The sequence below is a fragment of the Moschus berezovskii genome, chromosome 23 (assembly GCF_049115385.1).
Source record: "Moschus berezovskii isolate FMDL1 chromosome 23, NW_MosBer_1.0, whole genome shotgun sequence".
Classification (NCBI taxonomy): Eukaryota; Metazoa; Chordata; class Mammalia; order Artiodactyla; family Moschidae; genus Moschus; species Moschus berezovskii.
The window spans coordinates 40,153,272-40,225,360 of record NC_142482.1 but is presented as its reverse complement, the minus strand read 5'-3'; the positions used below and the strand labels follow the sequence as shown (position 1 = coordinate 40,225,360).

The window sequence follows — 72,089 nt, the reverse complement described above, 5'->3', positions numbered from 1 at the left end:
TTAGGAAGTGTTCTAGTTTCATTCTTTTACAAGTGGCTGACCAGTTTTCCCAGCACCACTTGTTAAAGAGACTGTCTTTTCTCCATTTTATATTCTTGCCTCCTTTGTCAAAGATAAGGTGTCCATAGGTGCATGGATTTATCTCTGGGCATTCTGTTTTGTGCCATTGATCTATATTTCTGTCTTTATGCCAGTACCATACTGTCTTGATGACTGTGGCTTTGTAGTAAATCCTGAAGTCAGGCAGGTTGATTCCCCCAGTTCCATTCTTCTTCCTCAAGATTGCTTTGGCTATTCGAGGTTTTTTGTATTTCCATACAAATTGTGAGATTATTTGCTCTAGTTCTGTGAAAAATATCGTTGGTAGCTTGATAGGGATTGCATTGAATGTATAAATTACTTTGGGTAGTATACTCATTTTTACAATATTTATTCTTCCAATCCATGAACACGGTATATTTCTCCATCTATTAGTGTCCTCTTTGATTACTTTCACTAGTGTTTTATAGTTTTCTATGTACAAGTGTTTTGTTTCCTTAGGTAGATATATTCCTAAGTATTTAATTCTTTTCGTTGCAACAGTGAATGGAATAGTTTCCTTAATGTCTCTTTCTATTTTCTCATTATTAGTGTATAGGAATGCAAGGGATTTCTGTGTGTTGATTTTATATCCTGCAACTTTACTGTAATCATTGATTAGCTCTAGTAGTTTTCTGGTAGAGTCTTTAGGGTTTTCTGTGTAGAGGATCATGTCATCAGCGAATAGTGAAAATTTTACTTTTTCTTTTCCAATTTGTATTCCTTTTAGGTCTTTTTCTGCTCTGATTGCTGTGGCCAAAACTTCCAGAACTATGTTGAATAGTAGTGGTGAGAGTGGGCACCCTTGTCTTGTTCCTGACTTTAGGGGAAATGCTTTCAGTTTTTCACCATTGAGGATAATGTTTGCTGTGGGTTTGTCATATATAGCTTTTATTATGTTGAGGTATGTCCCTTCTATTCCCACTTTCTGGAGGGTTTTTATCACAAATGGATGTTGAATTTTATCAAAGGCTTTCTCTGCATCTATTGAGATAATCATATGATTTCTATTTTTCAGTTTGTTAATGTGGTGTATTAGGTTGATTGATTTGCGGATATTGAAGAATCCTTGCATTCCTGGGATAAAGCCCACTTGGTCATGATGTATGATCTTCTTAATGTGTTGTTGGATTCTGATTGCTAGAATTTTGTTAAGGATTTTTGAATCTATGTTCATCAGTGATATTGGCCTGTAGTTTTCTTTTTTTGTGGGGTCTTAACCAGGTTTTCGGATTAGGGTGATGGTGGCCTCACAGAACAAGTTTGGAAGTTTCCCTTCCTCAGCAATTTTCTGGAAGAGTTTGAGTAGAATAGATGTTAGCTCTTTTCTAAATTTTTGGTAGAATTCAGCTGTGAAGCCGTCTGGACCTGGGCTTTTGTTTGCCGGAAGATTTCTGATTACAGCCTCTACTTCCATGCCTGTGATGGGTCTGTTCAGATTTTCTATTTCTTCTTGGTTAAGTTTTGGAAAGTTGTACTTTTCTAGGAATTTGTCCATTTCTTCCAGGTTATTCATTTTATTTCCAAATAATTGCTGATAGTATTCTCTAATAATACTTTGTATTTCTGTGTTGTCGGTTGTGATCTCTCCATATTCATTTCTTATTTTATTGATTTGGTTCTTCTCCCTTTGTTTCTTGATGAGTCTGGCTAGTGGTTTGTCAATTTTATTTACCTTCTCAAAGAACCAGCTTTTGGCTTTGTTGATTTTTGCTTTGGTCTCTTTTGTTTCTTTTGCATTTATCTATGCCCTAATTTTTACAATTTCTTTCCTTCTACTGACCCTGGGGTTCTTCATTTTTTCCTTTTCTAGTTGCTTTAGATGTAGAGTTAGGTTATTTAGTTGACTTTTTTCTTGTTTCTTGAGGTGTGCCTGTATTGCTATGAACTTCCCCCTTAGCACTGCTTTTACAGTGTCCCAGAGGTTTTGGGTTGTTGTGTTTTCATTTTCATTCATTTCTATGCATATTTTGATTTCTCTTTTGATTTCTTCTATGATTTGTTCATTATTCAGCAGCGTGTTGTTCAGCCTCCATATGTTGGCATTTTTAATAGTTTTTCTCCCGTAATTGAGATCTAATCTTACCGCACTGTGGTCAGAAAAGATGCTTGGAATGATTTCAATTTTTTTGAATTTACCAAGACTAGATTTATGGCCCAGGATGTGATCTATCCTGGAAAAGGTTCCGTGTGCACTTGAGAAAAAGGTGAAATTCATTATTTTGGGGTGAAATGTCCTATAGAGATCTATTAAGTCTAACTGGTCTATTGTATCATTTGAAGTTTGAGTTTCCTTGTTAATTTTCTGTTTAGTTGATCGATCCATAGATGTAAGTGGGATATTAAAATCTCCTACTATTATTGCATTGTTGTTAATTTCCCCTTTCATACTTGTTAGTTATTGTCTTACATATTGCGGTGCTCCTGTGTTGGGTGCATAAATATTTATAATTGTTATATCTTCTTCTTGGATTGACCCTTTGATCATTATGTAGTTTCCTTCTTTGTTTCTTTTCACAGCCTTTGTTTTAAAGTCTATTTTATCTGATATGAGTATTGCTACTCCTGCTTTCTTTTGGTCTCTATTTGCATTGAATATCTTTTTCCAGCCCTTCACTTTCCGTCTGTATGTGTCCCTCATTTTGAGGTGGGTCTCTTGTAGATAACATATATGGGGGTCTTGTTTTTGTATCCATTCAGCCATCCTTTGTCTTTTGGTTGGGGCATTCAACCCATTTACGTTTAAGGTAATTATTGATAAGTACGATCCTGTTGCCATTTTCTTTATTGCCTTGGGTTCGAGTTTATATACCTTTTCTGTGTTTCCTGTCTAGAAAAGATCCTTTAGCATTTGTTGGAGAGCTGGTTTGGTGATGCTGAATTCTCTCAGCTTTTCTTGTCTGTAAAGCTTTTGACTTCTCCTTCATATTTGAATGAGATCCTTGCTGGGTATAGTAATCTGGGCTGTAGGTTATTTTCTTTCATCACTTTAAGTATGTCTTGCCATTCCCTCCTGGCCTGAAGAGTTTCTGTTGAAAGATCTGCTGATATCCTTATGGGAATCCCCTTGTGTGTTATTTGCTGCTTTTCCCTTGTTGCTTTTAATATTTGTTCTTTGTGTTTGATCTTTGTTAATTTGATTAATATGTGTCTTGGAGTATTTTGCCTTGGGTTTATCCTGTTGGGGACTCTCTGGGTTTCTTGGACTTGGGTGATTATTTCGTTCCCCATTTTAGGGAAGTTTTCAACTATTATCTCTTCACGTATTCTCTCATGGTCTTTCTTTTGTCTTCTTCTTCTGGGACTCCTATGATTCGAATGTTGGAGCATTTAACATTGTCCCAGAGGTCTCTAATATTGTCCTCATTTCTTTTAATTCGTTTTTCTTTTTTCCTCTCTGTTTCATTTATTTCTACAATTCTATCTTCTAGCTCACTTATCCTGTCTTCTGTCTCTGTTATTCTATTGTTTGTTCCCTCCAGAGTGTTTCTGATCTCATCTATTGCATTATTCATTGTATATTGACTCTTTTTTATTTCCTCTAAGTCCTTATTAAACCTTTCTTCCATCTTCTCAATCCTTTTCTCCAGGTTATTTATCTGTAACTCCATTTTGCTCTCAAGATTTTGAATCATTTTCACCACCAAAATTCGAAATTCTTTATCAGGTAGATTCCTTATATCTTCCTCTTTTGTTTGTGTTGGTGGGCATTTATCTTGTTCTTTTACTTTCTGGGTATTTCTCTGCCTCTTCATCTTGCTTATATTGCTTTGCTTGGGGTGGCCTTTCCTTCTTCTGGCAGTTTGTGGAGTTCTCTTTATTATGTAGTTTCCTTGCTGTGTGTGGGGTTGGACAGGTGACTTGTCAAGTTTCCCTGGTTAGGGAAGCTTGTGTCGGTGTTCTGGTGGATGGAGCTGGATATCTTCTCTCTGGAGTTCAATGAAGTGTCCAGTAATGAGTTATGAGATGTCAGTGGGTTTGGAGTGACTTTGGGCAGCCTGTATATTGAAGCTCAGGGCTATTTTCCTGTGTTGCTGGAGAATTTGCGTGGTATGTCTTGCTCTGGAACTTGTTGATCCTTGGGTGGTGCTTGGTTTTAGTGTAGGTATGGAGACGTTTGACGAGCTCCTATCGATTAATGTTCCCTGGAGTCAGGAGTTCTCTGGTGTTCTCAGGATTCGGGCTTAAGCCTCTTGCCTCTGGTTTTTGGACTTATTCTTGGAGTAGCCTCTAGACTACTCTATCTGTCATTTCCAAGGTGGTTCCCTCTGTTTTAGCTTCTGTTTGCTGGTCTCTTCAGTGTCTAATTTCCACCCTGACACTAGGGTGTGGGTGGACACTTTTTAAAGGCTCAGTTGTTCAGTCCTGTTCTGGGAAGGGAGGAACACTGCAGACAAATATCTCTGGTGTCTGTGGGGAGTGCTCACAGCGTCTCGGCCACAACTGGGTTTGCCCCCACTCACAGCACGTGTGCTGTCCCAGTCTACACTGCACAGACTCTAGGTTGCTCTGCCGCGAACTGTCCGAGGCCGGCGCTGGGTTGTATGCACTTCCCAGGTCTGAGCGGCTCAAGTTCAGGTTCTCCGGTACTCCACAAAGGCTCAGACTTGGTTGGGCCTGCGTTTTGTGCCTTCCCTGGTCCGAGCAGCTCAAGTTCAGGTTCTCCGGTACTCCACAAAGGCTCAGACTTGGTTGGGCTTGCGTTTTGTGCCTTCCCCGGTCCGAGCAGCTCAGGTGACCAGGTGTTTGGCGAGCATGGTCGCTGCGACTTATCACCTCCCCAGTCCCTCCCTGCCACTCGGTTTTCTGGGTGTACAACCGGTGCACCTTCTCAGGCGGGTATCAACCAGCCCGAGCCCAAGAAGTCTTGATTAGTAACAAGCCTGCCTGCAGTTTGTATCGGATGCTTTTCTGGGGCCGCGGTTGCCCCCTCCAGCTCTGGCTGCCTTCCCTGCCTGTCTCAGTGGGGGATGGGGGATGGGCTGACCGCAGCTGACTCACTCTGCTCAGTCCTTTGTTCTGTGAGCCAGGCTGGCGGAGTCTTCAGTTAGAGCTTTCCACCTTTTCGTGGGGAAGCTATCCCAGTCTGCTTTGCTATCCCCAGTTCTCTCAGATTGTTTTCGCAGCATCAAGCCCAGTCTTCTCTCTAAGCAGTTCAGCCGGCTCCTCCCTGCCCAGCCCCCGCTTGCTAATGGCGTATGCAGGCGTCTGCGCTGCTTCTCTGCTGGGAGTTACCGTTTGGCATGTAATCTGTGGGTTTTAAAAAGATCTTAAAAAAAATAAAGAGGGTTATGTGGCCCTCTGAGGTTCCAAGGCTCACCACAGATTCGCCAGTGATAGTGTTTCCTGGTGTTTGGAAATTTCTCTCTTTTTAAAGCCTCCCTTCCCAGGACAGAGCTCCGTCCTTACTTCTTTTGTCTCTCTTTTTATCTTTTATGTTTTTTCCTACCTCCTTTCGAAGACAATGGGCTGCTTTTCTGGGTGCCTGATGTCCTCTGCCAGCATTCAGAAGTTGTTTTGTGGACTTTACTCCGCGTTCAAATGTTCTTTTGATGAATTTGTGGGGGAGAGAGTGGTCTCGCCATCCTATTCCTCTGCCATCTTGTTCCTTCTCCACTTTTTCCCCTTTTAATGCCTTATTTTTCAGAATGTTCTACTGATTTCTGTTTTTGTGCTCTCTTGATAATTGCAGGAAATATCATTATGGCATGGTGGATAAAAATGTCTTCATAAATTTGAAAGCATAATAAATATTTGCCCTGGGAATACAAGATTACATAATTTATACAACACAATATATATGGGCTTCCTAGGTGGCACAGTAGTAAAGAATCTGCCTGGACAATATATACACAATGTCTAAAATTTTCCAGGAAAAAAAAAAAAAAGGAATGGTAGATAGTAGGTCCAATATTGGCAAAACATTGACGTCAAAGCTGGATGATAGGTACATAAGGGTCTATTACACTACCAACTCTACTTCTCTGACTGTTTGACATTTTCTACAATAAAAAGTTAAAATGACAATCCCAAGCTCCCCATCTATTCCTCCCCCTCACTTTCCCCCTCTGATAACCATAAATTCATTCTCTAAGTCTCTGAGTTTCTTTCTGTTTTGTAAATAAGTTCCTTTGTATCTTTTTTAAGGTTGTATGAGATATTATATGATATTTGTCTTTGCTGACTTACTTCACTCAGTATGACAATCCCCAGATCCATCCATTTTGCTGCAAATGGCATTATTTCATTATTTTGAATGGCTGGGTAATATTCCACTGAATGTATGTTCCACATCACCTTTATCCATTCATCAGTCAATGGACAGTTGGGATTGACATATACATACTGCTATATTTACTCTAGATAACCAACAAAGACCTACAGTAAAAAGATAAAAATAAAGCAAAAAGTTAAAATGAATAAGTGAAGTGCATTCAGCTTTAAATATTTTTTAAATATCCATATTCTTAGTTAGACATGGCAATCAAACCACAAAGAATACATTAAAGTAAACTCTGGAAATAAACAAGGTTTGTATAGTGAAAGAAAGGAATACAACTAATACTTCCAAATGACAAAAGAATATTTAAGAATGTCATGTTTAGCCATACTATAAAGCCCAAAAGAATAAAACATTGAATCGGCCACAAAGTTCATTCAGTTTTTTCCATCAAACCAGTATGTATTTGTTGATCTTGTGAAAAAAGTTGTCCTAACAGTTTTCACTGGAAAATCCAATTATAAACTTAATGATCCAACTTCTGTTATTTATACATAGGCATAGAATGCAATTCTGATGTCATAAAACGCTATAAATAAACAGTATTTCTAGGTTTCTTATAGTGATACTACTTGTGTTTCTTTTTCCATATAAAATATTCATGACCTATTTAATAGAGAAATAATAGAATTTAAAATAAAAAAAATTTAATCTAACACTTAAAAATTGCCATACTTGCCTCACTTTTAGAGGAACCATGGAAAGATTAGAGGTGAACAAGAGAATAGACAAAGATATGCTTTTCCAATCATTCTTGGAAGACGTCTCAGTGGAGAAATCTGCACTCCCAAAAGAAAATATCAACACCCTCCTTCGTAAGTCAAGTGTGTCAGTTTCCTTATGAGAGCTGCCTCCTCAGTGCTTAATGAGCCAACTTGCTCTGAAGAGGGTATATCAGAGGACTGAAGATGGTGGTGACCATCAAATAGAGCAGGGAAATAACTTGAATGTGGACTGAGCAGCAGAGACTGTAATGTACAAGACCATGAGAATTTCACGGCATGTGAACATTATAGCTAGGTAGGAGGACCGTGTGGGTGAGCCTTTCTCTTGCTGACCACAGCAGGAACTGTCAACACAGCCACTACAATCCAGGCATAAGATATCAGAATCAGTCCAAAAGGAATAGTGAGATAACCACACAATGAATGAATGAATGTTGTCACCTGGAACACTCACTCTAGGATCTGAGCAGGCCAGTCTTAACAAAGGAGTGAGGTCACAGCAAAATTGGCTAATATGGTTGGGCCACTGGGCCTCTGCTGGGCCATCAGGGCCACAACCAATCCATCTACCATGAAGCCAAAGAGCCAGGTTATGCCCACCAGCCCCAAGTACTGTCTAGAAGTGAGTGGCAGAGAAGGTAACAATTATTCAGTAGTGATTATATTCCTTGACCACCAATCAGGAGCATACAGTTATCCCTAGAGAGCCAAAGATAAAGAACTGGGTCAAGGAACCAGTCATAGAGATGAATGCCTTCTGTAGGAAGTCCTCCAGCACCTTTGGCATCACTTTAAACATATAACAGGAAGGATGGAAATACAAATACATAGACTCAGAAACATCACTTACATAATAAGCACACAATAATTGCTATTTACTTGTATTATATCATAACATATACTAGAACAAGAAATTATTAATGTGATGAATATACAATGAACCTCTGCATAGCAAAAAAAAAGTGATTGCAATAGAAAGATGGACAAAGGACATGGCATTTACAATTGGAATTAAAGCTTAGATAGATGTCAGAACACATATAGATATCCTTTGGATAAGGCAGATAGAATATTTTTACCTAAAGGGTATAGCAAGAAGTAAAGATACACAATAAGAGACCAGCTTCATTCTCCTAGAGGGAAATGTGAGCTTGGGAATTCCAAAATTAAAGGAAATAATTTAGTGTTAATACCAACAGTGAAAAGTCAGATTGAGAAGAAACAAAGCACTACTACTTTTCCCTATTCCTCTATTTTCCATAGAGCCACAGTAATAAATGAGGGGAATATTTAAAGATAATCATCTTTCTGTATGGAGTAAAGAAATATGACTGACCCTCATGCCTTAAATGTCATAGCCCAATTTCCTTCCATTTTATGCTTTTTCCAAGGAAGTTCCCAAGATGAGAAAGTGTATCCATATCTCTGTCCCAGGAAATGAAAGATAATTTAAGAAAATGTGAGGCCACTGAGAATTGTACTGCCTGTGGTTCTGAAACTAAGAAAGAAACAGGAAAGAAAAGAGGAAAAATGAAAAAAATGGAACTCAAGAATTCCCCAAGGAGAATTCTCTTATATTGCAGGTGTAGAAAGGTATCTTGTTTATTCTTACAATACTCCTCCCAAACCCAGGGGACACCCTCTCTCAGAGTTTATATATCTAAAGAACCATGGATCATAAACAAAAGGAAGAATTTCAGAAAGAAGAGGTTTTGGAATATGAAGAGTTTATAATCCCAATATAAACTATCACTTCAAACATTTTTCTACCCTTTATTTTTCATAGTTTTCTACTGTTTATTTTTCAGAAATGTAAACCTGGTCAACTTTCTTAACTATAAATTTGAACACTGAATCAGGTAGGAGAATGAAACAGGCTCAAATTTGCCCATAGTCTCTGATTTCTTGTTAGTGTTAAATTTACATATCAAGCACTTAGATTTGGTTTCCTATTTAATGATGGACATTGTATTTGTGGATTATGAAGGCTCTCTACTGCCTACATTTTAGTGCCATACCTCTAAATATTCATCAAAGTAAATGAGTAATCTCTAAAGAAGCAGTGAAATAAATTATTTAGTACAGAAAGTCTGATTGCTGTTTTCTTTAAAAGTTAGGAAAAGGTTTTTTTTTCCCCCAAGTGAATTTTTGATACAATTTTGTTTTGTGGGTAGAGAACCAAAAATAACATTTGGCACATCATGTGTATCTTAAGCAGGAGAGATAAAGTTTAACAATATAAAAAACACACATGGTTATTAAGGAAAGCTACTCAGAATTCCTTGGTGCCAGCCTTGAGTAAAGATGTAATAAAGGTTAGATAATTACTCAAAGCTGGGAGGGACTGGGGGCAGGAGGAGAAGGGGATGACAGAGGATGAGTTGGCTGGATGGCATCACCGACTCGATGCACGTGAGTTTGGGTGAACTCCGGGAGTTGGTGATGGACAGGGAGGTCTGGCGTGCTGTGTTTCATGGGGTCACAAAGAGTTGGACACGACTGAGAAACTGAACTGAACTGAACTAAACTGAATTACTCAAAATATTCTCCAGCTATAAACATGAATGTCCCATGGGATCCCTAGAAATGTTTCCTAGTTAATTCACTTTTTTACTGAGGTCACATCAAATCCTTTTCTTTTCCACTCACGGGTTTCCCAAACTTTGTGTATGTGTTCAGTTGTGTCCAACTCTTTGCAACCCCATAGACTGTAGCCCTCTAGAGTCCCCTGTTCACAGAATTTTCCAGGCAAGAATACTGGAGAGAGTTGCCATTTCCTCCTCCAGGGGATCTTCCTGACCCAGGAGTTGAATCCATGTCTCTTGCATTTATAGGTTTTTTCTTTACCACTGAGCCACCAGGTAAACCCCAAAACAGCAATGCTCTCCCTCAAAATATTATTGTCTAGATGGGAAATCCTCAGCTGCTGGACTCTGGTTCCCATGAGAAATATCATTTCATATCTTACTTTGTATTTTCTTTCAAGTGATGCTGAATCAAACCTCAGTCACTGAATTTCTCCTCCTAGGAGTGACAGACATTCAAATACTTCAGCCTGTTCTCTTTTTGATTTTCCTTGCAATTTACATTGTCAGTGTGGCTGGGAATGGAGTCATCTTGATGGTTGTCATCTCTGATCCAAGACTGCATTCTCCTATGTACTTTTTCCTGGGAAACCTGTCATGTCTAGATATCTGCTACTCCACAGTGACTCTGCCAAAGATGCTGGAGAACTTCCTGTCCACCCACAAAGCAATTTCTTTCTTGGGATGCATAAGCCAGCTTCATTTCTTCCACTTCCTGGGCAGCACAGAGGCCATGTTGTTGGCCGTGATGGCCTTTGACCGCTTTGTGGCTATCTGCAAACCACTTCGTTACACTCTTATCATGAATCATCAGGTCTGTACCCAGATGGCTGTCACTATCTGGATCATTGGTTTTTTCCATGCCCTACTGCACTCAGTAATGACCTCTCGCTTAAACTTCTGTGGTTCCAACCATATCCATCACTTCTTCTGTGATGTTAAGCCATTGCTGGAGTTGGCCTGTGGGAACACTGACCTCAATGAATGGCTACTTCATTCTGTGACAGGGACCATTGCCATGGGCCCATTCTCTCTAACCCTTCTCTCCTATTTCTATATTATTATCTATCTTTTCTTCAAAGCCCGTTCTTGTAGCACGCTTCGTAAAGCACTGTCCACGTGTGCCTCCCACTTCATGGTAGTTGTTCTTTTCTATGCTCCTGTTGTTTTCACTTACATTGTCCTGCCTCAGGGAGCTCTGTGGACCAGGAACGGATCATTGCCATTATGTACAGCGTGGTCACTCCCGTACTAAATCCACTGATCTATACTTTGAGGAACAAGGAAGTAGAGGGGGCTTTGAGGAGGATGATCAGAAGGAGACTCTGACCCTAAGAAATCTAGAGAATTCTTCCAAGGCATCAGTAAAAAGGCATGAGAAATTTGAGATATGAAATTATACTGCTTGTCTAATTGTTTACTGTTTGTGAAACAGAAGGCATTATATAAAGAAAAAATAAATGGGAAAGTCCAGTCTAGTTGTGTTAACAGTGTGTGACTAGGTAATGTAAGGGAAACTTGAACAAATAGGACATTAGCCACAAAATCTTTTTTTTTTTTTTTTTTGGCTGTGCTGAGTCTTCATTGCTGTGGCAACCTTTTCTCTGGTTTTGGCGGGTGGGGGCGCTCTAGTCACGGTGCTCAAGTATCTCAGTGCAGTGGCTTCTCCTGTTATGGCAAGCGGGCTTAATTGCTCCATGGAATGTGGGATCTTCCCGGATCGGGGATCACACTGGTGTCTCCTGCATTGGCAGGCAGATTCTTTACCACTGAGCCACTAGAGACGCCCAATTGGAATCTTAATGTTGAATTTGTGGGGGGAGGATATAAGTTGATAAAACTACTTGTTTACATATTGTTGTGTGTTCTTGAATAAAATCAGATACAGGAATTTGCCTCAAATATGCATGTATTATATTGTTGGATAATACTAAGGCTTGTTCATCTGCATGTTTCCTGTAAATTAACATATTATAATGTGAACAATAAAGTTATTATACTGTTATATTTTATGAATTTGAGTATAGGGCTATGGTTACTCAACTAGAAAAATAAATGTTTTTTTAATATAAATTTATTTTAATTGGAGGCTAATTACTTTACAATATTGTATTGGTTTTGCCATACATTGACATGAATCCACCACAGGTGTACATGTGTTCCCCATCCTGAAACCCCCCTCCCTCTTCCCTCCCCATACCATCCCTCTGGGTCATCCCAGTGCACCAGCCCCAAGCATCCTGTATCATGCATCAAACCTGGACTGGCGATTCATTTCGCATATGATAATATACATGTTTCAATGCCATTCTCCCAAATCATCCCACCCTCGCCCTCCACCACAGAGTTCAAAAGACTGTTCTATACATCTGTGTCTCTTTTGCTGTCTTGCATACAGGATTATTGTTACCATCTTTCTAAATTCCATATATATGCGTTATTATACTGTATTGGTGTTTAACTCATATATGAGTTAAGGGAAATTTTTAAGCAGTATATCATTTCTTTTTCTCCAAGCAAGGAAGCAAGTAAATAATTAAAACAAATAATGCTCTGAGTACTAATTAACAGAGATAAATTGTGAACTCTGACTCCAAAGATGCTTTATAATTCAAATGGACAACAACCTGTCAAAGATTACCATAAAATATTGCTAAAAACAGAGGCAGCATAAAAAAAAAAAAAAACCTCAAGAATATCTTTCTTGTTCATTGATATGTTATTTTCCCTTCAATTTCTAGTCATAGAAAATTGAGCTTCAAAATTCTTCCTTATTATTTATTTTGTTTTTGATTTCTATACTTATTTTCACAGATTGTAATGTGATATAATATGATATAATACCAGTGAAAGATGAAGAATTCCTCAGGTTTGTTTTCCTTGCTGCTGCTAAGTCATTTCAGTTGTGTCCGACTATGCAACCCCATAGATGGCAGCCCGCTAGGTTCCCCCATCCCTGGGATTCTCCAGGCAAGAACACTGGAGTGGGTTGCCATTTCCTTCTCCAATGCATGAAAGTGAAAGTGAAGTCGCTCAGTCATGTCCGACTCATAGCGACCCCTTGGACTGCAGCCCACGAGGCTCCTCGGTCCATGGGATTCTCCAGGCAAGAGTACTGGAGTTGGGTGCCATTGCCTTCTCCTTACCTATCACCAAATTTATACTAAGTGAAAGCTATCAAATAGTAATTCAGTTCAGTCATATACGACTCTTTGCGACCCCATGGACTGCAGCATGCCAGGCTTCCCTGTCCGTCACCAACTTCCAAAGCTTGCTCAAACTCATGTACATGGATTCAGTGATGCCATCCAACCATCTCATCCTCTGCCGTCCCCTTCTCCTCCCACCTTCAATTTTTTCCAGCATCAGGATCTTTTCCAATGAGTCAGTTCTTTGCATCAGGTGGCCAAAATATCGGACTTTCAGTTTTAGCATCATTCCTTCCAATGAATATTCAGGACTGATTTCCTTTACAATTGACTGGTTGGATCTCCTTGCATTCCAAGAGACTCTCAAGAGTCTTCTCCAACACCACAGTTCAAAAGTATCAATTCTTTGACACTCAGCTTTCTTTGCTGAAGTATTTTTGGAGCTAACAGACAAGAATTACTATGTTCCTCACATTCTATATTCCATGAAGTGTCACTGGTATAGTGGATACCAGCATTTCCAACTATTTAGAGATATAGGATTCCCTGGTGTCCAGTGGTTAGCATTCTGCACTTTCGCTGCCAAGGGCCTAGGTTCAACCCCTGGTTGGAGAACTAAGATCCCACAAGCCAGGCGGTGTAACCAATAAATAAATAAGACTACTAAATAAATAATAGAGATACAGACTGAAAAGTTATAAAAGGATATTTTGAGTTCATGAACAGACTATTCAAATTATTTACATCCACTTTTGTAAAGCAAAGAATTTGTTTCTAACCTAGCTCACATAGTTCTTCCATCTTCCTACTCTATCTTCTTTTGTCTCTTAATTCCAGTTTTGTATATAAAAGAATGTGTGGGGAGAAGGCATTTTCTACCCTGAACTATCTCAGACTAGAATTTATGTTGATCAGAATTTTTTATGTAATCCAACATACATGGATATTGTCATCCTGCTTATTCAACTTATATGCAGAGCACATCATGCAAAATGCTGGGCTGGATGAAGCACAAGCTGGAATCAAGGTTTCCAGGAGAAATATCAATAATCTCAGATGCGTATAAGACACCACCCTTATAGCAGAAAGTAAAGAAGAAGTAAAGAGCCTCTTGATGGAAGTGAAAGAGGAGAGTGGGAAACCTGGCTTAAAACTCAACATTCAAAAAACTAATATCATGGCATCCAGTCCTGTAACTGCATGGCAAATAGATGGGGAAACAATGGAAACAGTAAAAGATTTTATGTTGAGGGCCTCCAAAATCACTGCAGATGGTGACTGCAGCCATGAAATTAAAAGACACTTGTTTCTTGGAAAAAAAGCTATTACCAACCTAGGCAGCATATTAAAAATCAGAGACATTACTTTGCCAACAAAGGTCCGTCTAGTCAAGGCTATGATTTTTCCAGTAGTCATGTATGAATGTGAGAGTTGGACTATAAAGAAAGCTGAGCACCAAAGAACTGATGCTTTTGAACTGTGGTGTTGGAGAAGACTCTTGAGAGTCCCTGTGACTGCAGGGGGATCCAACCAGTCCATCCTAAAGGAGATCAGTCCTGGGTGTTCATTGAAAGGACTGATGCTGAAGCTGAAACTCCAATACTTTGGCCCCCTGATGTGAAGAACTGACTCATTGGAAAAGACCCTGATGCTGGGAAAGATTGAAGGCGGGAGGAGAAGGGGACGACAGAGGATGAAATGGTTGGATGGCATCACCAACTGGATGTACATGAGTTTGAGTAAGCTTTGGGAGTTGGTGATAGACAGGGAAGCCTGGCGTGCTACAGTTCATAGGGTTGCAAAGAGTCGGAGGTGATGGAGCAACTGAACTGACTGACTGAACATACATGGAGGCTGTAAATTATAGAAGAGCCCACGGTTACCTATTGCTGCATGACACACTATAACACAGATGGTCAAACACTTATTTAATTAAATTGCATTATTCAGTGATTCAGAAATTGGTAAGAGTACAGCAGAGAAGTACGGACTCTGTTTAATGTTTCAAGTCTCAACTGAGATGAATTTATCAACAGATGTATGAAACAATTTGTTAAATTTCAATCTATTTGTATGACAAAAGTTCTCAGAAAAGTAAAAACAAAAGGACACATATTACATGTTATGGCTGTATGTTAGTCTTTTCAAACTATTCTTATATAAGAAGAGAGGGCAGTGACTAGACTAAATTGTGAGTTTTAAGTCATCTTTCTAAGTCCACGTCCAAATCAATGTTAGACTTCTGTTTCATTGTTGATTTCATTTCTCAACCCTATCTATAGGAAATTTTCTCAACAGAAAATTCCTCCAAGTTTTTTTCTAATGAGTAACTTTGGGAACTGTCTCTAAGGCCAAAGTGATTTCTTCTGCTGCCAAAATCTTTCTGATCCCAAAAGAGATAAATATTGATAATGCTCAGCTTCTAAACTACATTATCTTTACCTGGTCTCATCAGTGTATGCCAAGGTCCTGGATTCTTTGTTCTTTCCCATCTACTCACCAATATCATTAGATAGAATGAATATTTCTAAGGTCACCATTTATAGAGATTAGGGAAGCCAGAAGCAGGAGTTGAAGACATCATTTCGCAAATGGGAACAGCCTTCCAAGTGGACCATAGAGAGTTCAAGTTCTGCACTTGATGGACTGCATAACGTTTTGTGTATCTGTTTCCAGTGTGGTACATAAATCAAGTCATCTGTAAGAAAATATATTAAAATTCAATTAAAATTGCTACTGTAGAACTGTCTAGTTGGAAGTTAAATATGTAAGTCTAGATTAGGAAAATAAGTTGAAATTAAAGGTATAATTGGAGAATTATATGTTTATAGATATATAAAGCCCAGAACTAGAAGACAGAGAAAAGGAGATGGCCAGAAGTCCATAATAAGGAAGAAGAGCAGTAACCAGTCAAGGAGACTGGGAAGGAGTCTACATGGTGGATCTCCTGAATGCAGATTTTTTAAATTAGAATATAATCACTTTACAATGTGTTTTAATTAGAATATAATAGATTTACAATGGACTTCCCTGGTGGCTCAGAGGGTAAAGCATCTGCCTGCAATGCAGCAGACCTGGGTTCAATCCCTGAGTTGGGAAGATCCCCTGGAGAAGGAAATGGCAACCCACTCCAGTATTCTTGCCTGGAGAATCCGGTGGATGGATGGATGGAGGACTGTAGGCTACAGTCCACAGGGTCGCAAAGAGTTGGCCATGACGGAGCAACTTCACTTTCACTTTCTTTCACAATGTTGTGTTAGTTTCCACTGTACAGAAATGTGAATAAGCTATATGTATGCATGACTGAGCGACTGAAGGGAACTGAACTGAACTGATGCACATATCCCCTCAAAATTTGTTTCAGATGCTGATGGCATGGATACCAGTGGCATGGATTTTAGTTACTAGAGAGTAGAAACAGTGAAGCATGTTAAGCTGCTGATGAAACATGAAACTAACTGGAAGTGAGTTGATTAGAGAAAGCTCAAAAAGGATAACAATTTAAAAGGTGAGAAAGGGTCTGAAATGAAGGACATTTTATAGGAAATAAAATTTCTAGCCATTGGTATAAAGTTGATGGATGAAGAAATTAGATAGATCAATGTTTCCAACCCATGTTGCTAGGACAATATTTTGTTGGTAAAAAGTTTTGTTCTTAAAATGGAAGAGGACTTTTGGGGGAAGACAATGTATCGTCCTCTCCTGCCTTCACTTTTCATTAAACAGTTTATTCATTTTCTGACGAATAACGTATTTAGCATTCCAAGCACTAGAGATACACAAGAGAGGAAAACCTTGTTAGGGAGACCAACGTTAACTAAATAACTTAAATATTTAAACAAAATAAATGTGATTACATCCTCCATATTACAACTTCAGCAATTGACTAAGAACCTAGAAAGGAAGGGTTGTCTTTGTCAAAGAGGCCATGGAAGACTTTCCTAAGAAAGTCACCAATAGAGCCAAGGTTAGAAGGATGAGCAAGAGCTGACTCAGAGCGATGAGAAGGAACATGGTCCATACAAGGCAATGCAGTGCAGACAGTGTTGCTGGGAGTAGATGATAATGAATTGTGGTGCGAGATGCAGCTGATGACATGAAGCTCAAAACCAAATGAGCTTTTCAGACATGGTAGGGTTTTTCATATATAAGTGATATCATATGGTATTTATCTCTTTCTGATTTACTTTACTTTTGTTGCTGTTTAGTCACTCAATCGTGTCTGACTCATTGCAACCCCATGAATTGCAACATTCCAGGCTTCCCTGTCCTTCACTATTTCCCAGAGTCCACTCATACTTATGTCCATTGAGTCGGTGATAGCATCCAACCGTCTCATCCTTACATCACCTAGTATGATAATATATATAAGTTTATATAACACATCTTCTTTATCCATTCATCTGTCCATGAACTTTGAGATGTGTCTATGTTTTGGCTATTGTAAGTAGTGCTGGTGCTATGAACATAGGGGTGCATGTATCTTTTTGAATCATAGTTTTGTCTGAGTATATGCCCAGGAGTAGAAATGCTGAATCATACATGCTATAGCAGCTCTCTTTTTAGTTTTTTGAGAAACCTTCATATGGTTTTCCAAAGTGGTTATACCAGCTTACGTTCCCATCTACAATGTAGGACAATTCTCTTTTCCCTGTACCCTCCTCAGAATTTGTTGTTTGTAGACTTTATAATGATGGCCATTCTGACCAGTGTGAGGTGATACCTCATTGTAGCTTTGATCTGCATTCCTCTAATAATTATAGTAGTTTTAATTGTACAGCATAATAATTCAGTATTTTTATAGATTATACTTCATTAAAAGCTATTACAGGATAATGTAATTCTTTGTGCTACACAATATATCCTTGTTGCTCATCTATTTTATTTTCTTCATTTTCTTTTTTAAACTTTTTATTTTTTATTGGACTATAGCCAATTAACAATGTTGTAATAGTCCAAGGTGGACAGTAAACAGACTCAGACATATATACACTTGTGTCCGTTCTCCCCCCAAACTCTCATCCCATCCAGGCTGCCACATATTATTGAGCAGAGTTCCATGGGTAGAGACCAATTTTTAAATAAAGAAGTGACATGATGAGATTTTTTTTTTAAAGATCATGCTGACCACAGAATGGAGAACGTATTGGATGGGCAAGATCCATGTTAAAATAGTTAGGAAGATAACAGTTCTCCAGCCAATCACAAACCTTGAACTAGAATAGTCATTGTGAGTGTGGGTGGGAGTATTTATTGAGCCCCTTCTATGTGCCAGACACTGAACTAAGTACTGACACGTCACCTCTGCCTTGAAAGGCTCATGGTCTTGAGAAGAAAACAGATTCACAAGGAAGTAGTTGAATACCAATCACACAAAATTTTATTCAGAAAACTCATTTACACTTTCATAACTCTCTGTTTTTCCTTTCATTCTCTTACCTTGATGTCTCCTTAATCTGACCATCTTTTGTGAGGTACAACCTTTGTCCTCCCCATTGCTATTTTAGTTGTTTATCCATTCCTCACATTGGTGGTATAAGTAAAACCATTGCCAAGAGAAAGGATCCAAGGTTTTAGCTACCTGTAGTGAATCCTCTTCATGCTGATTCTTTTCTTGCAACCCATCTAGACCTGAAATGAACTGCAGTAAGAACCCTGACTTTGTCCTCTCGGGACTATCCAGTAACCCAGACAAACCATAGCTCCTCTTTGGTCTCTTCCTGGCCCTCTACTTGCTGAGTCTCAGGGAACTCACTGCTGCTGCTGGCTATTGGTGCTGAAATCCACCTCCACACCCCCATGTACTTCTTCCTCAACCAGCTCTCCCTGGTCGACATCTGCTTACAGACCCCAAAATGCTGGAGACTTTGTGGACCAGCAACGGATCATCTCCTTCTCTGAGTGTCTGTTCCAATTATATTTCTTTGCAGTTTTGCTGATATGGACAACCTGCTTTTGTCAGCCATGGCGATCAGCTGATACACTGCCATCTGCCATCCTCTGCACTACCCATTCCTAATGACTCCTTGCAGATGTGGACTGCTGGTGGGTGGGGCATGGGGAGTGGCCCATTCTATCTCTTTGTCCATGCCCTGTTGCTATCCCAGCTCTCATTCTATACTAATCAAGAAATTCCCCACTTTTTCTGTGATTTCAGACCACTCTTTAGACTTTCCTGCTCTGATACCCACCTCAGTGAGGACCTAATGATGGTTCTAACAGGACTCTTAGGAATCAGCCCTCTCCTCTGCATCATAAGCTCCTATGCCCATATCTTCCTTGCTGTAGCTCGGGTGCCATCAGCACAGGGGAAAAAGAAAGCCCTGGCCACATGCAGCTCCCACCTCTCCATGGTCATCCTCTTCTACAGCTTGGTCTTTGCCACCTACCTGAAGTCCCCATCAACTTCTCATGCCTCTGGGGAACTGGGTGCTGCTGTCATGTACACCCTGGTAACTCCCAATCTCAATCCTTTCATTTATAGTCTAAGAAATAAGGATGTGGAGAGTTCCCTGAAAGGGTTCTGGGCATAGAGAGTTCATGGCATTAGGAATAATTCCAAGAAACAAGTGTTTGGGGGAAAAAAATCACACTCTTCACCACCACACTGATAAAGTGAGTCAGTTAACACCAAGGCTATTGCACAGTATAGATATGCTATAGCACAAAGAACACTAAATAGAAATTAGGAGAACTAGTTTTTAGAACCCACTTTAACTGCCAGCTCTAGGTTTATATATTATATATTATCTATATCATTATATCAAAATATATCAGTATATGTCAAAGTGAAATTGTTAGTCACTCTGTCATGTCCAACTCTTTGTGACCCCATGGACTGTAGCCCAGCAGGCTCCTCTTGTCCATGGAATTCTCCAGGCAAGAATACTGGAGTGAGTTGCCATTCCCTTCTCCAGAGGATCTTTCTGACCCAAGGATCGAATCTGGGTCTCCTGCATTTGCAGGCAGTCTGATCCACTAGGGAAGCCCACTTCAGGTTGTGGTGGTTTAGTTACTAAGTCGTGCCAGACTGTTGCAACCCCATGGACTGTAGCCCTCCAGGTTCCTCTGTCTGTGGTATTCTCCAGGCAAGAATACTAGAGTGGGTTGCCATTTCCTTCTCATATATATATATGAATAACATTAATATTATATTATAATATACATAATTAAGGATTGGATGAGCTGTTCTTTAAAGTTGACTTATAACACTAATAGCATTGAAACTTAGTCATCTGTTCTCATCATTACCACCATTTTGACCATCATTTCCATGGCTATCACTGGTTTAATAATGAAGATTCTCACCATCAGCTTTACTATAGTCAGTATCATCTTTTGGTCATCAGCATCACGTTACAAATTACCATCCCCAGTTCTTTCCCCATCAATACTGCCAGTATCATCACCATGAATAAGAGAGTGGAAACTGGTTCTATGCATTTTTTCATCTGTAATGCCTCACTTTTCAGAATCTTCTATCTCTTTGTGTTTTGTGCTATGTTGATAATTGTGGGAAGTATCATAATGTGGATACGTTTTATAAAATTGTCTTCATAAATTTGAGACTATAATAAATATTTACATTTGAAATAAACGATTGCATAGTTTATATAACATAATACATACACAATGTCTAAAACTTTCTTTAAATTATTCCAGAAAAAAAGGAATGTTAGATATTTGGCACAATATTGGTAAAATGTTGATGTCAAAGCAGGATGATAGCTACAGGAGGATTTTTACACCACTGTCTGCATTTTTCTGAATGTTCAAAATTTTCTACATAAATGTTAAAATGAAAAAGTTATGTGCATTCAACTTTAAATATTTTTTTAAATATCAATATCTTTAGGCACAGCAATCAATCCATAAAGAATGTATCAAGGTAAATTCTGAATATAAATAATACTTTTATAGAAAAAAAATTGAATACAACTAAAAATTCCCAATGATAAATGTTTATTTATTTGGAATTCTCCAGACCAGACTATTGGAGTGGGTAGACTTTCCCTTCTCCAGGGTATCTTCCTAACCCAAGGATCGAACCCTGGTCTCCCACATTGCAGGTGGATTCTTTACCAGCTGAGGACACTAATTTAAGAATGCATTACAATATCAAACAACAATGCAAAAACCTCAATTATTATTGCAACAAAGACACAGCAGGGCTTCCCCAATGGCCCAGCAGGTAAGGAACCGGCCTGCAATGCAGGGAATGCAGGTTTGATCCCCAGGTTGGGAAGACCCCTGGAGGAGGGCATGACAACCCACTCCAGTGTTCTTGCTGGGGAAATCCCATGGACAGAGGAGACTGCTGGGTCCACTGGGGCCTGAAGGGTCCGACGTGACTTGAGCAACTGAACACAAATGATACAGCAAGAAGCGAAGATACTTTGGAGAGACCAGTCTCATTCTCCTAGAGAGAAATATGAATTTTTGGGATCCCAAAATTAAAGAAAATACTTTAACGTTATTACTAACAGTGAAGAATCAGATTTAGAAAGAACAAAAACAATACTACTTCTCCCTCTTTCTTTTTTTTTTCCATAGATCCACAGTAATAAATTAGTAGAATATTTAAAAGACAACCATCTTTCTGGATGGATCCATGGGATATGACTGGCCTGCCTTGCTTAACTATCATTGCCCAATTTCCTAGCTTTTTATACAAAGTTTTTCCAGGGAAGTCCCCAGATGAGAAAGTATATCCATATCTCTGTCCTAGGAAATGAAAGGTAATTTAAGAATTCCTGAGGCTCTTGAAACTGTACTGTCTGTGGTTCTGAAACTGAGAAAGAAACATAATAAGGAAAGAAAATAAGACCAATGAAAAAAATAGAACTCAAGATAGGAATTCTCCAAGATAGGAATCCTCCAAGGAGAATTTTCTTATATTGCAAGTATAGAAAGGTAACTTGTTTATTCTTTCAATAATCCTCCCAAACCCCAGGGACACTCTCTCACAGGGTTTGTATATCTAAAGATCTGTGGATCATGAAAGACAGGCAAAATTATAGAAAGAAGAGATTTCGGCAGATGAAGATCTTATACTGTAATTCAAACATAAACTATCACGTCAAATACTTTTCTACTCTGTCTATTCAAAATTTTTTCTACTGTTTAGTTTTCAGGAATGTCAACCTGAGAAGCCTTCTTAACTGTGGATTTGAACAGTCAATCAGGTAGGACAACGAACCAGGAGACAGTCTGGAGAGTTGCCCATATTCTCTGTCTTCCTGTCTGTATTAAATTTACATGCCAAGGACTTAGAGCTGAATTCCTATTTTATGATGGATATTGTGTTTGTGGATTATGAAGACTTTTTACCAGCTACATTTTTATTGCCATATCTCTAGATATTTTTCAAAGTAAATATATAGTTGATAAATATTCAGGATGCAGTGAAATAAACATTTAGTACAGAAAGTCTGATTGCTATTTTCTTTAAGTGTTAGGAAAAATTTTTTACCCCAAGTGAATTTTTGATACAATTTTGTTTTGTAAGTAGAGAACTAAAAGCACTGCCTGGCATATGTGTATCATAAGCAAGAATGATAAAGTTTAACCATATACAATATATACATGGCTATCAAGGGAAGTTTCTCTTAATTCCTTAAAGTCAGCCTTCAATAAACGTGTATTAATATTAAGTAATTTCTCAAAATTCTCACTACATTTAAAGGTGATAATCTCATGGGATTTCTAGAAATGTTCCCTACTACATTCACTTTTTTATTCTAGTCACATCATATCTTTGTCTTCTCCTTTCGTGCGTTTCCCAAATATTGAATGATTCCTTTTAATAGCAAACACTCTAATGTTTACATCTCCATTCAGAGTTCTTTATAGGTCTTATTATTCCCTCATTGTCATTTTTCTTAGGTTAAAAACCCTTCAAATGATTTTGTACTAACTCAAGTGACAGTAGTGTGGTGGAGAACTTAATAATTTACCCTCTGTTAGATCTTAGGATGATAAAAGACAAGTCTTTATCAGAAAAGATGGTAGCCTGGTAATTTGCTCTGAATCCTTAGAAAAAAGAAAAGACTTTCTCTTGAAAATATGTGTATATATGTATATTTGAAAAGATATGTCAAACAAAAAACAAAAGTGTTCGAGTAATTGTCCATAAATGGCATATAATGTTAATATTTAATAATCTAGTGGTCCAGATATTGTATAATCTGTGTTACTGAAACTATTTAAAACACCACTGCTCTCCCTCAAAATATTATTGTCTAGATAGGAAAATCCTCAGCTGCGGGACACTGGTTCCCATCAGAGATCGTGTTCCATATGTTATTTTGTCTTTTCTTTCAAGTGATGCTGAATCAAACCTCAGTCACTGAATTTCTCCTCCTGGGAGTGACAGACATCCAAGTACTGCAGCCTGTTCTCTTTGTGGTTTTCCTTGCAATTTACTTTCTCAGCTTGGCTGGAAATGGAGCCATCCTGATGGTTGTCATCTCTGATCCAAGACTCCATTCTCCTATGTATTTTTTCCTGGGAAACCTGTCATGTCTGGATATCTGCTACTCCACAGTGACTCTGCCAAAGATGCTGGAGAACTTCCTCTCTACCCACAAAGCAATTTCTTTCTTGGGATGCATAAGCCAGCTTCATTTCTTCCATTTCCTGGGCAGCACTGAGTCCATGTTGCTGGCCGTGATGGGCTTTGACCGCTTTGTGGCTATCTGCAAACCACTTCATTATACTCTTACCATGAGTCATCAAGTCTGTATCCAGATGGCTGTCACTGTCTGGATCACTGGTTTTTTCCATGCCCTACTGCACTCAGTAATGACCTCTCGCTTAAACTTCTGTGGTTCCAACCATATCCATCACTTCTTCTGTGATGTTAAGCCATTGTTGGAGTTGGCCTGTGGGAACACTGAGCTCAATGAGTGGCTGCTCAATACTGTCACAGGGACCATTACCATGGGCTCATTCTTTCTAACATTCCTGTCCTATTTCTATATTATTATCTATCTTTTCTTCAAGACCCATTCTTGCAGCATGCTCCATAAAGCACTGTCTACTTGTGCCTCCCACTTCTTGGTAGTTGTTCTTTTCTTCATCCCTGTTGTTTTTGTTTACATTCATCCTGCCTCAAGTAGCTCCATGGACCAGGATCAGATCATTGCCATTATGTACAGTGTGGTCACTCCTGTGCTAAATCCACTGATCTATACTTTGAGGAACAAAGAAGTAAAAGGGGCCTTGAGGAGGGTGATGTGAAGGAGACTCTGACTTGAAGATATCTGAAGAACTCTTAGGAGGCATAAATAAACAGGCAATGAGAAACTGAAGATAACAAGTTGTTACTGCAACAGACTGGTTCCAAATAGGAAAAGGTGTACGTCAAGGTTGTATATTGTCACCTTGCTTATTTAACTTATATGCAGAGTACATCATGAGGAACGCTGGGCTGGAAGAAGCACAAGCTGGAATCAAGATTGCTGGGAGAAATATCAATAACCTCAGATATGCAGATGACACTACCCTTATGGCAGAAAGTGAAGAGGAACTCAAAAGCCTCTTGATGAAAGTGAAAGAGGAGAGTGAAAAGGTTGGCTTGAAGCTCAACATTCAGAAAACAAAGAGCATGGCATCTGGTCCCATCACTTCATGGGAAATAGATGGAAAAACAGTGGAAACAGTGTCAGACTTTATTTTTGTGGGCTCCAAAATCACTGCAGATGCTGATTGCAGCCATGAAATTAAAAGACGCTTACTCCTTGGAAGGAAAGTTATGACCAACCTTGATAGTATATTAAAAAGCAGAGACATTACTTTGCCAACCAAGGTCCGTCTAGTCAAGACAATGGTTTTTCCCGTGGTCATGTATGGATGTGAGAGTTGGACTGTGAAGAAGGCTGATCGCCGAAGAATTGATGCTTTTGAGCTGTGGTGTTGGAGAAGACTCTTGAGAGTCCCTTATACTGCAAGGAGATCCAACCAGTCCATTCTAAAGGAGATCAATCCTGGGTGTTCATTGGAGGGACTGATGCTAAAGCTGAAATTGCAATACTTTGGCCACCTCATGTGACAGGTTGACTCACTGGAAAAGACTCTAATGCTGGGAAAGGTTGGGGGCGGGAGGAGAAGGGGACGACCGAGAATGAGATGGCTGGATGGCATCACCAACTCTGTGGACATGGGTTTGAGTGTACTCCGGGAGTTGGTGATGGACAGGGAGGCCTGGCGTGCTGTGATTCATGGGGTCGCGGAGAGTCGGACACGACTGAGCGACTGAACTGAACTGAACTGCTTTTCAAATTCTTTACTCTTGGTAAAACAGAGTGCATGTGTGCTAAATTGCTTCAGTCGTGTCTGACTTTTTGCGACCCTTGGACTCTAGTTTATTGGGCTCCTTTCCATGGGATTCTCCAGGCAAGAATACTGGAGTGGGTTGCCATTTCCTCCTCCAGGGGGTCTTCCCGACTCAGGGATTGAACTCATGTCTCTTACGTCTCCTGCATTAGCAGGTGGGTTCTTTACCACTAGTCCCACTTGAGAAGCCTATAAAACAGAGGGAATAGTACAAAGAAAAAATAAATGAAAAAGCCCAGTAGTTGTGTTAAACAGTGCATTCCTAAGTAATATAAGGGAAAATTGAACAAACGTACACTATTCATGGAATATTAAAGTTGAATTTGTTTGGGAGATATTGGTTGATACAACTGATCTGTCATGTTTGTGCTCTTAAATAAAATCAGGTACAAAAATTTTCCTCAGTTACTCATACATTGTATAGCTGGAAAGTACTTAGGCCTGTTTATCTGTGTGTTTCCTGCAAGTTAACATATTATATTGTGAACAGTAAAATTATTATGCCATTATATTTTAAGGATTTGAATTTAGGATCATGAGCTCAAATGGAAAAGTAAATGTTAACTCACACATGAGTGAAAAGACATTTTTAATCAGTATGTCGTGATTTCTTTTTCTCTAAGCAGGAAGGCAAGTAATTAAAACAAATACTGCTGTTAGTTCTAGTTAATAGAGGTAAAGTAACCAATGGTTTATCTAAAGAGTTTTGTGAACTCTGACTGCAAAGATGTATTATAAGTCAACTGACAACCTGTCAAAGATTACTGTAAAATATTGTTAAAAGTATAGTCAGTTTGAAAAAAAATCTCAGGAATACATTTCTAACTTTTAGCATGTTATTTCCCCCTCAATTTGTTCATGAATATTGAATTTCAAAACTTTCCCTATCATTTATTTTGTTCTTTGATTTCTATACTTATTTTCACAGATTGTAATGTGATATAATATGATGTAATTCCAGTGAAATATAAAGAATTCATCAAAAATTTGTCTTGCTTTCCTTACCTGTCACCAAACGATACTAAGTGAAAGTTATTACATAGTAATTGCTGAAGTATGTTTGGAGGCTAATAGACAAGAATTACTATGTTCCTCACTTTCTAAGTTCCTAGATGTGCCACTGAATCTGAAACCATTGTGGGTGCCAATACTTACAACTATTTAGAGATACAGAATTCCCTGGTGTCCAGTGTTTAAGACTCCATATTTTCCCTGCTGAATGCACAGGTTCAATTCCTGGTTGGGGAACTAAGATCCCACAAAACAGGTAATACAGTCAATAAATAAAAAATAGGAATAATAAATAAATAAAATAGAGATACAGACAGATAAGATAAGACTATAAAAGGATATTTTGAGGTCACGAACGGACTGCTCAAATTTTTTACATTCACTTTTGTAAACTCAAGAAATTTGGTTCTAACCTTACTCACATGGTTCTTCCATCTTCCAACTCTACCTTCCTTGGTCTCTTGATTCCAATTTTGTTTATAAAAGAGTGTGTGTGGGAGAAGGCATCTTACATCTTGCACTATCTCAGACAGAATTTCTATTGAACAGAATTTTTGACATAATCCAAGCTTCATAGAGGCTGTAAACTGTAGAGAAGCACATGGTTACCTATTGCTTTATGACACACCATCACCCTAAACACAGATGGCTAAACACCTATTTAATTAAACTGCATTATTCGGTGATTCAGAAATTGAGGAAAGTACAACAATAAAGCACTGACTCTATTTAATGTTTCAGGTCTCAACTGAGATGACTTTATCAACAGATGAATGAAATAATTTGTTAAACTTCAATGTATTTGTATGACGTTCTCAGAACAATAAAAATAAAAAGACACATATAATGTGTTATGACTGTATGGCAGTCTCTTCGAGCTATTCTTATATAAGGAGACAGGGCAGTGACTAGACAGAAACTGTGAATTTTAAGTAATCTTTCTGATTTTATGTCCAAATCAATGTTAGACTTCTGTTTATTGATTTTATTCCTCAGCCCTATCTATAGTAAATTTTCTCAAGAAAAATTTCCTCCAAGTTTTTCTCTAATGAGTAACTCTGGGAACTGATCTCTAAGACCAAAATGATTTCTTCCTCAAAATCCTTCTGGTCATAAGAGAGATAAAGATTGATAATGCTCAGCTTCTAAACTATGTTATCTTTACCTGGTCTCATCAGGGTATTCCAAGGCCCTGGCTTCTTTGTTCTTTCCCATCTACTCACCAATATCATTGGATAGAATGGATAATTCTAAGGTCATTGTTTGTAGAGACTGGGGTAGCCAGAGGCAAGTGTTGAAGATGTCATTTGGCAAATGGAGTAATGGGATCAGCTTTCAAAGTGGACTATAGAGAGTTCAAGTTCTGCACTTGGTGGACTGCATAAGGCTGACAGTCTATTTGATTTGTGTATCTGTTTCCAATGCAGTATGTAAATCAAGCCAGTTGAAAGAAAATATCTTAACGCTTAAGACAGCTACTGTAGAACTGTCTAGTTGGAAGTTAACTATATAAGCCAGAATTAGGAAAATAAGTTGAAATTAAAAGTATAACTTGAGAGTTATCTGTTTATGGATACATAAAGCACAGAACTAGAAGAGAAGAGGAGATGCACAAAAGTGGATAATAAGGAGGAAGAGCAGTAACCAGCCAAGGAAACTGTAAAGGAGTCAACATGGTGGCTCTCCTGACTGCAGTTTTTTTTAAATTGGAGTATAATTGCTCTACAATGTTCTGTTAGTTTCTGCTGTACAGCAGCATGAATCAGCTATATGTATACACTTTTCAAAATTTGTTTCAGATGCCGATGGCATGGATGCTGATGGCATGGACATTAGTAATAGAGGGTAGAGACAGTGAGCCTGTTAAGCTGCTGATGAAATTAATAATTAAGAAATTAATAAAGTCTTGAATATATTATGAACTTCAGCAAAGCAACACGAATGAACCACAATTGAAAGGTAGACAAAGTACATAGCATTTGTAATGGTAATTAGAAAGCTTGGATAGAGGTTGGATTGCATATAGATATTCCTTGCATGAAGCAGATAGAAAGCTACTACTAAAGAAAGCAAGAAGTGAAGATACACTTTGGAGGTATCAGCCTCACTCTCCTAGAGAGAAGTGTGCGGTCTGGGATCCCAAAATAAAAGAAAATATTTGAGTGTTAATACCAACTGTAGGAGAGTCCTGGTGGTCCAGTGGTTACGAATCTGCCTGCCAATGCAGGGGACACAGGTTTGATTACTGGTCCGGGAAGATCGTACATGCTGCTGAGCAGCTAATCCCGTGCACCACAACTCTTGATCCCAAACTCTAGAGCCTGCAAACCACATCTACTGAAGCCCCCACCCTCTAGAGTCCATGCTCAGCAACCAGAGACGCCACCCCAGTGAGAAGCCCGTGCATCACAACTAGGGAGTAGCTTGGGCTCACCACAACTGGAGAAAGGCCACGCACAGCAGTGAAGACTCAGTGCAGCCCAAAATAAACAAAATTAAAAAAAAAAAAAAAAAAACAGTGAAGCGTCAGACTCAGAAGGAGCAAAAGCAATACTGCTTCTCCTCATTCCTCTCTTTCGTATTCCATAGAAACACAGTAATAAATGAGTAGAATACCTAAATGATAATCATCTTTCTGTACAGATTAGGATGTGACTGGCGCTCATTCCTTAACTGTCATTGCCCAATTTCCTTCCATTTTATATAGAATTCTCCCAGAGCAGTCCCCAAGATGAAAAAGTGTATCCATACCTCTATCCCAAGAAGTGAAAGGCAATTTTAGAGAGTTCAATACTAAGTGAAGTAAGTCAGAGAAGGAAAAATATCATATGACACCCCCTGTATGTGGAATCTCAAAGGATATGATACAACTGAACTTACTTGTGGGACAGAAAGAGACTCACAAACTTGGAAAATGAACTTATGGTTGCCAGGGGAAGGGATAGTTAGGGAGTTTGGAATGGTCATGTACACACTGTTATATTTAAAATATATACCCAACAAGAACCTATTGTATAGCACATGGAACTTTCTCAGTGTTATGTGCTGGCCAGGATGCAAGGGGAATTTGGAGGGGAAGAATGGATACATTTATATGTATGGCCTGAGTCCCTTCACTATTCACGTGAAACTACCACAACATTGTTAATCGGCTATACTCCAATTAAAAATAGTTTAAAGTTTGGGGGAAAAAAAAAGAAAAAGTAGGCCATTGAGACCTGTGCTGTCTGTGATTCTTAAACTAAGAAAGAAGTACAGTAAGGAAAGAAAATTGGAACAATGGGAAAAAACATAAATGGAACTCAACATAGGAGTTCCCCAAGGAGAATTCTCTCATACTGAAGGTGTAGAAAGATCCTCCCAAACCCCAGGGACATTCTTTCTCAGGGTTTGTCTGAAGATCTGTGGAACATAAAAGACAGGCAGAATTTCAGAAAGAAAATGTTTTGGAAGAATGAGGAGTATATACTTAATCCCAATATAAGCTGTCACTTCAAATATATTTTTACTCTTTTTCATAATGTTTTTCTATTATTTACTTTACAGGGGTGTCAACCTGGTAAGCTTTCTTAGCGGTGAATTTGAACACTCAAACAGGTAGGAGAATGAACCAGGAGACAAGCTAGGGAGTTGTACTTATTGTCTATCTTCTTGCTAGTATTAAAGTTGAATACCCAGGATTTAGGGCTAGTTTCCTATCTTATGATGGATTCCCCATTGTGTTTGTGGATTATGAAGGCTCTTTACTGCCTACATTTTTATTGCCATACTCTAAGTGTTCTCCAGAGTAAATATGTGATCTTTAAATATTCAGGATTCAATGCAATAAATTATTTGGTACATAAAGTCTGATTACTATTATGTTTAGGTGTTAGGAAATTGCTTTCTTCCCCAAGAATTTTTGAAAAAAATATTGTTTTGAGGGTAGAGAACCAAAAATGATGTTTGGCATATCATGTGTCTCTTAAGCAGGAGTGATAAAGTTTAATAATATACAAAACACATATGGTTATCAAGGAAAACTACTCTGAATTCCTGGAAGCCAGCCTTCAATAAAGGTTAAATAAAGATTAGATAATTACTCAAAATTTTTTTCTAGCTATAAGGGTGAGAATCCCATGGGATTGCTAGAAATGTTCCTTACTGAATTCACTTTTTAGTTCTAGTCACATCAAATCTTTTTCCTCTCCTTTCAAGGATTTCTCAAACTTAAAATGTTTCCTTTTTATAGAAAGCATTCCAGTGTTTGCATCTCTATTTAGATTTCCTTAGAGCTGTTATTGTTCTCTCGTTGATTTTTCTCAAGTAAAAATCCTTCAAATGATTTCTTACTTTGTCAAGAGAAAGCAGCCTCGTGGAGTATTTAAAAATTTACCCTCTGTTAGATCTTAGGATGATAAAGGACAAGTGTTATAGAGAAGATGGTAGGCTGGCAACATGCTCTGAATCCCAGGAAGAAAAATATTGATAAATCTAATTTTTAAAAAGTGTTTGAGTAACGGTCCACAAACACCATGTAACTTTAATGTTTAATAATCTAGTGGTCCTAATATTGTACAACATGTGACCCTGGGACTATTTAAACAGCAATGCTCTCTCAAAATATTATTGTCTAGGTGAGAAATTTTTCAGCAGGAGAACTCTGGTTCCCATCAGAGACAGCATTCCATACCTTACTTTTTCTTTTCTTTCAAGTGATGCTGAATCAAACCTCAGTCACTGAATTTCTCCTCCTGGGAGTGACAGACATCCAAGTACTGCAGCCGGTTCTCTTTGTGGTTTTCCTTACAATTTACATTGTCATTGTGGCTGGGAATGCAGTCATCCTGATGGTTGTCATCTCTGATCCAAGACTGCATTCTCCTATGTATTTTTTCCTGGGAAACCTGTCTTGTCTAGATATCTGCTTTTCCACAGTGACTTTCCCAAAGATGCTAGAGAATTTTCTTTCTACATATAAAGCAATTTCTTTCTTGGGATGCATAAGCCAGCTTCATTTCTTCCACTTCCTGGGCAGCACAGAGGCCATGTTGTTGGCCGTGATGGCCTTTGACCGCTTTGTGGCTATCTGCAAACCACTTCATTACACTCTTATCATGAATCATCAGGTCTGTACCCAGATGGCTGTCACTATCTGGATCATTGGTTTTTTCCATGCCCTACTGCACTCAGTAATGACCTCTCGCTTAAACTTCTGTGGTTCCAACCATATCCATCACTTCTTCTGTGATGTTAAGCCATTGTTGGAGTTGGCCTGTGGGAACATTGAGCTCAATGAGTGGCTGCTCAGTACCGTCACAGGGACCATTGCCGTCGGCCCATTCTTTCTAACCCTTCTCTCTTATTTCTATGTCATTATCTATCTTTTCTTCAAGACCCATTCTTGCAGCACGCTTCGTAAAGCACTGTCCACCTGTGCCTCCCACTTCATGGTAGTTATTCTTTTCTATGTTCCTGTTGTTTTCATTTACATTCGACCTGCCTCAGGTAGCTCTGTGGACCAGGAACGGATCATTGCCATTATGTACAGTGTGGTCACTCCTATGCTAAATCCACTGATCTATACTTTGAGGAACAAGGAAGTAAAGGGGGCCTTGAGGAGGGTGATTTCAAGGAGTCAATGACTTGAAGAAGGCTAGAGAACTCTTCTCAGGCATAAATCAACAGGCAATGAGAAACTGGAGATATGGAATTATACTGCTTGTCATAGTGTTTACTGCCTGTGAAACAAAGGGAACTGTATAAAGGAATAATAAATGGAAAAGTCCAATAAGTCATGTTAAACAATGCTTTCCTACATAATAAATCGGAAACTTGAATAAATGGGACACTGTCCATTGAATTTTATTGTTGAATTTGTTTGGGAGATATCAGTTGATAACAATGATTTCTTATCTATTTTTTGTGGTCTTGAATAAAATCAGATACAGGAATTTGCCTCAATTACCCATATATTGTATAGTTGGATAGTACTTAAGTATGTTTTTCTACGCGTTCCCTGCAAGTTAACATATCATAATGTGAATAATAAAATTACACTGTTACAGGGACTTCTCTGGTGGACCAGTGGTTAAGACTCCAAGCTTCCAGTGCAGAAGATACAGGTTCAGTCCCTAGTCAGGAAACTACTAAGATCCCACATATTGCAAGGCATAGCCAAAAAATAAAGTAATTTTTTAAAAATTACGCTTTAAATTAAACTGTTTTCTTAAACTGCTACACTTTAAGGATTTTAATTTAGGGCCATGAACTCCACGAGAAAGTAAATATAAACTCAAATATGACTTAAAGGACATTTTTAAGCGATATATCATGATTTCTTTTTCTCTAAGCAGAGAGGCAAGTAATTAAAACAAATAGTCGTCTGGGTTCTAATTAAAACAGATAGTGTAACCAATGGTTTATCTAAAGAGTTTTGTGAACTCTGACTTCAAAGATATTTCATAATTCAGTTGAACAACCTGTCAAAGACTACTGTAAAATATTGTTCAAAGTGGAGTCAGCTTGAAAAATATCTCAGGAATATCTTTCTAATTTGTTATTATGTTATTTTCCCCTCAATTTCTGGTCATGGAAAATTGAGTTTCAAAATTCTTCCTTTTTATTTAGCTTTTTTATTTCTATACTTATTTTCACAGACTGTAACATGATATATTATATGAAATAATACCAGTGAAATATGAAGAATTCATAAAAATTTTTGTCTTGTTTTTCTTACCTGTCACCAAACTTATACTAACTGAAAACTATTAAATAGTATTTGCAGAAGTATTTTTGGAGCTGATTGACAAGAATTACTATGTTCCTCACTTTCTAAGTTCCTAGAAATGCCACTGGACCTGAAACCATGGTGGGTGCCAGCACTTAAAACTATTTAGAGATACAGAGTGCCGCGGCCGTTCAGTGGTGAAGAGTCTGCACTTTCACTCTTGAGAGTCCAGGTTCAATCCCTGCTTGGGGAACTAAGATACCACAAGCCAGACAGCGCAGCCAATAAATAAATACATTAGAGATACAGACAAGATTGTAAAAGAATATTTTGAGCTGATGTTCAGACTATTCAAATTGTTTACATTCACTTTTGCGAATCCAACAAATTTGGTTCTGACCTTACTCACATGTTTCTTCCATTCTCCAACTCTACCTTCTTTGGCCTCTTAATTTCAGTTTTGTTTATAAAAGAATGTATGTGGGGAGATGATATCTTACACTCTGAACTGTCTCAGAATTTCTACTGAACAAAATTTTTTACATAATCCAACCTACATGGAGGCTGTAAACTATAGAGGAGCACATGGTTACCTATAGCTGCATGACATACTGTCACCCTAAACACAGAAAGTTAAACACTTATTTAATTTAACTGCATTATTTTGTGATCCAGAAATTGGGTAGAGTACAGCAGGGAAGCACTGACTCTGTTTAATGATGTTACAGGTCTCAACTGAGATGACTTTATTTATAGATGTATGAAAATAATTTGAACAACTGCAATATATTTTCATGACAGAAGTTCTCAGAACAATAAAAATAAAAAGACACATAGAACAGTTTATGCCTGTATGTCAGTCTCTTCCAACTATTCTTACTTAAGGAGACAGGGCAGTAATGAGGCAGAAACTGTGAAGTTTTAAATAATCTTTCTAATTTTATTTCCAAATCAATATTTGGCTTCTGCTTAATTGATATTATTCCTCAGCCCTATTTATAGGAAATGTTCTCAAGAAAAAATTTCTCCAAGTTTTTCTCTAATGAGTAACTGTGGGAATAATTGAGCTCTAGTTTCTTAGCAAGTTTGGTAACTTTATCTTTTTTAAACTGAATTATAGTTTATTTACAATATTATCTTAGTATCAAGTGTACAGCATAGTAATTCATTATTTTTACAGATCATGCTCCATTAAAAGTTATTACAGGATAATGGCTATAATTCTCTGTGCTACACAATGTATCCTGGTTGCTTATCTCTTTTCTTTTTTAGTGGATAAGCAACAAGGATACATTGTGTAGCACAGAGAATTATATTATTATATTACCTTACATTTTTCTTTTTATTTATTTATTTATTTTAGGCTTCCCTCGTAGCTCAGTTGGTAAAGAATGCGCCTGCAATGCAAGAGACCCTGGTTTTACCCCTGGGGGTTGGGAAGCTTTACTGGAGAAGGGATAGGCTACCCACTCCTGTATTCTCAGGCTTTGCTGTGGCTCAGCTGGTAAACAATCTCCCCACAGTGCAGGAGACCAGGGGTCAATCTCTGGGTTGGGAAGATCCCCTGGAGAAGGGAAAGGCTACCCACTCCAGTATTCTGGCCTTTCACTTTCACTTTTATTTTTTCAAGTTTTACTTTTATTGCAGTATAGCTGATTAACAATGTTACATAGGTTTCAGGTAGACAGCAAACGGACTCAGCCATACATATATCTGTATTCATTCTTCCCCAAACTCTCCTCCCATTCAGGCTACTACATAACACTGAGCAGAGATCCATGTGGTAGAGATCAATTTCTCTCTCTGTCTGGCCCAATTATATTTCTTTGCAGTTTTTGCTGATATGGACAACCTGCTTTTGATTGCCATGGCTATCGACCGCTATGCTGCCATCTGCCATCCACTCCTAATGACTCCTTACAGATGTGGACTGCTGGCGAGTGGGTCATGGGGAGTGGCCCACTCTCTTTGATCCAAACCTTGATGCTAACCTATCATTCTATACTAATCTAGAGATGCCTCACTTTTTTGTGTGATTTTAAAGCTCTCTTAATACTTTCCTGCTCTGATGCCCACCTCAATGAGGACCTGATGACGGTTCTGACAGGACGCAGGAATCAGCCCTCTCTTCTGCATCTTAAGCTCTTATGTCCATATTTTCCTTGCTGTAGCTCGGGTCCCATCAGCACAGGGGAAAAGAAAGCCCTGGCCACATGCAGCTCCCACCTCTCCATGGTCATCCTCTTCTACAGCTCGGTCTTTGCCACCTACCTGAAGTCCCCGTCAACTTTTCATGCCACTGGGGAGTGGAAGAAATGAAGCTGGCTTATGCATTTGAATCAAGAAATTGCTTTGTGAGTAGAGAGGGACTCTTCCAGCAATTTTGGCATCCCTTTAAAGATGTAGAGTTTGTCAAGAAAGGACAGAAATACAAACATGTGGAATCAGAACAATAACTTAAACAATGAGCACACAATAATTATTTATTTATAGTATATTCATGGCATACTATAACAAGCAATTATTGTGATGAATATATAACGAACTGCAATGCAACAAAAATGAACTGTGACAGATGGACAAAGTACATGGTATTTACAACAATAATTAGAATGCTTGGATACATGTCAGATTGCATATAGGTACTCCTTGGATGAAGCAGAAAATATTGTTACCTAAAGGATACAGCAATAAGTGAAGATACACATTGGAGAAACGAGCCTCATTCTCCTAGAGATAAATGTGAGCTTTTGGGATCCCAAAATTAAAGAAAATAATTAAATGTTACTAAGACTCTGACCAGAAAACAAAGATCATGGCATCTGGTCCCATCACTTCATGGGAAATGGAAAAACAGTGGAAACAGTGTCAGACTTTATTTTGGGGGGCTCCAAAATCACTGCAGATGCTGATTGCAGCCATGAAATTAAAAGACGCTTGCTCCTTGGAAGGAAAGTTATGACCAACCTTGATAGTATATTAAAAAGCAGAGACATTACTTTGCCAACCAAGGTCCGTCTAGTCAAGGCAATGGTTTTTCCCGTGGTCATGTATGGATGTGAGAGTTGGACTGTGAAGAAAGCTGATCGCAGAAGAATCGATGCTTTTGAACTGTGGTGTTGGAGAAGACTCTTGAGAGTCCCTTGGACTGCAAGGAGATCCAACCAGTCCATTCTAAAGGAGATCAATCCTGGGTGTTCATTGAAGGGACTGATGCTAAAGCTGAAACTGCAATACTTTGGCCACCTCATGTGACGAGTTGACTCATTGGAAAAGACTCTGATGATGGCAAAGGTTGGGGGCGGGAGGAGAAGGGGACGACAGAGAATGAGATGGCTGGATGGCATCACCGACTCTGTGGACATAAGTTTGAGTGTACTCCGGGAGTTGGTGATGGACAAGGAGGCCTGGCGTGCTGTGATTCATGGGGTCGTAAAGAGTCAGACACGACTGAGCGACTGAACTGAACTGAACTGAAGACTCTGATTCTGGGAGGGATTGGGGGGGGGGCGGGGAGGAGAAGGGGACGACAGAGAATGAGATGGCTGGATGGCATCACCGACTCGATGGACATGAGTTTGGGTGAACTCTGGGAGTCGGTGATGGACGGGGAGGCCTGGCATGCTGTGATTCATGGGGTCGTAAAGAGTCAGACACAACTGAGCGACTGAACTGAACTGAACTGAACTGAACCAATAGTGAATAGTCAGATTTAGAAGGCACAAAAGCAATACTACTTCTTCCTATTCCTCTTTTTAGTTTTCCATAATATCACAGTAATAAATGGGTATAATATTTTAATGATAATCAATTTTCTGTGTGGATCAATGGGATATGACTGGCCCTCATTCCTTAACTGTCATTGGCCAATTTCCTTCCATTTTCCCATGGAAGTCTTCAACATGAGGAAGTGTATCCAAATGTCTGTCCCAAGAAATGAAAAGTAATTAAAGAAATCCTGAGGCCCTTGAGAACTGTACTGTCTGTGGTTATGAAACTAAGAAAGAAACAGAGTAAGGAAGGAAAATAAAGAAAAAACAGGAACTCAAGATAGAAATTCCCCAAGGAGAATTCTCTTATATTGCAGGTATAGAAAGGTATCTTGTTTATTCTTTCAATAATCCTCCCAAACCCCGGGGACACTCTCTCTCAGGCTTTGAATATCTAAAGATCTGTGGATCATAAAAAACAGGCAGAATTTCAGAAAGAGGTTTCAGAAGATGAAGAGCTTATGCTGTAATTCCAGTATAAACTATCACATCAAATATTTTTCTACGCTTTATTTTTCAAAAATTTTTCTATTTACTTTTCAGACATTTCAATCTGATAAGCCTTCTTAGCCATGAATTTGAACACTCAGTCAGGTAGAAGAATGAACCAGGAGACAGGCTGGGGAGTTGCCCATATCCTCTGTCTTCTTGCCTGTATTAAATTTACAAGTCAAGGATTTAGACCTGTTTCCTATCTTACCATGAATCCTGTCTTTGTGGATTATGAAGACTCTTTGTTGCCTGCATTTTTATTGCCGTATCGCTAGATAGTCTCCAAAGTAAATATGTAATCGATAAATATTCAAGATGCAGTGAAATACATATTTTGTACAGAAAATCTCGTTGTTATTTTCTTTAAATCTTAGGGAAAGATTTTGCCCCCAAGTGAATTTTTTTATATAATTTTGTTTTGCTAGTAGAGAACCAAAAACGATGTTTGACATATGTGTATCTTGATCAGGAGTGATAAAGTTTAACAGTATACAAAATATACATGGCTATCAAGGAAGGCTACTCTGAATTCCTGACGCCATCTTTACAAAAAAAAGATGTGCAGCTTTCAGCACAGCGGGTGAGAAAGACCTGAAAACGGAGGGGCGGTGGGGGGGGGGCGCGTAATGAAAAGACAGATACATATAATTTGGCAAGCAGAGAGTCAGGGGGCCCTCCTGCTCTCCATGGCAGGAGGACAGAATGGCTCGTTTCAGCCCGCGCTTTTATTGGCAGAAGTCACATGAGATCATTAGGAAATAGCTACACTGGGGAGTTTGATCAACGCACCATCAAGAGGGAGTAAAATTAAGGCTCTGCTGTTAATCAGGAACATCTTGCTTTGCTTCCATGAGGACAGACACAGGGGCAGCCCTTGAAGCAGAGCAGAGAGACGTCCAGCTCCGCGTATGTCCGTTGGGCATGCTTACTAGGACAATCTGGGGCACGGTTTGCCGCACCCTCCTGTCATGGGGCAGGTTCCGGTCTCTGCTCTACCAGGCTGCAACAAAGATGTAATAGAGATGGCTGGATGGCATCACCGACTCTATGGACATGAGTTTGAGTGAACTCCGGGAGTTGGTGATGGACAGGGAGGCCTGGTATGCTGTGATTCATGGGGTCGCGGAGAGTCGGACACGACTGAGCGACTGAACTGAACTGAACTGAATTTCTCAAAATTTTCTCTAGCTACAAAAGTGATAATCCCATGGGATCTCTGGTAATGTTCCATAGGTGATTCACCTTTTTATTCTAGTCAAATCATTCTCCTTTCATAGATTTCCCAAACTTTGAATGATTCCTTTTTATAGAAGTGCTCCAATGTCTGCATCTCTATTCAGATTTCCTTATAGCTCTTATTATTCTCTCACTGTCTATTTTTCTTAAGTAAAAACTTCAGATGGTTTCTTCCTAGATCAAGAGATAGCACTGTGGTGGAGTGCTTAAAAATTTACCTGCTTTTGGAGTTGATTTAGGATGATAAAAGGCAAGTTGTATCAGAGAAGATGATAGTCGGGCTAAATTCTGGAAGAAAGAAAAATATTAATGATAAATCTAATTTTTAAAATGTTTGAGTAACAGTTTGGCTTGAGTAATGTTTGGTCCATAACCAACACGTGATTTAAACAGCAATGTTCCTCAAAATATTATTGTCTAGATGGGAAAACCCTCAGCTGTGGGACTCCGTTCCCATCAGAGATCGCATTCCATGTTATTTTGTCTTTTCTTTCAAGTGATGCTGAATCAAACCTCAGTCACTGAATTTCTCCTCCTGGGAGTGACAGACATCCAAGTACTGCAGCTGGTTCACTTCATGGTTTTCCTTGCAATTTACATTGTCAATGTGGCTGGGAATGCAGCCATCCTGATGGTTGTCATTTCTGATCCAAGACTCCATTCTCCTATGTATTTTTTCCTGGGAAACCTGTCATGTCTAGATATCTGCTACTCCACGGTGACTCTGCCAAAGATGCTGGAGAACTTCCTCTCTACCCACAAAGCAATTTCTTTCTTGGGATGCATGAGCCAGCTTCATTTCTTCCACTTCCTGGGCAGCACTGAGTCCATGTTGTTGGCCGTGATGGCCTTTGACCATTTTGTGGCTATCTGCAAACCACTTCATTACCCTTTTATCATGAGTCATCAGGTCTGTGTCCAGATGGCTGTCACTATCTGGATTATTGGGTTTTTCCATGCCCTACTGCACTCAGTAATGACCTCTCGCTTAAACTTCTGTGGTTCCAACCATATCCATCACTTCTTCTGTGATATTAAGCCATTGTTGGAGTTGGCCTGTGGGAACACTGAGCTCAATGAGTGGCTGCTCAATACTGTCACAGGGACCTTTGCCATTGGCCCATTTTTTCTAACACTTCTATCCTATTCCTACATTATTATCTATCTTTTCTTCAAGACCCATTCTTGCATCATGCTCCATAAAGCACTGCCTACTTGTGTCTTCCACTTCATGGTAGTTGTTCTTTTCTATGCTCCCGTAGTTTTCACTTATATTCGTCCTGCCACAGGTAGCTCTGTGGAGCAGGAACGGATCATTGCCATTATGTACAGTGTGGTCAGTCCTATGCTAAATCCACTGATCTATAGTTTGAGGAACAAGGAAGTGAAGGGGGCCTTGAGAAGAGCGATCAATATAAGACTCTGACCTGCAGTCTAGAGAATTCTTCTGAGGCATAAATATAAAGGGGCAATAAGAAAATTGACATGTGAAGGTATACTGCTTTTCTAATTGTTTACCATTTGTAAAAACAGTAGGAAGTATATAAAGGAAATGTGAATGGGTAAGTCCAGTATATTTTGTTAAGTAATGCATTTCTAGATAATGGAAACTTAAACAGACATGGAATCTTAATGCTGAGTCTGTTTTGGGAATATCAATTGATGAAACTGATTTGTTATGTATTCCTTTGTGTTCTTGAATAAAATTAGATACAGAAATTTGTCTTAGTTACCCATGCACTCTGTAGTTGAATAGTATTTAGGTCTGTTTACCTGTGTGCTCCCAGTAAGTTTATATATTATAATGTCAGTTCTGGGTGTTCACTGGAAGGACTGATGTTGAAGCTGAAACTCCAGTACTTTGGCCACCTGATGCGAAGAGCTGACTCATTTGAAAAGCCCCTGATGCTGCGAAAGATTGAAGGCAGGAGGAGAAGGGGACGACAGAGGATGAGATGGTTGGATGGAATCACCAACTCGATGGACATGAGTTTGGGTAGACTCCGGGAGTTGGTGATAGACAGAGGCCTGGCATGCTGTGGTGATTGGGGTTGCAAAGAGTCGGACACAACTGAGCGACTGAACTGAACAATAAAATTCTTATGCTGTAATATTTTAAGGTATTGAATTAATGGTCCCGATTACTCAACTGGAAAAATAAATGGTAACTCACATATGAGCCAAAGGATATTTTTAAGTGATAAATCATGTATGTCATGATTTGTTTTTCTCCAATCCGGAAGCAAGTAAGTTAATAAAGCAAAAAATATTTTGAGTATTAATTAACAGAGATAAAATAACCAATGGTTTATCTAAAGAATTTTGTGAACTCTGACTCCAAATATGTTTTATAAGTCAATTGGACAAAATTGGACTGTCAAAGATAACTGTAAAATATTGTTATAAGTGGAGGCAGCTTAAAAAATTCTCAGGAATACCTTTCTTGCCCATTGGTATATTTCCCCTCAATTTTTGGTCTCTTGAAAATTGAGTTTCAAGACTTTTCCTTTTAATACATTTTATTTTTTTATTTCTATATTTACTTTCACAGATTACAGTGTGATATATATGATGTAATATCAAGGAAATATGAAGAACTCATCAAAAATGTTTCTTATTTTCCTTACCTGTCATCAAGCTTATACTAAGTAAAAACTATTAAATAGTAATTGCTGAAGTATTTTTGGAGTTAATAGACAAGAATCACTATGTTTCCCACTTTCTAAGTTCTTAGAAGTATCACTGGACCTGAAACCATGGGGAGTGCCAGCACTTGCAACTATTAGAGATACAGGATTCCCTGGTGTCCCTGGAGTGTTTAGGACTATGCACTTCCACTGCCAAAGGCTGGGGTTCAATCCCTGGTTAGGGAACTAAGATTCCACAAGCTGGACAGCACAACCACAGATAAAAAAAAATAATAAATAAGTAAAATAGAGATATATGCAGGTAAGAATATAGGAGGATATTTTGAGGTTATGGACTGATCATTCATATTGTTTACATTCACTTTTGTAGATCCAAGGAATTTGGTTCTAATCTTACTCACATGGTTCTCCAACTCTATCTTCTTTGGTCCAGTTTTGTTCTAATGACAAAACAGTGACAATTCCAGTTTTGTTTATAAAAGAAAGTGTATGGGGAGAAGGCATCTTAACCCTGAACTATTTCAGACCAGAATTTCTAGGGATCAGAATTTTTTACATAATCCAACCTTCACAGAGACTATAAACTATAGAGGAGCACATGGTTACCTACTGCTGCATTACACACTGTTATCCAAAACACAGTTTAAACACATTTAATTAAGCTGCATTATTCTGTGGTTCAGAAATTGGGAAGAGTACATCAGGGAGGCACCAACTCCATTTAATATATTTCAGGTCTCAACTGAGATGACTTTATCAATAGATCTATGAAAATAATTTTATAAATTTCAGTATGTTTTATGACAAAAGTTCATAGCACTAAAAATAAAAGGACATATATGATATATTGTAGCTGTATATCAATCTCTTCAAGTTATTCTTACATAAGGAGACAGAGCAGTGAATAATAGTTTTGCGTTTCAAGTAATTTTTCTAAGTTACTTCCAAATCAATGTTAGGCTTCTGTTTAATTGTTAATTTTCATCCTCAACCCTATCTATAGGAAACTTTCTCAACAGAAAATTCCTCTAGGTTTTTCGCTAATGAGTAACTTTGGGAACTGAGTCTCTAAGGCCAGAAAGATTTCTTTTGCGGCCAAACTCTTTCTGGTCCCAAGAGAAATGAAGATTGATAATGCTCAGCTCCTAAATGCATTATCTTTAGCTGGTACATCAGAATATTCCAAGGCCCTAATAGTCTTTGTTCTTTCTCATCCACCCACCAATAACATTGGATAGAATGAATATTTCTGAGGTCATCATTTATGGAGTAAAGAGTAGAGACACCAGAGGCAAGGGCTGCAGATGTCATGTCGCAAATGGAGTAACCGGATCAGCTTTCAAAGTGGACCGTAAAGAGTTCAAGTTCTGCACTTGGTGGGCTCCATAACATAGAAAGTCTCTTTTGATTTGCATATCTGTTTCCAAGGCAATATATAAATCAAACGAGCTGAAAGAATATATCTTAAATGGTAAAACAGCTATTGTAGAAATGGCTAGTTGGAAATTAAATATATATGTCTAGAGTTAGAAAAATAAGCTGAAATTAAAGATATAATTTGAGAGCTATGTGTTTATAGATATATGAAGCATAAAACAGAAAAGAAGAGAGGTACAAAAGTGAATAATAAGAAGGAAGAGCAACAAGCAGCCAAGGAGACTGAAAACAAGTCTGCACTGGAAACCCAGGAGAGCTTGGTGGGTATTCTGAAAGCAAGATTTTTTTGTTTTTGTTTTTAAGTGTTTGAGGTAAGAAAAGAAGGATCAAGTCTGTTAAGTATTACTGACAGGTCAAGGAATTTAAAGACTGAGAATTGAACTTTGACGTTGACAAGAGTGAATTCAGTGGAATGGTAAGAGCAAAAGTTTGATTGAAGTCAGTTCAAGAGAAGATTAAAGGTTTGAAAAGTAATTGGCAATAAGTAGTTGACTGAGCGACTTCACTTTCACTTTTCACTTTCATGCATTGGAGAAGGCAATGGCAACCCACTCCAGTGTTCTTGCCTGGAGAATCCCAGGGACGGGGGAGCCTGGTGGGCTGCCGTCTATGGGATCGCACAGAGTTGGACATGACTGAAGAGACGCAGCAGCAGCAGTGGAGACACTGAGGGTTTTGAAGACTTTGCTCTAAAATCAGAGAAGTGGGCCATCATCTGGAGAACGCTACGGGAACTTACCAGGTTTAGGGTATGCTCCATCTGAGGCCAAAATTTTAAAGACGGATAGAAAACCCTCATTACTTTGAGGTGTTAAAACAGTATTTAGGTAATTTCAGTATTGAGCCACACTTGTCCTGAGACTTAAGGTAAACCATATATTCTGTAGAGTTTTACATATATATACACATATATAATAGTATAATTCTCTCACTTATACTATAATTGAGAGATGGATATAATATAAACCCAGAGGTGGATATAATAACAGTGAGACTATTTAGTAACAGTCAAGAAGGCACAACCTGAGAGATTTGAAATGTGAGAATCACGGCCCTGTCTAAGCTGAAGAAGCAATATTCTGAAGGGATAAGTGGAGAAGGAAATGGCAACCCACTCCAGTATTCTCGCCTGGAGAATCCCATGAACAGAGCACAGCAGGCTAGAGTCCATGGGGTCCCAAAGAGTGGGACACGACTGACTGAACTGAAAGAGATAAAGGAGTACAGGAAGATTTAATCTTGTAAAAAGTGGGAAATCTTTCAGTTCTCAGTAAAAAAAAAAAGAGAGAGAGAGAGAAAAGCAAAAAAGAGCAATTCAGATGGTAAAAGAATGCATTTTGCTATATTTGAATTACACAGCACATTAATGACATGCACATCATCTGATGTTGGAGAATGATAGAAAAGCAAATTCTCATGTTCCGCCTCAGACTTCTTAAATCAGAACCTCTGGGTGGATCCCAGGAATCTGGGACTTCACTGACTCAGCAAATGATCCTTAAGCATGCTAAGGTTTCAGAATCTCTGTTCTCACATATTTAAAAATGCTTGGCTTGAAGAAGGAAAGCATTATGTCTCCTTATCCTGAGTCAGTTAACATTGGAACATTTAAAGTTTGTTAGAAACAAGGGAGAAATGAGACTATCAGTGGAAAAGAAAATGTAACTGTGCCTATCACAAGATTCCTTATACGACTTTGATTATAGATACCACAGACTGCAGAAATGTTGAAGATCATCTACCTTATACAACTCATTATTAGCAGACACAAATAAAACTTTTATTCAGGTGTAACTGACTTCCAAGAAGCAGAGTAGAGCTCATCTCTTCACAGAAGTTGACACAAAGGGCATTTTCTCTACTCACACATTAGAAATACATAGATGTCCTCATGTTTTGAGAGAAACTGCTGAACAATAATCCTTGGAAACAACCACATACTCATGTCCTAGGTGGTGCTTAAAATATTTTAAAGAACCATCATCCCTACCGGGCTTCCCAGGGGGCACTAGTAGTAAAGAACCTGCCTGCAAATGCAGAAGACATAATGTATCTTCAATCTCTAGGTCAGGAAGACCTCCTGGAGGAGGGCATGACAACCCACTCTGGTATTCTTGGCTGGAGAATCCCATGGACAGAGGAGCCTGGCAGGCTACAATCCATAGGATTGCAAAGAGTCAGACACGACTTAGCAGTGACTTAGCACGCATGCATTCATGCATGGTCCCTTCTCCCAGGAATTTATACTATAATTGAGAAAAGGAAAATGAATGCTGCTGAGTAATGGAAAATCCTATCTTATTGATAGGAGGATGCAGATGCAGAAGTTCTTGATAAAGAGGCACCAGTGGATATGTGATGCAACAGGAAACAAGATATTAGAAAAATGTAAACCAAGGAGAATCAGGCCCAAAGAAGAAAGCCCTAAAATTTATGCAGATGCTGACAGCTTGGATCTTAGCAACTAGAGTTAGAGACAGTGAATCCTGTTAGCTGCTGATGAAACTAACTGGAAATGAGTTGACTAGAGAAAGATCAAAAAGGATAACAATTAAAAAGGTGAGAAAGAGTCTGAAATGAAGGAAATTTCATAGGAAATAAAACTTATCATACTTGGTCTCAATTTGATGAAGGAATTAGATGAATCAATGTTTCCAACCCATGTTACTAGGACAGTTTTTGTAGGAAAGAAATTTTTTTCTTGAAATGGAAAAATACTTTTGGGGGAAGACAACCCATTGTCCTCTCCTACCTTCACTGACATATACCGTGCTTTGTATTCCAAGCACTGGAGAGGAAAATCTGATTCAATCTCAGCCATAATGATCATGTTGCTTTGTTAGGGAGACCAATGTAAACTAAATAACTTAAATATTTAAATAAATGTGATTATATCCTCCATATTACAATTGCAGTAAACTACCAAGGTGCCATGAGAACACAGAAAAGGAAGTGTTGTCTTAGACAAAGAGGCAAAGGAGGACTTTCCTAAGAAAGTTAGAGGTTAGAAGGATGAGCAAGAACTGACTTAAAGCAGAGAATGAACATGGTGTATGTCAGGTGATGCAGTGCAGCCAGTGTTGCTGGGGGACAGACGATGAGTGGACAGTGAGACACCTCGAGGTCCAAACCAAATGAGCTTTTTAAGACATGGCAGGGTATTTTTCATAAGAGCAATGGTTCTCTGGGGATTCATTTTTAAAAATTTAATTGAAGTATGGTTGATTTACAGTGTTGTTTTAATTTCTGCTGTACAGCATAGTGACTCAGTTATACATATTTTATTTTTCATGTTCTTTTCCATTATGGTTTATCAGAGAATATTGAATATGCTCCATGTGCCATATTGTAGGATCTTGGTGTTTATCCATCCTATCCATAATACTTTGCTTTGCTAATCCTAAATGCCCAATACTTACCTTCTCCACCTATTTCCTCCTCTTCCCCCTCCCCCTTGGCAACCACAAGTCTGCTCTTTTTTGTCCCTACTGTTGAGGGACTTTAGTTCCTTGACCAGGGATTGATCCCTGGCCATGGTAGGCAGTGAGAGCAATGAGTCCTAACTACCGGACTGCCAGGGAACTCCCACAAGCCTGTTCTCTAGTTCTGTGAGTCTGTTTCTGTTTCATAGATATGTTCACTTGTGCCGTTTTTTAGATTCCACATATAACTGATATCATATGGTATTTGTCTTTCCCTTTCTGATTTATTTACTTCACTTACTATGATCATCTCTAGATCAATCTATGCTGCTGCAAATAGCATTATTTCATTTTTTTAATGACTGAGTAAATTCCATTGTGTTCTATGTATACATCTTCTTTATCCATTCATCTGTCAATAGGTATTTAGGGTTTTTCATAAATAGTAAATTGTGTTTCTATGAACATAGGGGTACATGTGACTTTTTTAATCATAGTTTTGTCTGGGTATATTTCCAGAAGTGAAACTGCTGGCTCATATGGCAACTCTACTTTTAGTTTTCGGAGGAACCTCCATACTGCTTTCCACAGTGGATGCAACAATTTCCATTCCCACCAACAGTTTAAGAGGGTTCCTTTGCTCCATGCTCTCTCCAGCATTTATTATTTTGTAGACTTTTTAATGGTGGGCGTTCTTACTCATGTAAGGTGGTACCTCATTTTAGTTTTGATTTTGCATTTCTCTAATAATTAGCAATGATGAGCATCTTTTCAGGCGCCTACTGGCCATTTGTATGTAGAGTCCCATTTTTCAAACAATGAAGTGACATGATGAGGTTTTCTTTTTTGAAAAGACATGCTGACCATAGTATGGAGAATGTATGGGTGGGGGCATGATCCTTGTGAAAAGAGTTAGGAGGATACTGACTGTGTAGGTGGGTAGGTATTTACTGAGCTCCTTCTATGTGCCAGGCATTAAGCTAAGTTCTGAAATGCAGCCTCTGCCTTGAAAGACTCTTGGTCTTGTGAAGAAAACAGATTAACAAGCAAGTAGTTAAACCGCCAATTATACAAAGTATCATTAAGAAAACTCTTTACACTTTAATACCTCCAGGAAATCTCTGTTGTTTCTCTCATTCTCTTACCTTGATGTTTCCTTAATTTGACCATCTTTTGTGAGGTACAGCTCTTGTATTCCCCACTGCTATTTTTGCATATCCATTCTTCCCATTGGTGGTATAAGTAAAACCCATTGCCAAGAGAAAGGATCCAAGGTTTTATCCATCTGTAGCTAACTGAGTGAATGCTCTTTATGCTGGTTCTTTTCTTGTAGCCCATCAAAACCAGAAATGAACTGCAGCAAGAACCCTGACTTTGTCCTCTCAGGACTGTCCAGTGACCCAGACAAACCACAGCTCCTCTTTGGCCTCTTCCTGGCCCTCTACTTGCTGAGTCTCTTGGGAAACTTGCTGCTGCTGCTGGCTACTGGTGCTGACATCCACCTCCACACCCCCATGTACTTCTTCCTCAGCCAGCTCTCCCTGGTCGACCTCTGCTCCACTACTACCACAGCCCCCAAAATGCTGGAGACTTTGTGGACCAGCAACAGATCGATCTCCTTTTCTGAGTGCCTGGCCCAGTTATATTTCTTCGCAGTTTTTGCTAACATGGACAACCTGCTTTTGACGGCCATGGCTATCGACCGCTACACTGCCATCTGCCATCCTCTGCACTACCCACTCCTAATGACTCCTTGCAGATGTGGACTGCTGGTGGGTGGGGCATGGGGAGTGGCCCACTCCGACTCTTTGATCCAAACCTTGATGCTAACCCGACTATCATTCTATGCTAATCTAGAGATTCCTCACATTTTTTGTGATTTCAAACCACTCTTAAGGTTTTCCTGCTCTGATACCCACCTCAATGAGGACCTGATGATGGTTCTGACAGGACTCTTAGGAATCAGCCCTCTCCTCTGCATCATAAGCTCCTATGCCCATATCTTCCTTGCCGTAGCTCGGGTGCCATCAGCACAGGGGAGAAAGAAAGCCCTGGCCACATGCAGCTCCCACCTCTCCATGGTCATCCTCTTCTACAGCTCGGTCTTTGCCACCTACCTGAAGTCCCCGTCAACTTCCCATGCTTCTGGGGAGCTGGGTGCTGCTGTCATGTATGCCCTGGTAACTCCCACTCTCAATCCTTTCATTTATAGTCTAAGAAATAAGGATGTGAAGAGTTCCCTGAAAAAGATTCTGAGTATGAAGAGTTCTTGGGACTAAGAATAACCTCCATAAAAAAGCATTTGGAAAAAATCTCTCCCTACTTCACCACCACATTTACAAAGTACATCAGTTAACATCAAGATTCTCAGAGAGCATTACATAGACAAATCGAAATAAAACTGATACAGAAACCAGGAGAACTAGATTCTAGGTCTCTCCTTGCCTTCCATATTTAGGGATCAGTTATAAATTTCACCCAGGGAATTCCCAAGGTTGTGAATCAATATATGAGCAATCCCACTCACCGAGAAAGCAAAGATCAGAGTTTGAAACACGGAGTACCTCAAGCAACTGAAAGTTGTAGGATAAAGCACAAGAGAAGAGGGATCTTTGCAGAAGATATCCAAAAATAGTTTGGGGGAAACAGATGCTGTGGCTGTGGCTGACTTCAAGATATGAATGGAAAGATTATTTGAGACTTATCAGAAAGAAGCTGCTATAGGATTGAAATAAAACACACTAGAAGTGGAGCAGGGCTTGGAGAAGAGCAGTACCAGGAAAGTTGGCTGCTCTGCTGCTGCTGCACTGCTGCGTCACTTCAGTCATGTCTGACTCTGTGTGACCCCATAGACGGAACCCCACCAGGCTCCCCCTTCCCTGGGATTCTCCAGGCAAGAACACTGGAGTGGGTTGCCATTTCCTTCTCCAACGTGTGAAAGTGAAAACTGAAAGTGAAGTCACTCAGTCATGTCCGACCCTTAGAGACCTCACGGACTGCAGCCTACCAGGCTGCTCCATCCATGGGATTTTCTAGGCAAGAGTACTGGAGTGGCTTGCCATTGCCTTCTCCGAAGGCCTACATTAGACCTGACCAAACACAGGCTAAATCCAAAACCCTGACCATGCCACCAGGAAGAGAGAATTTGGACGCTGAGTCATATCACAAAAGACAGTAACACCTTGGACTTTCCACAAATCCATACTTCCAGGGCATAAAACCAAGCCTACTTGATTCAAGATGATCTTCAAGGTCAAGATGACCTTCCATGACTTGAAATGTCTGCTAGAACAAAAACCAATCTTCTTTTGAAAAAGAGAGTCCAGAATTTCCTCAACGACCTATATTCAGTCAAAAAATTATTAGTCATACAAATAATTGGTAAAATCTGATCAACATTCAAGAGAAAAAGAAGTGAATAAAAACTAAAGTTGATGCGGCCCAGATATAAGAATCCACAAACAAAGCTTTTACAACAGTTACAAATGCATTCAAAACATTAAAAGAAAATATAATATGTTCAAATAATTAAATCACTTGGGCATTAATCAGCAACTTTTATTAATGGGAGCTAAAGATATTAGGTGAAAATCTGATTGAAAACCGAATAATACATGGATCAGACAGATGCCACCTGAACCCTCTGGTCAATAATATAAAGAGCATCACTAAAAATGGGACAACCAATCATTGCGTACCTCATGATATGGTGCAGTAGAAATCACAGGAGTTCTGTGACATTCTGCTAAAAAGCTAACCCAGATCCAATCAAACGTCTATCTTAATATTAGTTTTGTAGTTTAAGTGTCTGATAGTTACCCTTTTTATTGTAATGTAAGTGTTTGACATTAATCTTCTGATTGCCAGGCATTTATTTCAAACACATTTATCTCAAATAAACGTATAGTCAACTACACATCTAGATAAAAAGCTGGGCCACTCCACCCATGAAGTTCCTCTTTTAGAAAACCCTGGATGACCTCCATTAACTGACCACTTGAGTGACTCTGCTTTTCCCATCCATGCTTTAATTCCATGGGCTTTTCCCGCCCATGCTTAAATTCCATGCAGGAATTTAAATTTATATTTAAATTATTTATATTGTGTTTTATGTTCACCTATAAAGAATGAACCTATGAAACCCTAGGCACCCCCCACCCTTGACCCTAATAATAGCAGAAACTCCGTCTCTCTTTCTCTCTCTCTCTCTTTCCCTAAATTCTCTGTGTTTGGCCCCAGGTGTGCCATGTAACCTCCAAGACCTATGAGTAACAAACCTTATTTTTTCAGGGCTTTCCTGGTGGCTTTCCTGTAGGCAGTAAAGAATCTGCCTACAATGCGGGAGACCTGGTTTTGATCCCTGGGTTGGGAAGGTCCCCTGGAGAAGGGAACAGCTACCTACTCCAGTATTCTGGCCTGGAGAATTTCACGGACAGAGGAGCCTGGCAGTCTACAGTGAGCTTGGCAGTCTATAGAACTTTGAAAAAAAGCAGGTTTGTTTTTTTCAAAGTTCTATCATGATTGTTGGGCTTCCCTGGTGGCTCAGAGGTTAAAGCGTCTGCCTCCAATGCAGGAGACCCGGGTTCGATCCCTGGGTCGGGAAGATCCCTTGGAGAAGGAAATGGTAACCCACTCCAGTATTCTTGCCTGGAGAATCCCATGGACGGAGAAGCCTGGTAGGCTACAGTCCACGGGGTCGCAAAGAGTCGGACACGACTGAGCGACTGAACGGAACGGATCATGATTGTTGCTGAGGTGCATCCTGCAGTCATATTAAGAACTACAAAGGTCAGCTCAGCCACATCATTGGCCTTGGTCAGAGAAATGTCTGTGGGGTCAGTCCAGGTGAGTGCCCAAGGCATTCTTAGCTGATGGCATCACAACAGCATCAATAGGCTGAGACCGACACAGAACAATTTTATATAAAATACAAGATATAGGGGTAGACACCAGACAAAACCATAAGTCAGCAGAAAGTCTAATGTAGAATATAAACTCTTTACAGATAAAGAGATTTCTCCAATAAGTCAAAGGCATGGGGGAAAAAAAGAGGGAAGAAGGACTTCTATGAAATAAGGGACTAAGAAATACAAGATACATTGTGTGAACTTTGTTTAAAAATCTTAATTTTAAGAATTTACTTAAAGATAATTAGAGAAATTTTAACATGGTCTGTGTATTAGATGCCTGTGGAGTAGTATTGTTAAATATTGTAGCATCAGATGGTTTGGCACTTATTTTTCCTTAAATGCCTTTATCAGTCAGCAAGCATATCAAATACAGTAGACCCTTGAACAACACCAAGGTTAGGGTCAATGAACCACTGAGAAGGTGAAAATCCACCCATGACTTTGAGTTGGTCTTCCATACACATGGTTCCTCTGTACACATGAAGTTCCCTATTCACAGATTCAACCAGCCACAAATCCTGTACTGCTGTAGTTTTTACAAACATCTGCCTTTAAGTGGACCTGTGCAGTTCAAACCCATATTGTTCAAGGATCAAATGTACTTGCACACAGAATATAATTTATACAACACACACAATACTTATACATCTGAAATTTGCTCTAAAATTTTCCAGAATAGAAAAAAAGAAGAAGCTTTAGGCAGTAGAAATAGGATTGCCAAATGTTGTTATTGATGCTAGATGATGGCTATATGGGGTTCATTATAATTTCTATCTACTTTTGTGTATATTTGAAATTGTCTACAACAAAATAGCTAAACAATTAAAATGCATTCAGCTTTAAATTTATTTTAATATGCTTTTCCTTAAACTTGGCAATTCAACTCCTAAGAATTTATTGTAGGAAAATCTAAATGTGAACTATATTTGTATGGTGAACTAAGAGCTTTCACAATAGACGATTACTTAAATCATGTTAGCTATGCTAAAAATCTCACAAGAATAAATAAGTATATATTGGTCAAAATAAAAAGAGGTTCAAGACATAGTCATCAACGAAAACTAGATCACACACTTCCATGATTCAACTTGTTTTATGTATATAATACAGGTAGCCAAGATCTCTAGATTTGTTTTGTGTTGCTACTTTTGTATAGCTATTTACTATAGGAAATATTGACAGCTTATTTAATAAAGATATTAAAGATTTAATAAAATATTAAAGTAAAATATTTTAAGTAAACACGTCAAAGTTATTGTTCTACAATACCCATTTTTAGTATAAATATGATAACTATTAAGCTTATCACAGAGGGAAATGTCAAAACGCAACAGTTATTCCTACCCAACCAATCCTGGAAGACATCCCAAAGTCCAAATAACATCTTTACCACCATCCTTCTTCAATCAATTGTTTCAGCTTGCTTAACATACAGAAGCCTCCATAGTGCCTGTTGAACTTCCTTATTCCTCAGAGTATAAATCACAGGATTGAACAGAGGAGTGACCACCGTGTAGAGCAGAGCAAAGACCTTAGTGAGGAGCTGGGAGTGGACAGCAGAGGGCGCAATGTACAAGACCATGAGAGAGCCATAGAATGTGGACACTACAGCTAGGTGGGAGGAGCACGTGGAGAAAGCCTTTCTTCTGCTGGCCCCAGCAGGAACTCTCAGCACAGCCACCGCGATCCGGGCATAAGATGTCAGAATCAGTCCAAAGGGAACAGTGAGGCAGACCACAGAGAGAATGAATGTTGTCATCTGGGCTACACTGGAATCTGAGCAGGCCAGGTTCATCAAAGGCATGAAGTCACAGTAAAAGTGATCTATGTGGTTGGGACCACAGAATCTCAGTTGGGCCATGAGGGCTACAACCAATCCATCTACCATGAAGCCAGAGAGCCACGCTATGACCACCAGCCCCAAACACCATCTGGGTCCCATCAGGAGAGGGTAGCGGAGGGGGTAGCCGATGGCCAGGTAGCGATCATATGCCATGACAGCCAGTAGGAAGCATTCAGCAGTGGCTAAAGAACCAAAGACAAAGAACTGGAGCAAGCAACCAGCCACAGAGATGGTTGCTTCATGCAAGAAGCCCTCCAACATTTTGGGCACCACTGAGGACGTATAGAGGATCTCCAGGAAGGACAGATTAGCCAGGAAGAAATACATGGGTGTGTGGAGCCTCTGAGAGCTAACCACCGCCACAACGATTAGCATGTTCCCTAGGATGATGGAAGCGTAGATGACAGTGAACACAAGAAAGAGAAGGAGATGCAGCTCAGCTCTGACACGGAAACCAAGAAGGACAAATGCAGTAATAGTCTGGTTTCCTATGGAGACCATTTCCATGAAGATCATCCAAGTTTCTGCAGTGATTAAGTGACAGATTCTAGTGCATCTTTGCATCTTCTACACCAAGCCCGAGATAAGTAGAGCTAAAATGAAAAAGATAAACGTGAGTCTCCAAAACAAGAATCTTTAACACATGTTGTCCTCTTCTCTCCCCTTTTTAGTTCCTTACTGCTTTTCCAACTCTGGTCCTCCCCTGCATTCCTTAACTGTGCACATACTCAAGACTCAAGAAAGTTGATCCAAACTCACAATTTCCAGTCTTCAGAAACCTTATTAGTTCAATCTAATATTTTTATGATATAGTACATTCTACCTTCCCAATCTCTATAACCAGTCATAGAGCCTTCCTCGTGAGCAACAGTATAATGCCATTCAAATGTCTGCTTTTTGTCCTATCACAGCTTACAGTCAGTGTGATTTTTAAAAAAAATCTCTTTTATCTTTCCTGAGCACAACCAGCTCCATTGTGAGTGGTGTGAAAATTCTGCCTGATACTCAAGTTTGCTATATTGTAGTCATCTTTATCTTAACACTGTCTCTTATTCCTCTAGCACCTTATCAACTGTTGCTTGGTAAATTTTTATATAGTCCATTCTAATTTCATACAAGATTTTATACTGCAAACATGATAAATAATAAGATTGAGGAACGTGAGTAGAGAGAAACTCAACCCAGACCAGGATCTGAAGGAATGTAATAATCAAGGTCAGAGAGGTTCCCTGAGGAAGTAATTGTATGTAAAGTCTTGAAGAACGAGAGTCAACCAGGCAAAGGATAGGAGAGTGAGCTCAGCATTCTAGGCAGGAAAGACACATGGAAAGCAAAGATATGTAAGTGAGTGAAGAGCTGAAAATGCACCTGAGTGCCTGCAAGGAAGATCTCATATGCTATCCCAAGGGATGCATGTGTGTGTTTATTAAAAATGAGAATGCATCAAATGATTAGAAGCAGAGGAGAAAAGTATAGGAAAAATACAATTATTCCTCTGTGTGTCTGTGTATGTTATCACAGAATCAGCTAGCAGAGTTTGTGAAAATATGGTTGTCATCTCTACAACGAGACTGTTCTTGGGAATGTTTAAAAATTTACTCAGGTACTTCCATAGAGATCCAGTGGTTAAGACTGTGCAATTCCACCACAGGGGCACGGGTTTGATCCCTGGTCAGGGAACCAAGATCTTGCCTGCTATGCAGCCAAAAACTACTAATAAAATAATTTTTTAAAAAAATTCACTCACATGAAAACTATTTTCAAGTCATAGCACAATCCTGGCTTTTCAGATCACCACATTTTCACTCTATTTTTCAAGGGGCTGGAGAAGTGGGGAGAAAGAAGGAAAACAGAAGATAAAAGGAAGTGAGGGTTATAGAGAAATGGGAAAGGTTTAGTGGAAGACGTTGCAACACTGGAATTCCAGAGGACAACTGGGATTTCTTCAAATGCCTTTGAAAAACAGACTATTGACTCTCTGGGTTAAACAAAATGTGTTTATGATCAGAGGAGAAAACTCCATAAATACCAATTCTTTATCTATATTTTAAAGAATCTGTGAACTAAGCTGTGAACAATCATACAAAAATAGGAAACTCACCTGCAAGCACTTCCAAAGGAAAAAACTTGTGAAAAGCAGACTATGTGCTAAGATCTTCCAAAGAGTTCAGATTATTGAAGTTTCCCAACTTCAACTCCTTCCTTCTCGAGCTCAACCTGAAATAGTGTGGGACATTGATTAGAAATGTCACACTTTTCACCCTCCACTCCCCACAGCCATTCTCTCTTCCACTCGCCATCTCCTTTTCTAGGTCCCCGATTCCTTTGGCTTTTCATTGTGGGTCCTTCCCTTTATCACAAAAGAGGGCTGACAATTGCCTAGAGGGGAGGGGCCCCTGAGAACCAATTACAGATTGACTGGAGAGCAACCTTAAATGAAAACGAAATATCAGCCCCCTGAGATATTTATCTTTCTCCAGAGGAGGTTCCTGAACTGTGGGCTTGACCAAAAGTAGAGCAGAAACCAAGGGTTATATGGAAACACACCTTTCCATCTCCATGGGGGCTAATGCGCTCCACTAAGCTATCAATAACCTCAGATATGCAGATGACACTACCCTTATGGCAGAAAGTGAAGAGGAACTCAAAAGCCTCTTGATGAAAGTGAAAGAGGAGAGTGAAAAGGTTGGCTTGAAGCTCAACATTCAGAAAACAAAGATCATGGCATCTGGTCCCATCACTTCATGGGAAATAGATGGAAAAACAGTGGAAACAGTGTCAGACTTTATTTTTTTGGGCTCCAAAATCACTGCAGATGCTGATTGCAGCCGTGAAATTAAAAGACGCTTGCTCCTTGGAAGGAAAGTTATGACCAACCTTGATAGTATTTTAAAAAGCAGAGACATTACTTTGCCAACCAAGGTCCGTCTAGTCAAGGCAATGGTTTTTCCCGTGGTCATGTATGGATGTGAGAGTTGGACTGTGAAGAAAGCTGATCGCCGAAGAATCGATGCTTTTGAACTGTGGTGTTGGAGAAGACTCTTGAGAGTCCCTTATACTGCAAGGAGATCCAACCAGTCCATTCTAAAGGAGATCAATCCTGGATGTTCATTGGAGGGACTGATGCTAAAGCTGAAACTGCAATACTTTGGCCACCTCATGCGACGAGTTGACTCACTGGAAAAGACTCTGATGCTGGGAAAGGTTGGGGGCGGGAGGAGAAGGGGACGACGGAGAATGAGATGGCTGGATGGCATCACCGACTCTGTGGACATGAGTTTGAGTGTACTCCGGGAGTTGGTGATGGACAGGGAGGCCTGGCGTGCTGTGATTCATGGGGTCGCGGAGAGTTGGACACGACTGAGCGACTGAACTGAACTGAACTGAAGCTCTCAATCCTTCCACCTTACACCCAGCTTTCAAACTTTTCACCATCCCAGAAAAGTATTGCAGTTGAGACAGCCCTTGAGGAGTAGTTTATGTGGCTTATCAAGGCCTTGCCAATGCTGGGCCTGATTCAAGGGGAAGGAAGCTGGCATATTATTACAAAGTAATATCTACATGATTATATGGCCTTTCAGTATCCTCCGTGCCCAAATGCCTACCTGACAGCTCGTCTCCTACTATCCCCTTCTGCAAATTCTCCACAGACCCCAGGCTGATCTATTGACTTCTCATCCCTAGCAATGTGTTCAGTCACTTCACTGTCATCCATCTGAGTCAAACCCTTACTTCATTCCCATTGCTTTTCTAACAGACCAACAGGGAAAGCCCACTTCTTTGAACTCCTGTAAGGTCCACTGTCTACAGCCAACAGTAAATGCGGCCTACATTTTTTTTTTAATTCTATAGCTTAAATTATAACTATAATACACCCTAACTGTAACAATTCAAATAAAATAGTAATCTCTAAAAAAAATGAAGATTCTCTCTTTCTTCCCCCCAAACACTCCACAAAACTGTCTTTAAATAGCTTTCCAATTACTTGTAAAAACATATCCTGACATAATGTGGGTGCTCAGTTGCTCAGTCATGTCTGACCCTTTGTGACCCCATGGACTATCTGTAGCCCCCCTGCTTTCTCTACCCTTGAAATTTTCCAGGCAAGAATGCTAGAACAGGTTGACATTTCCTACTCCAGAGGGTCTTCCCAACCCAAGGCTCAAACCTGTGTCTGCTGTGTCTCCTGAACTGACAGGTGGATTCTTTACCATAGTGCCACTTGGTTAGCTGTAGTATCCAATGATTATTTCCAATAGTGCCAAAGAATTCCATGATGTTTGTCAAACAGAAAAAATAAAGTACAAAATAGTATGCTTAGTATGTTCCCATTTGTGTAAAAAGCATAAAATAAACCACTCACAACTGTTTATATGGGCATAGTCAAGAAACTGAGACAGGCCTAGTAGCTGGGGCTTCTTGCTATAGTGCTACAAAGCTCACACCTGGACATACCTCTCTTCCAGCTACAAAATACAAAGAAACTTTATGAAACTAAAGATAACTGTGGGCCTGGGCAAGTTCTGGACCAAAAGATACAAAAGACTAAAGACCCAACTGCTATTTCTGAAGAGCTAGGAGCAAAAACTGGGTGTTGGGAGTAAAAGCAGGGTACTGAGGATGCCCCCCTGCACTCAACAATACAAAATGGTAGGCAAACCATCTAAGCCACCCCTCTGGCCCCATCCCTCTTCCCATCCCCAGCCTCACCTCATGTAAGGAAGGAGCTCACCCTTCCTCTGTAGCAAGCAATCAGATCTGTTACTTGTTTTCACTCCTTCATGCAGTGAGTGAAGGAGCCCCAATAAAGTCTTGCCTGAATTTCTTGTCTGGCTTCTAGTCAATTTCTATTGACTGGGTAAAGTCAAGAACCATGGTGGGTATCAAAAGTACTCTGTCTGTACCTGGATTCTAGATAAGGGTATCAGTGGTTTCAGGTGATAGAAAGATATAATTTTCATTACATACATTAAAAAAAAATTTACTGTGTAAAAAGTTTACCATGTTTAAATTTTTACATTTACTAGTTATCATATAAACTGCTCTTTAAATTTATTTTTTATTTATCAAATTCCAAAAGTAATAGATTCATATGGTAACAAATGAAAACAAGATGGGTCCCCCATGTCACTAGGCTATTTCACAAACCAGAGCCCAGTTCTCTTATCTGGTTGTTATTAATAGTTCCCTGATCCCTTCCCTTGCATCTTAAGAAATTTGCACCCAAGTAGTCTTTAACAACAGGATTTCATGGGCCTAACTTGAAATATTGTTTTACCCCATACTTTCCAAAACTTCTTGAGGCTCAGAGATTCAATTTTACACAAAAGAGATGGTATTCTATCCAACCAGATTTTAGCAAGACAAATCATAGCCTTTTGTGATTTCTATTAGAAATTTAGCCTCTTCTTTGCTAGACTCAAGCTAGAAGTAAGTAACACTCAGGGCAAGTAGTGTATCCTATTCATCTTTGTTCCAGAAGTACATTGTAGTTGTTCCATAAATGGTTAGCAAAGCAAATACCTTCATGGATGCCTAAATGAAAAACATTGGTATTTGACTCATAATCCTTGGCCTTCTGAAATTGTCTTAAAGTTTCAACTGGGAAGAAAATACCAAAGATTGCAAGAGTAGAGAAAATTAGAATAGTCAATATTCATAATTTGTGTATTCAGTATTTGTCAGATCGCTTGCTCTCTAAAATTTATTTGTAATCCCAAAATCAATATTTTCAGTACTTTTCCACTTATGCATGGGTGTTAGCATGTGCACATGGAAAAAAATTGAGTCAGCTGATAGACATGTTGCCAGCTTAGGTTGAACAAGGTAAAGTTTTGCCCTCTTGTTTCAGTTCTATGCTATAAGTAAGTGGCCTTTTCATGGTATATTTAGTGCCACGTTTTTCACAGTTTGGGGTGTTTTTTGGTGATCTCACTGTTTAAAATGGTCCCCAAGTGTAGTACTAAAGTGCTGTCTAATTTCCCAAGGGCAAAAAGACTGTGAAGGGCCTTACAGAGAAAATGCATGTATTAGATAAGCTCTTTTCAGCCATGAGTTACAGTGCTATTGGCTGTGAGTTCAATGTTAATGAATGACATATATGTAGTGTCTTTAAGCAGAAGCACACTTAAAACAAGACTATACTTTGATTGGTTGACAAAAAGGTGACTGAGAGCTTGTAAGAATATAACCCTGAATTTCCCCTAGAGTAAAAGTGAGCATTTGATACTCACAAACAACTTCAGTGTTCAAGGAAATTTTATATTAAAAAGCATAACTATTGCAAATAGCAAGAAACTGTTGCATCTCACTTTTTAAAATTAAGTCTGTATTGAACTTGTGACGATATGGCTTCTGTTTTATGTTTTTGTTTTTTGGCTAGGAGGCACGTGGGATTTTAGCTCCTAGACCAGGAATCAAACCCATACCCCCTTCACTGGAAGGCAAAGTCTTAACCACTGGACTGCCAAAGAAATCCCTGTAATCTCATTTAAAAATGAGAAATCTAAACACGTATCCTACTCAAACTCTTCCAGAAAATTGCAGAGAAAGGTAAACTCCCAAACTCATTCTATGAGGCCACATCACCCTAATACCAAAATCAGACAAAGATGCCACAAAAAAAGAAAACTACAGGCCAATATCACTGATGAACATAGATGCAAAAATCCACAACAAAATTCCAGCAAACAGAATCCAACACCATAATAAAAAGATCATACATGATGACCAAGTGGGCTTTATCCAGGGCTGCAAGGATTCTTCAATATTCACAAATCAATCAATGTGATACACCACATTAACAAGTTGAAAAATAAAAACCACATATTATCTCAATAGATGCAGAGAAAGCCTTTGATAAGAGTCAACACCCATTTATGATAAAAAAAAAACTCTCCAGAAAGCAGGCATAGAAGGAACATACCTCAACACAATAAAAGCCATCCATGATAAACCCACAGCAAACATTATCTTCAATGGCAAAAAAACTGAAAGCATTTCCCCTAAAGTCAGGAACAATACAAGGATGCCCACTCTCACCACTACTATTCAACATAGTTTTGAAAGTTTTAGCCACAGCAATAAGAGAAGAAAAAGAAATAAAAGAATCCAGATTGGAAAAAAAGAAGTAAAACTCTCACTGTTTGCAGATGACATGATCCTTTACATAGAAAACCCTAAAGACACCACCAGAAAATTACTAGAACTAATCAATTTGCAGGATATAAAATTAATACACAGAAATCCCTTGCATTCCTATGCACTAACAATGAGAAAACAGAAAGAGAAATTAAGGAAACAATTCCATTCACCACTGCAATGAAAAGAATAAAATACTTAGGAATAAATCTACCTAAAGAAACAAAAGACCTATATATAGAAAACTATAAAACACTGATGAAAGAAATCAAAGATAACACAAATAGTTGGAGAAATATGCCATGTTTATGGATCGGAAGAATCAATATAGTGAAAATTAGTATACTACCCAAAACAATCTATAGATTCAATGCAATCCCTATCAAGCTACCAATGGCATTTTTCATAGAACTAGAACAAATAATTTCACAATTTGTATGGAATTACAAAACACCTCAAATAACCAAAGCAATCTTGAGAAAGAAGAATGGAACTGAAGGAATCAACCTGCCTGAGTTCAGACTATACTACAAAGCTACAGTCATCAAGACAGTATGGTACTGTCACAAAGACAGAAAAATAGGTCAATGGAACAAAATAGAAAGCCCAGAGATAAATCCACTCACCTATGGACACCTTATCTTTGACAAAGGAGGCAAAAATATACAATGGAGAAAAGACGATCTCTTTATCAAGTGGGCTGGGAAAATTGGTCAACCACTTGTAAAAGAATGAAACTAGAATATTTTCTAACACCATACACAAAAATAAACTCAAAATGGATTAAAGATCTAATTGTAAGACCAGAAATTATAAAACTCCTAGAGGAAAATATAGGCAAAACACTCTCTGACATAAATCATAGCAAGATCTTCTATGATCCACCTCCACCCCAGCATAATGGAAATAAATGCAAAAATAAACAAATGGGATCTAATTAAATTTAAAAGCTTTTGCACAACAAAGGAAACTATAAGCAAGATGAAAAGACAGCCTTCAGAACGGGAGAAAATAATAGCAAATAAAGTAACCGACAAAGAATTAATCTCAAAAATATACAAGCAGCTCCTGCAACTCAATACCAGAAAAATAAACGACCCAATCAAAAAATGACCCAAAGAACTAAACAGACATTTCTCCAAAGTCATACAGATGGCTAACAAACACATGAAAAGATGCTCAACATCATTCATTATCAGAGAAATGCAAATCAAAACCACAATGAGGTACCATCTCATGCCAGTCAGAATGGCTGCTATCAAAAAGTCTACAAACAATAAATGCTGGAGAGAGTGTGGAGAAAAGGGAACCCTCTTACACTGTTGGTGGGAATGCAAATTAGTACAACCACTATGGAGAACAGTGTGGAGATTCCTTAAAAAACTGGAAATAGAACTGCCATACAACCCATCAATCCCACTGCTGGGCATACACACCGAGGAAACCAGAATTGAAACAGACACATGTACCCCAATGTTCATCGCAGCACTGTTTACAATAGCTAGGACCTGGAAGCAACCTAGATGTCCATGGGCAGACGAATGGATAAGAAATTTGTGGTACATATACACAATGGAATATTACTCAGTTACTAAAAAAAACACATTTGAGTCAGTTATAACGAGGTGGATGAAACTGGAGCTTATTATACAGAATGAAGCAAGTCGGAAAGAAAAACACCAATACAGTATATTAACACGTATATATGGAATTTAGAAAGATGGTAACGATGACCCTATATGTGAGACAGCAAAGGAGACACAGATATAAAGAACAGATTTTTGGATTCTGTGGGAGAAGGCAAGGGTGGGATGATTTGAGAGAATATCATTGAAACATGTATATTACCATATGTGAAACAGATGAACAGTTCAAGCTCAATGCATGAAACAGGGCACTCAAAGCCAGTGCACTGGAACAACCTAGAGGGATGGGATGGGGAGGAAGGTGGGAGGGGGGTTCAGGATGGAGGACACATATACACCTGTGACTGATTCATGTCAATATGTGTCAAAAACCACCACAATATTGTAAAGTAATTAGCTTCCAATTAAAATTAATTTTTTTTTAAATGAGAAATCTGACATTCATGAATATGAAATGACTTGCACAAAGTTATAGAGGAGGTTAGTCATACAAGTATCCAAACCCTGGCCTGTTCACTGCTCTCTCGCCAAACTGTTTAGATCCTGGAAAACAATAAGAAAAGAAGAAACACATGGGAAGCAAGGAGGAGGACAAGGCACCAAATAAGCTTTGGGGGACTTTCCAGTATCAAAAAGTTGTTGTTGTCATTTAGACACTAAGTCACCCTCATGGACTGTAGTCCTCTGTCCAGGCAAGAATACTGAAGTGGGTTGCCATTTCCTTCTCCAGGGTATCGAACCCCACTGTCCTTCTTGACAGGCAGATTCTTTAGCAGTAAAAAACCTGGGAAACCCATGTCCAACAGGAAGAGAGAATTTGGAGTCTGAGTCATGTCTCACAAGAGAGTGACACCTTAGTCTTTCCACAAATGCATACTACCAAAATAAAACCAAGCCCCCTTGATTCAAGATAATCATCAATTTCAAGATGATCCTCCCTGACTTGAAACAACTCCTAGAGCAAAAACCAATCTTCTTTCAGATCCAATTAACCTTCTATCTTAATATTAGTTTTGTAGTGTTAAGTGCCTGATAATTACCCTTTTTACTGTAATGCAAGTGCCTAACATTAAGCTTTTGATTGATGGGCATTTATTCCAAACACATTTACCTCAAATAAACATATAGTCAACTACACATTTAAATAAAGAGCTGGGCCACCCCACCCATGAATTCCCCTTTTAGAAAACCTTGAATGACCTCCATTAACTGACCACTTGAGTGACCCTGCTTTTCCCTCCCATGCTTTAATTTCTCTTGTGTTTTATTTTCATTGATAAAGAGTGAACCCATGACACCCCACCCTCAATCCCAATAATGGCAGAGTCCCAGATCCATGCTCTCTCTCTCTAAATTCTCTTTGTGTGGCCCCAGGTGTTCATGTAACCTCCAGGATCTATAAGTAATAAACCTGTTTTTTCAAATTTCCATAATTATTGTTGCTGAGGTGCATCCTGCAATCATAATAAGAACCACAAGGGTCAGCCCAGACACAGCATTAGCCTTGGTCAGAGAAATGTCTGTAGGGAGAGCCCAGGTGAGTGCCTTAGGCATTCTTAGCTGATGACATCACTACACTATCAATAGGCTGAGACCGACACAAAACAAGTTTATATAAAATACAAGATATAGGGGTAGACACCAAACAAAACCATAAGTCAGCAGAAAGTCTAATGTAAGATATAAATCATTCTACAGAGAGCTTAATTTCCCCAATAAGTCAAAAGTATGAAGAAAAAAAAAAAAGAGAGAGAGGAGAAGGACCACTATGATATAAGGGACTAAGAAACATAACAAGATACATGTGTGAACCTTGTTTACATCCTAATTTTAAGAATTTACTTAAAGATAATTGGAGAAATTTGAACATAGTCTGGGTATTACATGCCATTGGGGAAGTATTTTTAAACATCATAACATCAGGGTTGGCATGTTTCTTTCTACAAATGCCTTCATCAGTCAGCAAGCATACTGAATACACTTGATCCTTGAACAACACCAAGGTCAGGCATAACAACCCACTGAGAAACTGAAAATCCACCTATAACTTTGAGTTGACTCTCTGTACACATGGTTCCCCTGTACATATGAGGTTCCCTGTCTACGGATTCAACTAGCCATAAATCCCATACTTTTGTATTTACTACTAAAAAAATGTCTGCCTTTAAGTGAAACTGTGCAGTTCAAATCCATGTTGTTTAAGGATCAAATGTATTTGCACATGGAATACATAGCTATACTACTCACATAACGCAATACTTACACATCTGAAATTTGCTCTAAAATGTTCCAAAAAAAAAAGGAGCTATAAGCAGTGGAAAGAGGATTGGCAAATGTTGATATTGATGCCAGATGATGGCTGTATGGGATTCATTATAATGTTCTATCTACTTTTGTGTACATTTGAAATTTTCTACAATAAAATAGTTAAAATAAACAAATGCATTCAGCTTTAATTTTTTAATATGCTTTCCCTTTAACCTGACAATTCAACTCCTAAGAATTTATTGTAGGAAAATCTAAATGTGAACTATATTTGTATGGCGAAAAAAATAAAAACAACTACGAGCTTTCACAAACAGAGATCACCTAAATCATGTTTAGCTATGCTGAAAATCTCTGAGGAATAAATACATACATATTGGTTTAAAAAAAAAGAAGTTCAAGACATAGTCATCAATGAAAAACCACATTACAAACTTCCATGACTCAACTTATCTCTAGGTTTGTTTTGTGTTGCTGTTTTCGTATATTTACTTCCTATAGGAAATATTCACAGCCCATTTGGTAAAGAAATTATAAAATATTGAAGCAAAAAATTTAAAGCACTTTAAATTATTGCTGTACAATATTCATTTTTAGTATGAGTACAGTAACTATAAAACTTTTCACAGAGAGAAATGTCAAAACAGGAAAAAGTTATTTCTACACAACCAATCCCAAAGTCCAGTTAACATCTTTACCACCATCCTCCTTCAATCGTTTCAGCTTGCTTAACATACAGAAGCATCCACAGTGCCTGATTAACTTCCTTATTCCTCAGGGTATAAATCACAGGATTGAAGAAAGGGGTGACCACAGTGTACAGCAGGGCAAAGACCTTAGTGAGGAGCTGGGAGTGGACAGCAGAGGGCGCAATGTACAAGACCATGAGAGTACCATAGTATGTGGACACTACAGCTAGGTGGGAGGAGCACGTGGAGAAAGCCTTTCTTCTGCTGGCCCCAGCAGGAACTCTCAGCACAGCCACCGCGATCCGGGCATAAGATGTCAGAATCAGTCCAAAGGGAACAGTGAGGCAGACCACAGAGAGAATGAATGTTGTCATCTGGGCTACACTGGAATCTGAGCAGGCCAGGTTCATCAAAGGCATGAAGTCACAGTAAAAGTGATCTATGTGGTTGGGACCACAGAATCTCAGTTGAGCCATGAGGGATATAATCACTACACCTACCATGAAGCCAGAGAGCCACGCTATGACCACCAGCCCCAAACACCATCTGGGTCCCATCAGGAGAGGGTAGCGGAGGGGGTAGCCGATGGCCAGGTAGCGATCATATGCCATGACAGCCAGTAGGAAGCATTCAGCAGTGGCTAAAGAACCAAAGACAAAGAACTGGAGCAAGCAACCAGCCACAGAGATGGTTGCTTCATGCAAGAAGCCCTCCAACATTTTGGGCACCACTGAGGACGTATAGAGGATCTCCAGGAAGGACAGATTAGCCAGGAAGAAATACATGGGTGTGTGGAGCCTCTGAGAGCTAACCACCGCCACAACGATTAGCATGTTCCCTAGGATGATGGAAGCGTAGATGACAGTGAACACAAGAAAGAGAAGGAGATGCAGCTCAGCTCTGACACGGAAACCAAGAAGGACAAATGCAGTAATAGTCTGGTTTCCTATGGAGACCATTTCCATGAAGATCATCCAAGTTTCTGCAGTGATTAAGGGAGAAATTCTAGTACATCTTCGTATCTTCTACACCAAGCCCGAGATAAGTAGAGCTAAAATGAAAAAGATAAAGGTGAGTCTCTGAAACAAAAATCATTTACACACATCCTCATCTGTCCCCTTTTTAGTTGCTTTTCCAAGTCCTGTCCTCTGCTGTTTTCCTTAACTGTGCACATATTCAAGATTCAAGAAGTTTGATCAATGATTCAAACTCACAATTTCCTGTCTTCAGAGACTTTAACCTATTAGTTGAATCTAATATTTTTATTAGAGGAGGGAATGGCAACCCACTCCAGTATTCTTGTCTGGAGAATCCCATGGACCGAGGAAACAGGCAGCTACAGTCCATGGGGTCACGCCAGTCAAACAAGACTTAGCAACTAAACCACCACCAATATTTTTATGATTTAATAAATTCTACCTTCCCAATCTCTGTAACCAGTCATAGAGCCTTCCTCATGAGCAGCAGTGTAATGCCCTTCAAATGCCTGCTTTGTGTCCTATCAAAGCTTACAATCAGTTTATTATTCAGTTCAGTTCAGTTCAGTTCAGTCGCTCAGTCGTGTCCGACTCTCCGCGACCCCATGAATCACAGCACGCCAGGCCTCCCTGTCCATCACCAACTCCCGGAGTTCACTCAAACTCATGTCCACAGAATCAGTGACGCCATCCAGCCATCTCATTCTCCGTCGTCCCCTTCTCCTCCCGCCCCCAACCTTTCCCAGCATTAGAGTCTTTTCCAGAGAGTCAACTCGTCGCATGAGGTGGCCAAAGTATTGCAGTTTCAGCTTTAGCATCAGTCCCTCCAATGACATCCAGGATTGATCTCCTTTAGAATGGACTGGTTGGATCTCCTTGCAGTTTATTATAGGGAGAAAAAAAAAACTTTTATCTTACCTGATCACAACTAGCTTCACTGTGAGTGATTTGGAAATTCTGCCTGATACCCAAGCTTGCTATGTAAGGTAAAGATGACTATCTTTATCTTAACACTCTCTTCGTTCCTCAAGCACCTTATCAATTGTTATTGGAAAATTCCTATGTATTCTCTCTTCATTAGTCTCACAACCTCTTTATCTTAGCACAATTATAACCTTATAGTCTCTAGATTGCCCTCTCCCTTAAAAATAATGTTCTTTAAATTCTAATTTCATACAAGATTTTATAATACAAATGTGATAAATAATATTATTGAGGAAAGTATAGGTGCTGTGTGAGTAGAGAGATGGCTCCAGCCATCGCAGACCAGGAGCTGAGAAAGTGTGAGAATCAGGGTCAGAGAGGCTCCCTGAGGAAGTAATTGTAGGTAAAAAGTCTTGAAGAACAAGAGTCGGCCAGGCAAAGGATAGGAGAGTGAGCATAGCATTCTAGGCAGGAGAGACATAATGGAAAACAAAGATGTATAATTGAGTGAAGAGCTGAAAATGCTCCAGAGTACCTGCAAGGAAGATCTCATATGCTATCCAAAGGGATGTGTGTGTTTATTAAAAATGAGAATTCATCAAATGATTGGAAGCAGAGGGGAATGGTACAGCAAAAATGCAGATATTTGTTCGTGCGTGTGTGTATGTGTGTGTGTGTGTGTGTGTGTGTGGTGTGGTGTCACAGAATCTGCTAGCAGAAGATATGAAAAATATGGTTGTCAACTCCACAATAAGACTGTTCTTCAGTTCAGTTCAGTCGCTCAGTCGTGTCCGACTCTCTGGGACCCCATGAATCACAGCACGCCAGGTCTCCCTGTCCATCACCAACCATCGGAGTTCACTCAAACTCAGGTCCATAGAGTCAGTGATGCCATCCAGCCATCTCATTCTCTGTTGTCCCCTTCTCCTCCTGCCCCCTTCTTGGGAGTGTTTTAAAAGTTCAGTCAGGATCTTCCCTAGTGGTCCAGTGATTAAGACTCCAAGCTTTCACTGTTTGGAGGACAGTGGACACTGGGGACACAGGTTGAATCCCTGGTTGGAGAACTAAGGTCCCACATGCTATGTGGGAAAAATAATAATAATAAAATTAAGTTTAAAAAAAATTCACTCACATGAAAACTATTTTCAAGTCATAGCATAATCCTGGCTTTTCAGATCACCACATTCCCACTCTATTTGTCAAGGGGTTGGGGTAGTAGGGAGAAAGAAGGAGGAAAAGAGAAGATAGAAGGATGTGAGGATTATAGACAAATGGGAAAGTTTTAGTGTAAGATGTTGCAACACTAGGATTCCAGAGGAAGACTGTGGGATTTCTTCAAATGACTTTGAAAAACAGACTTTATGACTCTCTGGGTTAAATGAAATGTGTTACTGATCAGAGAGAAAAACTCCATAAATACCAATTCTTTACCTTTTTATAAAAAGTCTGTGAACTAAGCTATGAACAATTATACAAAATTAGGAAACTCACCTGCAATAGCCCTTCTAAAGTTAAAAATTGTATAAAGCAGAATATGTGCTAAGATTTTCCGAAAAGTTCAGATTATTGGTTTCCCAATTTCAACTCCTCCCTTGAACTCAACCTGAAATAATGTAGGACATTGATTAGAAATGTCACACTTTTCACCCTCCACTCCCCAGAGCCGTTCTCTCTTCCACTCTCCATCTCCTTTTCTAGTTCCCTGATTCCTGTGGCTTTTCATTGTGGGTCGTTCCCTTTATCACAAAAGAGGGCTGACAATTGCCAAGAGGAGAGGGGCCCCTGAGAACCAATTACAAACTGACTGGAGAACAACCTTAAATGAAAAAGAAATATCAGGCCCCTGAGATACTTGTCTTTCTCCAGAGGAGGTTCCTGAACTGTTGGCTTGACCAAAAGTAGAGCAGAAACCAAGGGTTTCTGAAACCACATTTCCATCTCCATGGGAGCTAATGCACTCCACTAAGCATCCCATCCCCCATTCCCAGGCTCTTTCCCCAGAACGCATCACAAAACTCTCCTAAGTTCTCCACAGCATCTCTAAACCACCATGCCTAAGAGTGGTCCTCCCAGAAGACTGCTCTCAACCCTTCCACCCCACACCCAGCTTTCAGACCTTTTACCATCCCAGAAAAGTGTTTCAATTGAGACAGCACTTGAGGAATATTTTATGTGGATTATCAAAGACTTGCCACTATTGGGCCTGATTTAAGGGGAAGGAAGCTGGCATATTATTACAAAGTAACATCTACATGACTAAATGGACTTTCCATGTCCTCCGTGCCCAGATGCCTACCTGACAGCTCCTCTCCCATTGTTCGCTTCTGCGAATTCCCCAGACACCAGGCTGATCTATTGACTTCTCATCCCCAGCAGTGTGTTCAGTCACTTCACTGTCATCCATCTGAGTCAAACCCTTACTTCATTCCCATTTTTTCCCTAACAGACCAACAGAGAAAGTCCCTTTCTCTGAACTACTGTAAGATCCACTATCTACAGCCAACAGTAAATGCCACTACATTTTTTTAATTCAATAGCTTAAATCATAGATACAATGCACCCTCAGTCAGTCAGTTCAGTTCAGTTGCTGAGTCGTGTCCGACTCTTTGCAACCCCATGAATCACAGCACGCCAGGCCTCCCTGTCCATCACCAACTCCCAGAGTTCACTCAAACTCATGTCCATCGAGTTGGTGATGCCATCCAGCCATCTCATTCTCTGTCATCCCCTTCTCCTCCCGCGCCCAATCCCTCCCAGCATCAGAGTCTTTTCCAGTGAGTCAATTGTTCGCATGACTATAACAATTCAAATAAAATAGCAATCTCTAAAGAAAATGAATATTCTCTCTTTCTTCCCCCAGAACACTCCACCTACCTTGATGAAACCATTGTTTAAATATTGGCATCTGTCTTTACATACTTTTCCCTTTACTTATAAAAACATTTGCAAGCATAATGCTTCAGCAGGCAGATTCTTTACCACTGCATCACCTGGGAAGTCCTAATATCCTATGATTATTTCCAATGGAGCCAAAGAGCTCTATGATATTCGTTAAACAGAAAAAAAAAATAAAGTACAAAATAGTATGCTTAGTGTGTTCCATTCCCACTTGTACAAAAAAGTAAAATAAACAACTCACATCTGTGTCTGTGGACATAATCAAGAAACTGAGACAATGCTGACACCTGGGATCCTTTGCTGCAATACTGCGCAGCTTACACCTGGACACACCTCTCTTCCAGCTACAAAATACAAAAAAATTATATGGGACTAAAAATAACTGTGCATGTGCAATTGGGGCAAATTCTAGACCAAAAGGTACAAAAGTCCCAACTGCCATTTCTGAAGAGCAAAAACTAGGTATTGAGAGCAAAAACAGGGTACTGCACATGCCCTCCTGCACTTAGCACCACAAAAGGGTGGGCAAACCACCTAAGCCACAGCTCCAACCCAACCCTGGACACACTCCTTGTTGTTCAGTCACCACATAGTGTCCAACTCTGTGTGGCCCATGCACTGTAGCACACCAGGCTCCTCTGTCCTACACCATCTTCTAAAGTTTTCTCAAATTCATGTCCATTGAGTTGATCCATTAGTTAATTAGCATCAACTAACACGTTCAAGGTCAGGAGGGCGGCCTTGAGGAGATACCCCTCCTCCAAGGTAAGGTGCAGCGGCTGAGCTTTGCTGGAGCAGCTGTGAAGAGATATTCCACGACCAAGGTAAGAGAAACCCAAGTGGGATGGTGAATATTGGGAGGGGGCATTAGAGGGCAGACACACTGAAATCATAATCACAGAAAACTGGTCGATCTGATCATACGGGCCACAGCCCTGTCTAACTCAATGAAACTAAGCCATGCCGTGTGGGGCCACCCAAGACGGACGGGTCATGTTGGAGAGGTCTGACAGAATGTGGTCCACTGGAGAAGGGAATGGCAAACCACTTCAGTATACTTGCCTTGAGAACCCCATGAACAGTATCAAAGGCAAAATGATAGGATACTGAATGAGGAATTCCCCAGATCGGTAGGTGCCCAGTATGCTACTGGAGATCAGTGGAGAAATAACTCCAGAAAGAATGAAGGGATGGAGCCAAAGTGAAACAAATACCCGGTTGTGGATTTGACTGGTGATAGAAGCAAGGTCCAATGCTGTAAAGAGCAATATTGCATAAGAACGTGGAATGTTAGGTCCATGAATCAAGGCAAATTGGAAGTGGTCAAACAGGAGATGGCAAGAGTGAACATAGACATTCTAGGAATCAGTGAACTAAAATGGACTGGAATGGGTGAATTTAACTCAGATGACCATTATATCTACTACTGTGGGCAGGAATCCCTTAGAAGATATGGAGTAGCCATCATGGTCAACAAAAAAGTCTGAAATGCAGTACTTGGATGCAATCTTAAAAATGACAGAATGATTTCTGTTCGTTTCCAAGGCAAACCATTCAATATTACAGTAATCCAAGTCTATGCCCCAACCAGTAATGCTGAAGAAGCCAAAGTTGAATGGTTCTATGAAGACCTACAGGACCTTTTAGAACTAACACCCAAAAAAGATGTCCTTTTCATTATAGGGGACTGGAATGCAAAAGTAGGAAGTCAAGAAACACCTGGAGTAACAGGCAAATTTGGACTTGGTGCATGAAATGAAGCAGGACAAAGGCTAATAGAGTTTTGCCAAGAGAACGCACTGGTCATAGCAAACACCCTCTTCCAACAACACAAGAGAAGACTCTACACATGGACATCACCAGATGGTCAACACAGAAATCAGATTGATTATATTCTTTGCAGCCAAAGATGGAGAAGCTCTATACCGTTAGCAAAAACAAGACCAGGAGCTGACTGTGGCTCAGATCATGAACTCCTTATTGCCAATTCAGACTTAAATTGAAGAAAGTAGGGAAAATTACTACACCATTCAGATATGACCTAAATCAAATCCCTTATGATTATACAGTGGAAGTAAGAAATAGATTTAAGGGACTAGATCTGATAGATAGAGTGCCTGATGAACTCTGGACGGAGGTTCGTGACATTGTACAGGAGACAGGGACCAAGACCATCCCCATGGAAAAGAAATGCAAAAAAGCAAAATGGCTGTCTGAGGAGGCCTTACAAATAGCTGTGAAAAGAAGAGAAGCGAAAAGCAAAGGAGAAAAGGAAAGATATAAGCATCTGAATGCAGAGTTCCAAAGAATAGCTAGGAGAGATAGAAGCTAGATCGCTAGCCTTCCTCAGCAATCAATGCAAAGAAATAGAGGAAAACAACAGAATAGGAAAAACAAGAGATCTTTTCAAGAAAATTAGAGATATCAAGGGAACATTTCATGCAAAGATGGGCTCGATAAAGAACAGAAATGGTATGGACCTAACAGAAGAAGATATTAAGAAGAGGTGGCAAGAATACACAGAAGAACTGTACAAAACAGACCTTCACGATGAATATAATCATGATGGTGTGATCACTGACCAAGAGCCAGACATCTTGGAATGTGAAGTCAAGTGGGCCTTGGATAGCATCACTACGAACAAAGCTAGTGGAGGTGATGGAATTCCAATTGAGCTATTTCAAATCCTGAAAGATGATGCTGTGAAAGTGCGGCACTCAGTATGCCAGCAAATTTGGAAAACTCAGCAGTGGCCACAGGACTGGAAAAGGTCAGTCTTCATTCCAATCCCAAAGAAAGGCAATGCCAAAGAATGCTCAAACTACCGCACAATTGCACTCATCTCACACGCTAGTAAAGTCATGCTCAAAATTCTCCAAGCCAGGCTTCAGCAATATGTGAACTGTGAACCTCCAGATG

The 72,089-nt window shown here is 39.4% G+C and overlaps 7 protein-coding genes and 2 pseudogenes across 7 annotated transcripts; 7 read left to right on the top strand and 2 right to left on the bottom strand.

Annotated features, from left to right (window-relative positions):
* Positions 1–10,071: 10,071 nt before the first annotated feature.
* Positions 10,072–10,997, top strand: LOC129543500 (olfactory receptor 12D1-like). The gene is given in 2 exon segments (XM_055406636.2): positions 10,072–10,846; positions 10,849–10,997. Coding segments are annotated over 2 exon segments (924 nt in total).
* A 7,456-nt stretch (positions 10,998–18,453) lies between these two features.
* Positions 18,454–19,367, top strand: LOC129543666 (olfactory receptor 1M1-like; annotated as a pseudogene).
* A 3,749-nt stretch (positions 19,368–23,116) lies between these two features.
* On the top strand, positions 23,117–24,058 carry LOC129543490 (olfactory receptor 12D2-like). Its single transcript, XM_055406618.2, has one exon. The coding sequence runs from the start codon at positions 23,117–23,119 to the stop codon at positions 24,056–24,058; it is 942 nt and encodes a 313-aa protein (XP_055262593.2).
* Positions 24,059–30,861: 6,803 nt separating this feature from the next.
* On the top strand, positions 30,862–31,788 carry LOC129543497 (olfactory receptor 12D1-like). The gene has a single exon (XM_055406627.2). It carries the CDS (start codon positions 30,862–30,864, stop codon positions 31,786–31,788), a length of 927 nt encoding a protein of 308 aa, XP_055262602.2.
* Positions 31,789–33,011: 1,223 nt separating this feature from the next.
* On the top strand, positions 33,012–35,192 carry LOC129543329 (olfactory receptor 1f45-like; annotated as a pseudogene).
* Positions 35,193–38,843: 3,651 nt separating this feature from the next.
* LOC129543501 (olfactory receptor 12D2-like) lies at positions 38,844–39,797 on the top strand. The gene has a single exon (XM_088831095.1). The coding sequence runs from the start codon at positions 38,844–38,846 to the stop codon at positions 39,795–39,797; it is 954 nt and encodes a 317-aa protein (XP_088687221.1).
* Positions 39,798–47,227: 7,430 nt separating this feature from the next.
* LOC129543681 (olfactory receptor 1f45-like) lies at positions 47,228–48,157 on the top strand. The gene has a single exon (XM_055406926.2). It carries the CDS (start codon positions 47,228–47,230, stop codon positions 48,155–48,157), a length of 930 nt encoding a protein of 309 aa, XP_055262901.2.
* Positions 48,158–52,190: 4,033 nt separating this feature from the next.
* Positions 52,191–53,147, bottom strand: LOC129543862 (olfactory receptor 11A1-like). The gene has a single exon (XM_055407224.2). It carries the CDS (start codon positions 53,145–53,147, stop codon positions 52,191–52,193), a length of 957 nt encoding a protein of 318 aa, XP_055263199.2.
* Positions 53,148–64,376: 11,229 nt separating this feature from the next.
* Positions 64,377–65,345, bottom strand: LOC129543863 (olfactory receptor 11A1-like). The gene has a single exon (XM_055407225.2). It carries the CDS (start codon positions 65,343–65,345, stop codon positions 64,377–64,379), a length of 969 nt encoding a protein of 322 aa, XP_055263200.2.
* Between the last annotated feature and the right edge of the window lie 6,744 nt (positions 65,346–72,089).

Bases quoted from the DNA above. Each gene is read 5' to 3' on its own strand.
- LOC129543490 (XM_055406618.2), top strand. From the start codon at position 23,117: ATGTTATTTTGTCTTTTCTTTCAAGTGATGCTGAATCAAACCTCAGTC.
- LOC129543497 (XM_055406627.2), top strand. From the start codon at position 30,862: ATGCTGAATCAAACCTCAGTCACTGAATTTCTCCTCCTGGGAGTGACA.
- LOC129543501 (XM_088831095.1), top strand. From the start codon at position 38,844: ATGTTATTTTGTCTTTTCTTTCAAGTGATGCTGAATCAAACCTCAGTC.
- LOC129543681 (XM_055406926.2), top strand. From the start codon at position 47,228: ATGAACTGCAGCAAGAACCCTGACTTTGTCCTCTCAGGACTGTCCAGT.
- LOC129543862 (XM_055407224.2), bottom strand. From the start codon at position 53,147: ATGATCTTCATGGAAATGGTCTCCATAGGAAACCAGACTATTACTGCA.
- LOC129543863 (XM_055407225.2), bottom strand. From the start codon at position 65,345: ATGATCTTCATGGAAATGGTCTCCATAGGAAACCAGACTATTACTGCA.